This window comes from Prionailurus bengalensis, chromosome C1 (genome assembly GCF_016509475.1).
Source record: "Prionailurus bengalensis isolate Pbe53 chromosome C1, Fcat_Pben_1.1_paternal_pri, whole genome shotgun sequence".
NCBI classification, from domain to species: domain Eukaryota; kingdom Metazoa; phylum Chordata; class Mammalia; order Carnivora; family Felidae; genus Prionailurus; species Prionailurus bengalensis.
Genome location: NC_057345.1, coordinates 93,974,238 through 94,045,903, shown reverse-complemented (window position 1 = coordinate 94,045,903; position 71,666 = coordinate 93,974,238). Strand labels below are relative to the sequence as shown.

The 71,666-nt window shown below is 50.0% G+C and overlaps 1 pseudogene; it reads left to right on the top strand.

Annotated features, from left to right (window-relative positions):
- The first annotated feature begins 43,899 nt into the window (after nt 1-43,899).
- Nucleotides 43,900-57,477, top strand: LOC122480902 (annotated as a pseudogene).
- Nucleotides 57,478-71,666: the final 14,189 nt, after the last annotated feature.

Genomic DNA, 71,666 nt, shown 5'->3' with positions numbered 1-71,666 from the left:
ACCCCTTCAACACACCCTCTCTGCAACTCTCCCTATTCAAGATAACCATGAAATCAAATCCCATATTTCCCTTTGCTGCCCTTTTTATATAGTTTTAGTGCATCTATTGTGGGACAGGACTGCCAACTCCCTTTGCAAAGTCCCTTCCTTTCATTTTTGCCTGAGCTAGTCTTGAGAGGAGTGTTTTTAGTCTTAGAGAAAAAGAATTCTACACCCGAGCAGGGAGTGTTGATAGAATGGTAACTGACAAAACACCATTTTAACTGTTTATTCTTCAGACCATCTATAATTATTCCAATAATAGTCATGCTCGGTTCAGAAGCTGCAGTTCAACACCTGAGTGTGTGGTGGTCAATTCCCATACTCCTGGTGAAGGTAGGTGTTGAGGAATGTGGGACCCAAGCCTTTCTTGTGGGGAGATCCACTTTCCCTGGTCTTATTCTTCAGTCCGTGTCAAGATGGTACCAGGCCATATCTGCCTCATGAAACACAGTTGACCCACGTGGAATCAGATGGAAAAGTTGAAGGCCAATAGCCCAAGTTTCTTCGGGTCAAATTAATTCCAGCACCTCCACCCCCCGACTCCCCGCTGTTGACATCCATGTTCAAGGATTTCCCTTTTATCTCCTAAGCACTTGGTAAATATTTCACATGAAGACTCTTATGAGCATCAGCTATATGTCTTCAGATAAATAGGTCTTAACCAAGGTCTCTTGCCAGAATCATCTGAGAAGCTGGGGTTGCCTGGGACCAACCCCATTCCAAGAGATTCTGTAGGGCTGGTGCAAGACTTTTAAAGCATCCCCCCTGGAGGCCAGCTATGCACTCTTGGTTAAGAACCATCGTGTCAGACAACGTCTAGCTATGACTCCTGCCTGTCTGTCTTCACCAAACTCTTCAAGGCGACTCCAGCTCCCCAGTTACCTGGCTTTTAGCCCTATGTCTCAGGAAACAGATGTCTATCTTTTGTTTTCCTCATGCCTTGCGGCAAATTGACATTCACCTTCTGACTATCAGGAAAAGGGCCAACTGTCCTTGAGAGATGCTGGTGTTGGCCGCTTTGCATATTTTGGCCACAGTGGTTTCCTGCAGACTTTATTTATTTATTTATTTATTTATGTATTTATTTATTTATTTATTTTTGAGAGAGAGAGAGAGCGAGCATAAGCGCACACCCACATACACACATAGACACACACACATAAGTAGGGGAGGGGCAGAGGGAGAGAGAATCTCAAGCAGGCCCACACCCCGAGAGGAACCCAACTCAGGGCTCTATCTCATGACCCTGAGGTCATGACCTGAGCGGAAATCAAGAGTTAGACATTTAACCTACTGAGCCACCCAGGCACCCTCCTGCCGACATTTTAGATCTCTTTTTCTGTCCAATCTTTGCCTAGCTCTCTCTTTTTATCTTTCTGTCCCTCCCCATCCCTCATTTCAGATTACCCTGCAGGTCAGCTTTGTTCTTTTCCCCATGGAATAGGCCCCTGCAGCGTTCCATCCTCCACTTCTGAGACCCAACAGACAAAAAGATTTCTCTCTCTAGGACTAGTTTGAAAAATTCAAAAGAAAGAACCTCATTTGAGAGACAATTCAAGTAATGGTTAAGAGCAAGGACCCCACAGCCAGAGTTCAAATCCTGCCTGTGCGAACACAGCAAATTACTTAACATCTCTGTGTCTCAGTCTTCCCAACTGTAAAATGAAGATGATAATTGTAACTTCTGCGCTGAGCTGCTGGGGGTGGGGAGTCAGCGAGCTAATGATCCACTCAGAAGAGCTCCTGGTTTGGGGCAAGTACTGTATTTGTAGGTGACCACGCTTCCTGTGGATGACCCAAAAATGTTTAATTTGCTTTATGAACTCAATCCTCTGAAAGTAGAAGAGATAGGGTGAGATGCGTGGTTGGACCTAATTCTAAAACATGTATCAATACTGGTTTCCAATGTAGAAGTGATATCAGGGAGCCCTTTATGGTACAACAGGGACTTGGGCTCATAGGACATATTTCATGATGTTCACTTCACTTAAGGAAAGCAGATTTCAACCAGTTGGGAAATTCTCATGAGTCAGAAAGTTCAAAGGAGAGTATGGCTAAAGAGGCACATAAATCCCCACGAGTAAAATTCCCATTATACAATCATGGATTAATCAAGGAAGCATGCTCGGCCCCTCTCTCCCCTCCTTCGTATGTTTCATCCCCTTCCAAGGACTGTCCATATGACATCCTAAATTTGCTTTGGCCTTTCTTCCCAACCCCACATCACCCATTCTTGCTTGGGCTACCTTTATTTTTCAGCTGGACTGAAGTTTCAGCTTGCCGACGGGCCTCCTCATGACAACTCTGCCCCTGCCAGAGTTCCAATGCGTTCTGTACTCTCTACACTGTAGCCAGAGTGATTGTTTTGAAATACAAATCTGATCATGTTCTTGCTGTCCCTACCCCACCTCCACCCACACCACTCAATGGCTCCCCGGTGTTTTCAGAATAAAGAAAAACAGCTTTAATAGCCCACGAGGCCCTGCAAAGTTGGGCCATCACCTGTTTCTCCAGCTCCAGCAGGTCCACCAGCTCTGTCTCATTCTCTCTACCCACGATGGCCTTCCTTCAGGCCCACACAATCCTCAAACTTCCCTGTGCCACAGGGCCTTTGTATGTGCTAGTTTCTTCCTGGAATACTCCCCCTCCTTGCCTTTAAAAAAATAACCAACTTTATTTTTTAGAGAAGTTCAAGTCTCACAGCAAAACTGAGCAGCACGTACAGAGAATGCCCATATATTCTGTCCCTCCCCACCACGTACACACACACACACACACACACACACACATATACACACAGCTGCCTCTACTACCAACATCCCAAATGTGGTACATTTGTTACAAGCCATGAATCAACATTGACACACCATTACCAACCAAAGTCTATAGTTTTACGTTACGGTTCACTCTTTGTGTTGTACATTCTATGGGTTTGGACAAATGTATTATTACAAATATAACAGTCTTATGGTGTCATACAGAGTAGTTTCACTGCCCTAAAAATCCCCCATGTTCTATCTATTCATCCTTCCTTCTCCCTAAATGCTTAGCAACCATTGATACATATTTTTTGCTGCTTCCATAGTTTTACCTTTTCCAGAATGTCATATAGTTGGGTTCATAGAACATAGTATATGACTTTTTCAGGTTGGCATCTTCCTGTGGGAGATAAGCTTAATAATCCCCCGAGTTTACACCAATGAGTTAACAAGGCATAAAGATATACAAAATCGTAAAATGCTTACACCTGAGTTTGGGTAAACCAGATTGACACCCCAAGAATAGGGAGGCGCAAAGCTGCCAAGAATAGAGAGGTACAAAGGCACCCCAAAATAGGGAGGGGGTGCAGAGCTCCCAGAATAAAGAGGGAGAGGCAAAGGCCTAAACTAGGAACGGTGCAAAGGTGCCCAGTACACAGGAATATGAAATAAACAAGATTAAGATGTTCAGGGTGAAAGCACCCCCAATTTAGTACTATGGCAGAAAAGCTGCTTTCACAGAAGGATAGGGCCAGGTTAGGTAACTTGGTGAATTGGACTATGGACCGCTTTGCTGCAGGCAAAGCAGCCCAGAGCAGAGAGGGTTAACAAAAGAAAAGGTGCCTTGTCAACCCTGAGGTTATTCCCCCTACCTGTCTCATCCCCTAGGCTAAGGGAAACAGGTCCAGAACCTCCTATCTGCCATTAACAGCCATCCACCCATCTGCCTGGCGCCCGGATTTTGTTTTATATTGACCCAAACCCCAAACACTGTATATCTTCAAAACCCCCTTTTCCCTCACGTCCCCAAGTTAATGTTCCCAGTTTCTTTGTCCCTTTGTACACGCCCGTCACGTTTGTAAGCCTTCTGATCTGAATAAATACCGGGCAAGGTGGCTTATTCGGGGCTCTTGTCTTTTCCCAGACATTAGCCTCTCTCGCTTTCAATCTTGTGTCCCGTTCTTTTGCTAGACAAGGGAGAACTTTAGACCCAGAGTCTACGACAGATGGTGACCCTGACGTGATAGAAAGAAAGGGAGACTATGGGCCAACGTGGACAAGGAGCCCATGTGGCCAGGCAGTGCGACACAAGGACTGCAGGATGCTGCGCCAACGATCAAGGAGCTCCAAGAAAGAATAAAAGAAAAAAATGTACCAGGTACAGTCTCTACCTGACCAGGTAAGGGACAAAGCGAAACTATATTAGGATTCGCTGCTGCGGAACTTTTTGAGAGCTCTATCATGGGAAACTCCCTCCCCCTGAATAAAAGCGCTATATTTGAATTCTTCAGTCCCCAGGAGAGGCAACAGGGACTGCTGTAAATTATATGGCTCTCCTTAGATTATTGGCTATCCAATAAAATTGCCCTTGGTCCCCAGAACAAGGAACTTATGATCTTGAAGTGTGGGAAGGAGTGGAAAAAATAATGAAGGCCAGGCATTCTAAAGGGGCTAATGTCCCCCCTAAAGTAATCCTCACCTGGTCCGTTGTCCACACTGCCCTTCCCCCCTTGAGCTTGGACAATGCATACGAAGAAGAAGACAGGAAGACAGAAGACGTAAAGTTATCTAAAAAGGAGGAAAAACCTCACTCCCCCTATACTCAGATTGTGCCTCTGGCTCCTTTACAGCCAGAAGATACTCCTCCTCCCCCAAAAGGGTGGGACGGTCTGGAGCCTCCGAAAACCTCACTGACCTACTCTGATAAAGTCCTCACCCCAATGCACAAGTATATTGAAAAAGTCCATAAGGCCAGTAATTTCCAGCTGTTTCCTGTTGTCAGAAAAAATGAGCAATGTGGCCGTGAAGGCCCGCTCTTTCCAATACTACAAGAATTGCAAAAATCAGGCAGGCTGTATGTCCATCCCAGCCTTTTTACAATCGGTATTTTAGAAAATATTCATGGCACTCATTCCATGTGTGCCCGGGACTGGGCTCTCTTCAGAACATCATTCGGACCCCAGCCCAGTATGCTGTCTGTGCCCAAGAGTTTCAGGCTGCTTACGTGACTAGTGCTGTGCAGAACTTTGCTGCTGCTATTCCGGTGTCTTTTAAACAACTGATATAGGGCAGTATTCCCAACCAAGGCAGCGAGCCCAGCTTCCAATCATTGTCAGTAAATCAATGCACTGAAACAGTGTGGTGTATTTTACAGAGGCCATCTCTAATACAGGGGACTCTAACTCTCTCTCTCTCACTGTTTCTCCTAATACACTCTGGTTACTCTGACTATATGTGAGGGCTTCTCCCTCATTTCCTGAATTAATAACTATGATGATTAGAGCCAACTCTCTCTGGCTAGTCTACCTTGGGACAAAGATTTTAAGGAATATTCCCAAGCAGCTGCCGAAACTCCTTTTGTTTCGGGGAACTTCCCTGTCTTCTGGCCGGACATGGACTGCCTAATTCTGCTAGTGGAAAACAAAACCAAAACAAAACAAATACAAAACAAAGCAAAAGTGGATTATCTGCTCATCTATCTGAGCTGACAGGCTTTAGGACCATGTGAACTTTTTTCTCTGCCCTCCGTGCCTCTCTCTGCCTTCAGGCCTCCAGGCGGTTCCTCACCTTTTCTGCCTTCTCTACCCCCCCCCCCCCTTCCTCTGGTTTCTGAACCGCCTGGAGTGCGGCCTGCATATCTGACTCATCAATGCCTCAGACAGCACTCCTCCTCCCCAGGCTGTCAAAAGGCAAAAAACACCCCCTTAAACTTTAAATTTCTTCAGTGGTTCCACGGGGGAAATTAACAGTGGTAAACTTTTAAGGGGACACAGATAAAATATTATTAAGATAGGCATGTCTTTTAAATTATAAGACTTTATTCTGCTAAGGTCGAGATGAATGGAATTTTAAAAGGACACTGATATAAGGTCGAAATTCTGCTTTTCTCTCTGTTCAAAAAACAAAGCTTTCTTGGACTGTTCTGTTCTTGATAAGACAATGTAAGCGAAGGTTTTTTTCTCTTTGCCAAAAAACCAAAGCTTTAGGTTTCATCTTTATCAGGTCTTTGCTTAGGTAAAACTTCTCAGTGTTAAAGGAACTAGGTTTTGCTAACAACTATATAATGCTGTACATTCACCTTTAGGATCTTTTATTGCCACGTTGGTTAAATAAATAAAGTTTCAAGATTTGTAATGATCTGTAATCCTATTTAGGATGTGCTTTTTTTTTTTTTTTTTTCAACGTTTATTTATTTTTGGGACAGAGAGAGACAGAGCATGAACGGGGGAGGGGCAGAGAGAGAGGGAGACACAGAATCAGAAACAGGCTCCAGGCTCTGAGCCATCAGCCCAGAGCCCGACGCGGGGGCTCAAACTCCCGGACCGTGAGATCGTGACCTGGCTGAAGTCGGACGCTTAACCGACTGCGCCACCCAGGCACCCCAGGATGTGCTTTATGATAACTTCCTAAGGTTTTCACAAACTTCCCAGGATTTAAATGGTAAATGAAGCATATTTGGTGTTTAAACTAATTCAAGTTTGTTGGCTCTGTCTTTAAAGTTATCAGCATTAAATATAAAATTTTATTCTACTACGGTTTGCTAAAGGTCAAATAAGTTCATGTTATCTCTGTTCCAGTTTGTTAGCAAAAGGATGACTTAAAGTAATGGTTAACTTCGTTTGCCTCACAGTTTCCATGGGTAATTGTTAAGATAGCTTTCAGCATCTTTGGTAACCTAAAACTTTAACGTTTTGCTTAAATGAGCAATTGAATTAAGTTCTTCAGACATTTAGACCTCTTCCGAATCAAATGGAAAGCTGAAGCATTGCTTATTAGACATCGGTTTGTGCTTTTAACTTCTTATGTCAACAAAAACAGAATATTTAAATCCATGCTTTATGCTTAATGGATTCTTAAGTCTACCACCTAAAAAATTCTCTGATGTAACAGACAATTCACAACTGGTTAAATGTAATTAAAACTGATAAAAATAACAAAAGCAACTCTGTATGTAAGAAAGTAGGAGATATGAAGAGAAAAAAAAAGATATAAAAAATGGAAATATATTTTTGTTAAAGGTAAAAGAAAATAACTTTGTCTTAAAAGAGACTGGTTGTTTGGAGAAAAATGGCTTGAGACAAAACCTAAACGCAAAGAAAAGTTGTAAAAGTTTCATAAAGGAAAATCTTTAAAAAGAAATTTTATGTGTGGTCAGGACGGACTAAAGTTAAAATAAATGGATTTTATGGGCATCTGGGTGGCTCAGTGGGTTGAGCATCTGACCTTGGCTCAGGTCATGATCTCGCAATTGATGAGTTCGAGCCTCAAGTCGGGCTCTGTGCTGACAGCTCAGAGCCTGGAGCCTGCTTCAGATTCTGTGTCTCCCTCTCTGCCCCTTCCCTGGTCATGCTCTGTCTCACTCTGTCTCAAAAATAAATAAACATTGGGGCGCCTGGGTGGCGCAGTCGGTTAAGCGTCCGACTTCAGCCAGGTCACGATCTCACGGTCCGTGAGTTCGAGCTCCGCGTCAGGCTCTGGGCTGATGGCTCGGAGCCTGGAGCCTGTTTCCGATTCTGTGTCTCCCTCTCTCTCTGCCCCTCCCCCGTTCATGCTCTGTCTCTCTCTGTCCCAAAAATAAATATAAACGTTGAAAAAAAAATTAAAAATAAATAAATAAACATTAAAAAAAATTTTTTTAGAAAATAAATGGATTTTAAAAGTATACAGGGTTAAGATTAAAATTCCTCGTCCTTTGATCCAAAGACTGGGAAATTAATGCCAATACTCTTGGTGCCAGCCTTCAAAATCCTCCACATTTGGGGCGCCTGGGTGGCGCAGTCGGTTAAGCGTCCGACTTCAGCCAGGTCACGATCTCGCGGTCCGTGAGTTTGAGCCCCGCGTCGGGCTCTGGGCTGATGGCTCAGAGCCTGGAGCCTGTTTCCGATTCTGTGTCTCCCTCCCTCTCTGCCCCTCCACCGTTCATGCTCTGTCTCTCTCTGTCCCAAAAATAAATAAACATTGAAAAAAAAATTAAAAAAAAAAAAAAAAAAAAACAAAATCCTCCACATTTATGTTGGTCCTGTTTGGCAAAAGAATGGATGCCTCTGCCTTATGAGGGATGGATAATATATAAAGGGCTTTTACTAAGATACATGGGAGCCATTTTACTAAACTTAGCCCACTGTATGCCTCAAATGGATATCCACATGGCTAAAACATATTTATGCGGACATTACTAAAAAAGACAGGGGAATAGACCTTGACTTTGGCCCTTCAGCCCCCTCCCTCAAATGCCAATGATCAATGTGTAAGTTACCGCTGACCAAAAATGAAATTAGAGCATCCTACAGCAACCACAGAAAAAATAATATATTTTTGTTAATGATAATAAATAAATAAGTAAATACATAATTTTAACAAAAAGGGTAAAACAATAAGACAACACGCCTTTTTAAGTTGTTTTACTTAAGCCTTGGTTGATATTACCCATTCCTTGTAATCCACAAGGCCAAGCAATTGTAAAATGAGCATCTATTACGCCCAAAAACATGTTAAAAAAACAAAAAGGGGGAGATACCCCCGGCTGTCTGCATTACAACCTCAGCTCCTTCTTGATCGTGCTAGGATTACTCTTCACTTTTTAAATCTTAATCCTCAAGGACTAACTGCAGCTGAGTGACATTCTTCAAAATCACATAAACCCTCTCACCCTGTGGTGCTATGCAAAACCCCCCAAAGGGGGCCCAACCGGACTGGGCCCACTCAACTTGCCACCTGGGGTTGAGGATTTGCTTGTGTCTTTTCAGATTCTGGACTTCTGTGTATTCCTTCTCGTTTGGTGAAGCCTTACCATGGCATAATGGAGACCCCCAGGATATCTTCCAATGAACCAGAACTTCCAGAGAGTGACTCTGAGTGAGTGGCTACTAGCCCCCTTTTTACAAGATGGAAGCCTCTTCATGGACTCCTCATCCTGAGGCCACTCCACAATCGCAAGTCCTTGCCCCTGATAGAACATGGGGAAGCCTTCAATGCCTGTCTAACCAGGCCAGCATCCTCTTACAACACAATGATATTGCATATACCCCCAATTCACATCTGATGGCCATGATGTCTGCCATTAACAAAAATTCTCTATGTGTAACCCTGATTCTTCTTGGCTTCATTTGTCCAGGCCAAGCTCAATATTCATATTGGGCTCATCTCCTTAACCCATCTATATTTGATAGCTTAACACTCCTGGCCTGGGATTTTCCTATTAGCAGTAATGACAGAGTTCATGGGAGGAGCCAGTCTTAACCCGCCCTTCCAAACTGAACAAGAGCATTGGCTTTATATGCCAAGACCTCAATGGTGGCTTACTCAAGCACCTCCTATGTGTGTTTCTAAACTTAGCAACTTATCTGCTGGTCTCCAACTGAAAATCAACCCAAAACCTCTACAAGGCCAGTCAATTTTACCTTTTTCTCAGCCACACGCTTTGATATACCTCAAAAAACAAACATATCTCACGCTCCTAATGTTATAGCTTGCTCTGGTCTCAAAAGTCCGGCCACCCCTGTAATAAATTTCCTGGGACAACCTGTTATGGAGAGACTGAGCATCATCTTCACTGGGGAAATTGGACTATTACTGACAGGGGTCCTTAAAGACATCTTGAAACAAAATATTCTAGTAAGACCATATCCTTTGGCCAGCCTAGTAGGGAGAATATTTTTTGGAAAGATGGAGGTTTGTCTGGCCCTATAATTTCTGCACATAAAGGGAAATTAAAAGGACTTTGGCTTGGGGCGCCTGGGTGGCGCAGTCGGTTGAGCGTCCGACTTCAGCCAGGTCACGATCTCGCAGTCCGTGAGTTCGAGCCCCGCGTCAGGCTCTGGGCTGATGGCTCAGAGCCTGGAGCCTGTTTCCGATTCTGTGTCTCCCTCTCTCTCTGCCCCTCCCCCGTTCATGCTCTGTCTCTCTCTGTCCCAAAAATAAATGAAAACGTTAAAAAAAAAAAAAATTTAAAAAAAAAAAAAAAAAGGACCTTGGCTTGTTAATCTTTGGAAGCTAAGTCTTCCCTTCTTCCCTCCTAATATTAGCCACGGTGAGATTCATGTACAGCAACATGCTAACCTAACTGGGACCTCCCTGTACAACAACTGATTCACATGGACCACTATTTGCATCCCTTCTCCCTACATTCTCTTTGCTACCTCCACCTTACAGATCCGACAACTAGGAAATAATTATAATATCTCTATCACTCAGGGTTGATTTATGTCCTGCATAAGTAATAATAACATCAACCAATTAAACATCTCCTCCTTGTTAGTACTTAGCGCATCTCAACCTGGGTTCCTGTTAATAGCTCTAAACCCTATAGACATCCATCAGGACTAGGCTCACTTTCCAAGCTTGTTCAGCACTGGTACTCTGCTGCAAGGCAAAAAAGATTTGTTAGCCCGTTAATCATGGGCATCCTTGCAGCAGTCGGCGTTATCGCCTCTGCTACTGTAGCTGAAATCAGCCTGCATCATACTATCCAGACAGCCCATGTCCTTAATAAATTTATGGTCAACACTACCAAAAAATTTATAACCCAAACTTCTATTGATAGACAAGTTTTGGCCTGCCTCAAAGCTCTTGAGGCTGTGGTGAAACTTTTGGAAAGAAACAGCAGGCCTTGTTCCTCCCCTCTAAACTGCCCTGTGACCCTAACTACCAGCATATCTGCATGACTGGAATTCCTTATAATCACTCCCAAGCTTGGGATGCTGTCCAGACACACCTTCACAGTGTCTTCTCTTCCCACCTCTCTGAAGATATAGAAGATTTAGATGTGACATTGCACCAACAGCTACAATATGCAGAGGATCGGCTTAAAAAATGAATGGACTGATTCCTGGGAAATGTGGCACGACCTAAAATCCTTTCTCACTTACAGCTAGCACCCATCTCAAATTCTGGATAACTTTGGGAAGCAAAATGCCACTACTGTGTCTCTTTTTATGTCTTTGCAGAATCACCCTCCAAGCCATCCAAAAGCAAAAGAAGGACCAGGAACTCATCATGAGGGTCCTTGAACACGAACCTAAAAACAAAAAACAAACAAACAAACAAAACAAAACAAAAAGGGCAACTGTGGGGGATAAGCTTAGGAATCCCCTGGGTTTACACCAATGGGTTAACAAGGCATAAAGATATACAAAGTCGTAAAATGCTTACACCTGAGTTTGGGTAAACCAGATTGACACCCCAAGAATAGGGAGGCACAAAGCTGCCAAGAATAGAGAGGTGCAAAGGCACCCCAAAATAGGGAGGGGGTGCAGAGCTCCCAGAATAGAGAGGGAGAGGCAAAGGCCTAAACTAGGAACGGTGCAAAGGTGCCCAGTACACAGGAATATGAAATAAACAAGATTAAGATGTTCAGGGTGAAAGACCCCCAATTTAGTACTATGGCAGAAAAGCTGCTTTCACAGAAGGATAGGGCCAGGTTAGGTAACTTGGTGAATTGGACTATGGACCGCTTTGCTGCAGGCAAAGCAGCCCAGAGCAGAGAGGGTTAACAAAAGAAAAGGTGCCTTGTCAACCCTGAGGTTATTCCCCCTACCTGTCTCATCCCCTAGGCTAAGGGAAACAGGTCCAGAACCTCCTATCTGCCATTAACAGCCATCCACCCATCTGCCTGGCGCCCGGATTTTGTTTTATATTGACCCAAACCCCAAACACTGTATATCTTCAAAACCCCCTTTTCCCTCATGTCCCCAAGTTAATGTTCCCAGTTTCTTTGTCCCTTTGTACACGCCCATCACGTTTGTAAGCCTTCTGATCTGAATAAATACCGGGCAAGGTGGCTTATTCGGGGCTCTTGTCTTTTCCCAGACATTAGCCTCTCTCGCTTTCAATCCTGCGTCCCGCTCTTTTGCTAGACAAGAGGGAACTTTAGACCCAGAGTCTACGACATCTCTCACTTAGCAATATGCTTTTATAAGGTTCCCCCTTCCATGTCTTTTCATGGCTTGGCTCTCATTTCTTTTTAGTGCTGAATAGTATTCCACTGTATGGACATACCACAGGTTATGTATCCATTCACCTACTGAGGGGCATCTTGGTTGCTTCCAAGTTTTAGCAATTATGAATAAAGCTGCTATAAACATTGTGTGTGTGTGTGTGTGTGTGTACAGAGTCTTCAGCTCATTTGGGCAAATACCAAATAACTGTTGGGTCCTGTGGTAAGAGTATTTGTAGTTCTTTAAGAAACTGCCCAACTTTCTTCTCAACTGGTGGTACCATTTTGCATTCCCACTAGTGGTGAAGGAGAGCTCCTGCTGCTCCATATCTTCATCAGCGTTTGGCGTTATCAGTGTTTTGGATTTGGCCATTCTAATGGGTGTGTAGTGGTATGTCATTGTTGTTTTACTTTGCAATTTCCTAATGACTATGATGTTGAACATCATTTCATATGTTATTTACCATCTGTATACCTACTTTGTATATCTATGTCTGTTCAGATCATTTGCGCCTTTTTTAATTGGATTGTTTTCTTCTCCCTTTTTGACCTCAATAAACACTTCCTCCTCGTCTTTTAGATCTTTTTTTTTTTTTTTTCAACTTTTATTTATTTTTGGGACAGAGAGAGACAGAGCATGAACGGGGGAGGGGCAGAGAGAGAGGGAGACACAGAATGGGAAACAGGCTCCAGGCTCCGAGCCATCAGCCCAGAGCCTGACGCGGAGCTCGAACTCACGGGCCGCGAGATCGTGACCTGGCTGAAGTCGGACGCTTAACCGACTGCGCCACCCAGGCGCCCCACGTCTTTTAGATCTTAACTGAATGATGCCTTTTCGCATCTCAGACTAGATTTAAAAAAACCTCAAAATCCTATGTACCTCTTTTTCTTCACGGTTATCACAGTTGCAATTTTATACTATTTGCTCGATTATTTGAATACTCTCTGTTTCCCTGAATCTGTAAGAGCAGGCGCCGTGTCTGGCTTTGTTCCCTGGTTTAACAGTAGTGCCCAGCGCTGTGCCTAACGCATGGCAGGTACTGCGCAAATATTTGTGGAGTGAGGAATAAACCGATGACATCACGGAGAAAGGTGGAGAGGAGGAGGGATCATCTAAAGAAACAACGGAGAGTACAGAGCGAGTCCAGCATTTCAAAGAGAGTGTATAACAGTGGAAGGGGGCAGAGGGCCAAATACAAATGCCAAAAAGCACAAACCTGCAAGACTGGTGTCAGGAATACTAATGTGTAAAACGAGCTGAGCCTTAAACCAATGGCTGAGGCCACAGAAAGACTCTTTTAGAAAATTATTTGGGGGGCGCCTGGGTGGCGCAGTCGGTTAAGCGTCCGACTTCAGCCAGGTCACGATCTCGCGGTCCGGGAGTTTGAGCCCCCGCGTCGGGCTCTGGGCTGATGGCTCAGAGCTTGGAGCCTGTTTCCGATTCTGTGTCTCCCTCGCTCTCTGCCCCTCCCCCGTTCATGCTCTGTCTCTCTCTGTCCCAAAAATAAATAAACGTTGAAAAAAAAAATTAAAAAAAAAAAAAAAGAAAATTATTTGGAACAAGAAAAATGACAAGGAAGAGCCAGGCCCCACACTTAGCGGAAAGGGCATAATTTTTAATGCATAATGTTTTTCTCCCTGCAGAATAGTAACGCTCAAACCCGAAAGTATAAAAGGCAAATTCCAGGAGAAGAATATCAAGCCCAAGATCAGAGAAGAGGTGTGGGAACATCTGGCCACATTACATGAGCGCCGGCTTTGGATGAATCCCATCAGAGCTTGGAGATAAGATTACAGAGCCTCTGTCCATGAATTCTGAGAAATTTGGGAAAGGAGCCAATAGCCAGGGAAACATGAGATGTTTCTCAGTTTTCAAAAAGGGAAAAACATGTGCATTCGGGTAAGTTTAATTACTTCTGATTTCCAAACTTTACGTTGATTCATGGCGCAAATATGTACTGGATGTGTGATGGGGTGTCTAGAAAGTGGAAGTTTAGATCCTTCTACCTCGATAAGCCACCATTTCAAAGTCACCAGCCAGGAGGGTGGAGGCAGCAAATCACCTTGGAGGAAGTCTTTGTTCCTAGAACAATCTCAAGAATGGGACCCTTCAGTTGTATAAACGTAGGCAGCCAGCACCATTATCCTGAGAACAGGATATAATTGAACACTTTCCCCGGTTGTATGGCTTGACAGAGGCCATTCTCTTCCATGTTCCTTGGCATGAATACTGGTGGCCAGAAGCAATTGGACAAATTTATACAGGTGCAAGAGGCCTGGGAGAAAGAGGATCAGGACTGATGCCTTTGGGTTTGAGGCTAAGTACTACTGGATGTTCTCTAATGTGCTGAAATGGTCATACCTGACCAGAAGGCCCAGAGCTGTCCACCACCCAGGAGACGACTAACCAGGGAGGGAGGGAAAGTGTCAAATGTTGACTTGATTGTTTTCCAGCATAGAACATAGCTGTGGCTGACGCACCCTCCTGGCCCAGCTGCCCCAGCAGAGAGGATTTGGAGGAGGAGCCCAGTGTGGCGCGTTCTTGGGTAAGCGTGACGCTGGGGAAGACTCATGATGGCCTGTGCTAAGGGCTAGACTGTCATCATTCGTGCAGCAGGGGCTGGGTGGGGCCTTCTGTTTTTAACAGCGATACAGGTGATAGCGGCAGAGAGAGAGCCTGGTTCCCTCCGCCGAGCACTGCACTGACTGCACAACCGCGCACAGGCCGCAGGGAGAGAGAGATTTTTGTTTAGTTGGTACACTGGGTTGAACGGTGTTTCCCACCCCACTCCCTCATCCCCTGAACCCCCATCTGTCTGAAACCTCAGAACGTGAACTTGTTTGGAAATAAGGTCCATGTAGATGTAACTAACGTGAGGTCATACTGGATTAGGGTAGGCCCTAAATCTAACACAACTGGTATTCTTCTAGGACGAGAGAAGGACGCACAGAGACACCCAGGGAAGAAGGCCAGGCGACCGCAGAGGCAGAAACTGTAGTAAGACAGCTACAAGCCAAGGAACGGCAAGGATTGCTGGGAAACACCAGAAACTGGGAGCGTTCGAACAGATCTTCCCCCAGAGCCCCCAGGAGGAACCAATCCTGCCCACACCTTGGTTTCAGACTTCTGGCCTCCTGAACTGTGAGAGGATACCTTTTCACTGTTCGAAGCCACCAAGTTTGTGGTGCTTTGTTATGGTAGTCCCAGAAACAAATTGATTTGGGCACGTGGGGATTCCAGAGATTAACCTGGAAAATAAATGAGGGGAATCTTATGTGAGTTCCAGTCTGGTAAAGCAAGTTATACTAGTTACAGGTTATCAAGCAGCTGTCTTATCTGCTAAGATGCGGAACTGACAGCACCTTAGAATATTTTGGGGTAGAAACGAGAGAGATGTGAGTTGGATGGTACTACAAGCATAAGGGGTTTTAGCCCGCTTAACACTCAGTTCAACCGATTGATTGATGCTGACCCACTGAAGATTGCATGCTTCCGGCCTGTATGGTCACTTGGACAGGACTTTGGATGTGTTCTTTTTTTTTTTTTTTTAATTTTTTTTTTTCAACGTTTATTTCTGGGACAGAGAGAGACAGAGCATGAATGGGGGAGGCGCAGAGAGAGAGGGAGACACAGAATCGGAAGCAAGCTCCAGGCTCTGAGCCCTCAGCCCAGAGCCCGACGCGGGGCTCGAACTCACGGACTGCGAGATCGTGACCTGGCTGAAGTCGGACGCTTAACCGACTGCGCCACCCAGGCGCCCCTGGATGTGTTCTTATCAACGATGTAAGTGACACAAGGTCAGCAGGGGATAACATGACAGATGTCAGATCCCACATTCCAAATTAATCATGTTAGCCAGAACGATGAGTGGAAAGTCCCAAGATGATATTTTATGGTGAAAAATGTAAAGCTAAGGTTCAAAAATCCACTGCGCAGGAATAAACTGTAGGAGACCTGGATTGAGAACAACCCATATGGGAAAATTTCTGGAGATTTACAGTTGATCCCAGCTTAAAAGGAGACAGCGCTATGACCTGGTTACTCAAAAAGTTCGCACAATTTTAGACCACGTAGATATGGATGTACCAGTAATAACTCACTCAGTAATCAAGTTCCTTCCCAATGACCAAAATGATTTTCATAATAAGTCATCCAAGCGTCTGCTGGGAAAACCAGATAATTGACGGCCGGCATTGAGACACAGAAGGAACGAGGTCCGAGAACCAGCCAGGAGAAGAAGGGTTTCCAAGGAAAACGCTCGGCATATATGAAATATAAAATGAGCAGCCTTGAGATCCCAGAGCGTTCTTTCCCAAGGATGCCCTTCTAGGCTGAGCAGTCACAGACGCTGAAGCAGATCAGGCAGGGGCTGTAGGCCTGGCACTGTGCTGCCTCAGCAAATAAACCAGCAGATGAACAACAAGGTATGAGCGGCAAGCAGTGTCTTGACCTGCCCAGACCCCTCCCCAGCACTCCCATTTCTGCCTTCGATCTCTTGCAAATGTCTCCTGTGTGCCGCTCCTCCCCGCCCCAGCCCCAGCTAATTCAGAGATCCGATTAGGTCAATTAAGTCAGTGTCCCACTACACTCCCTTCTCTGGCCCAGAACCCAATCCGGGCTCCCCCACCGCACTAACCTGTCGTATCTCCTTAGTCTTCTCCAATCTGGGACAGTTGGTCAGTCTTCTAAAAGACTTCTCCAGAGTACATTGGTCATGCCACAAAATGTCTAGAATGCTGAAGGTCTGGAAAGCGAAACTCGGGGCAACTGTTGCCAGAACTGGAGCTGTCAGCTTTGAGGGAAGTCTTAAGGGGACACGTTAGTTGTCTTCAAAACCCTGAAGGAGCCTCATGCAGAAGATGGGAGTCTTCAGTATTGCCCCAGGGGATGGAAATGGAATCAAGAGATGGAATTATCATCAGGAACACTTCAGCCTGCTACTATGCAGAACATTCTATCAGAACTGACCAATCCTATGCTGGGCCTTGGCAGAACTGAGCAGGATCTGGGCCGGAGATAGACCTGAGTAACAAGAAGCCAGGTCGGGGAGTGGGGGCAGTGGCAGAGCAGGAATAACCATAGGGCAGCTGGCCAGTGCCCTCCTGCCAGAGGGATGTCAGACTCAGGGTGGAGAGCAGAGCAGACAAAGGCTTGACTGGCAGGTCTAATGGAGGTTAGCGGGACAACAGCAGGAGCAGAGGGTGCTTCTTCTAACAGGTTTGCTGTCCCAGTCCACTATTAACAGGAACGTGAAGCATTACCCACAGCCCTCCCGGTGGACTGTCTGTCCAGTCTGCTCACTCTTGCAAGCTCTCTGCCTCTCCTGATGGGGAGGGTGTCCCTGGAGGGGCAGAAATTGTGTTCTTTGGTCTGGGAACTCTGAGTTGGTGCGGAAGCACACGGACACCTCTTACAGGGTATTGAGGCGTGCTGGAGGCCGAAAAGGTGCCAGCTCCATGGCACAGACTCTAGTCTGGACAGTTCTGTGGCTTCCGGGCCAGGAGTCCTTCAAAGGATGATAATCATATCTATTTGACATGCGTATCATTGCTGAAAAATTAAGCCAACAAAATGGCAGCAGGGAAAAGCAACTAGCTGATGCATAAGTAAAGATCTTACTTACATGTCTTTTTCAAAGCCAGTCAATAGCTAAGATTTTCTGCCGGGTTAGCTCAGCAAACTTTCAGTCCACCAACGTCCTCATGAGAAAGTAGCTAACAACTGTATCACAGTTCAGCACTGTCAATGCTGTGGCCTTGTCCACCTAGCTGGCCACAGATCTATGGGTCTGTCTTGCCGTTCATCCATCTGTCATCTGTCCCTCCAGCCATCCATTTATGCCTTCATCCATCCAGCCAACATTTGTTTAACTTCTATTATGTGCCAGTTCTGTGTTGGACACTGTGCATGTGATAATGGGGGAGAAAATCTTTCCTGCTCTCAAGGAAGGGTGGGGGGAAAGAGGTAACAAAACAACGAAACTGTCACTGGATGAAACACAGACTTAAGCTGAGAAAGTTTATGTTTTCATTTAAAGCTTCCCAATTGAGCAATTGCTACAAATGATTCAAAGTCATCTGTAAGGAATAAGCAAAAGTTGCTTGAATTTCCACAGGCGGGTTCAGATTTTATGTGACTCATGAGAAATCCTTGGGATTAGACTCAGAGTCAATGGAATCCCGTTTACTTACTAAATATGTAATTGAGAGGGAAGGGGATCAGCACCCCAATACCTCAATACCCCCTTTTCAGACTCAAGATTATGAGCGTGTCTCTGATGCATTTACATGGGTCCCCCCTGAGGACTACTGGTGGGAAAGGCCACCAAAAGATGCCACCGAGGGGCACCTGGGTGGCTCAGTCGGTTAAGCGTCCGACTTCGGCTCAAGTCATGATCTCACGGTTCGTGGGTTCGAGCCCCACGTCAGGCTCTGTGCTGACAGGCTCGGAGCCTGGAGCCCGCTTCGGATTCTGTGTCTCACCCTCTCTGTCCCTCCCCCGCTCACACTCTGTCTCTGTCTCTCAAATAAACATTAAAAAAATTAAAAAAAAAAAAAAGAGCCGCCAAAAAGAGGTGACTTGACTGTCCCGTCCCAACCCAAGTGCCCTAGCAGGGTGACCTGTGTGTGGGAGCCCATCTATGGCGTTTTCCTGAGCTTGACACTCAGAGTATGGGAGCGTTCCGCCTTGGAAAACCACCACGGCCTGTCAAAGGTCTGAACTGTTGACGCCATTATACCCGCGAAGGGTGGGGCAGGGGACCGTCTGTGGTCAACGGTCAGTGCTCACGGTCACCAAAGGACCTGGGTTCCAGGCACTTCTCTGTTGCTCGCTGGCTGCCTGAGGTGGCTCACTTCCCCAGCCATAAATTGGGGACGTTACAACTCCCTTCTCACCAGGATTCTTCAGAGGTTTAACGGCTAAACGGAGAGGCTCAGTGGTCAGGCTGTGCGACTAGAACAGGGATGTGTTTCGGGAACCAGCCCTGCCAGCATTTTCACAGCCTTAGATGGGCAAGCAAGCATCACCTCCTACTAGTTTTCGCTTTGATCTTGAGTGAGAGAAACTGTTGACATGACCTGAAATCATTTGTTGTTTTGCCCTACTTTAAACCGTAATTTCTTTGCTCCTTTTTTTTTTTTACCCCGTCCTAATGTCTCTAAGGCAAACTGTGCTGCAAACGAGGGTAACACAATGTACCTCACAGGATAATTGTAAGAATTAAACAAGGTATCAAGTGTCTACTTCTCCAAATGTCTAGCGCTAAGGCAGGACTGGCACAGGCTTTGCATCCGAAGCCTGTCTGCCCCCCTCCTGTCTTGCTCGCATCCTCCGCCCTAGTGTGTGCTATGTGCCCTTTTGGGCTAATTCATTTCATTCTCACGTTAGTCCTACGCGATCCACACAATTGCTATCCCCTTTTACAGAAAGGAAACAAGAGCACAGAGAAGTTAAGGAACTCGGCCAGCACCGCACAGCTGGTCAACTGTAGAGCCGGGGTACGAATCCACACATTCCATTCCCAGAGCCCCTGCTTCTGAATGCTGCGCCGAGCTGCCTTGTTAGTGTGGTAAAGACACACATTCAGTCCCAACTCAGCTTGAAAGTGGCTAATGGTAATGAAACGAAGGTTACTTCTGATTTGCGCCAGACCTGGACCAAATGGAGCTTAGTTCCACCTGCTTTTCGCTGCCTTTTTAAATCATCACAACAATGTGTTTTAATCTGCTTGTCTGCCTCAATTTGTGTGTGCCGCTCACCTCATCGAGAGTAATTTGACCTTTTACACTTTAATAGTGCTAAGTGGTCACATGCGAGAGAGAGAGAGAGAGAGAGAGAGAGAGAGAGAGAAGGAGGGAGGGAGGGAGAAACAAGATTAACATAATACCATGTATCATAAATAGTAGCCTGGGTCCAGTTGGACATAAAAACTTGGGCCAAATGGGGCGGGGGTGGGGGGTGGGATCCTTTTTTGAGTAACATGTTTAGCAACTGACACTTTGCCTCTGAAAGGCACAGTGCAAAAAAAAAGAATTTTCCACATCAAAGAAGCCTGGGAATGGTAGACTGTAGCCCCAGATACACCATGATCAGTGTGAAACAGAAAGAGATGTCTGAGGTAGTTGGTACCAAGGTAGAGGATGTAAGGAAGAAAAGATAGATAAGCATCGCCTCGGAAACCCACGGTACTAGGAGATGTGCCCAGAAGCACATGGGAAGGGAGAGCCCAGGCCAAGGATGGGGGTGGTGGGTAGCATTTACTGGAAGGGGGCTCTGCCCGTCTCTTTGCTCTGGTGTCAGAGACAGGAGCACCCCAGTTTTCATATAAGTGGGGGTGAACTCTCCCACACTCATGCTTTGGGTTATGCCCCTTGGGTTATGCCAGGATGTAAAGATGAAGCAACCATCACACCTACCCTCAGGAAGTTTACCGTCCACAAGGTGGGACAGACCGGCAGGCGTGTGATGCCATGCTGTGTGATGATTGCTTTTATGGACTCGGAGAAAGAGGCGCAAAGAGAAAGCCAGTCCCCAGATGATGTCCGGGCTGCAGCTTGGAGAACAACGTGGTGATTTCCACGTGGGTGGCACGGGAGGGTTGTCGTCCTAGCAGAGAACGCTGCATCTGCAAAGACCCTGGGATCTGAGAGTGTTTGGCCTGCTCTGAAAAGCACATTGTTGGACGTGACTGGAGAGGAGGGTCTGTGTGGGAACATCGTGATAGATGAGGTGGGAGGGGTGGCCAGGAGTCAGGTCACAGATATGGCCTTGAGTTTAGCCTGCAGGTGCCCCCCCAACCTTGGATGGATTGCTAAGAACCTTGACCAGAGCGGACTTTACCTGCCTGCGTGCCATGGGCCCCTGGAGCAGGACTTTGCAGCACTTTTCAAACTATAGGTCATAAGCCGTTAGTAGATAATGAAAGCAACTTCATGCTTTTAAACTATAATTTTTTTTTTAATTTTTTTTCAATGTTTTTTATTTATTTTTGGGACAGAGAGAGACAGAGCATGAACGGGGGAGGGGCAGAGAGAGAGGGAGACACAGAATCGGAAACAGGCTCCAGGCTCCGAGCCATCAGCCCAGAGCCTGATGCGGGGCTCGAACTCACGGACCGCGAGATCGTGACCTGGCTGAAGTCGGACGCTTAACCGACTGCGCCACCCAGGCACCCCTATAATTTTTAAAAAATAATAATGAAATAGACCAGAACAGTGCCTTTCACATGATCTGTCATAGACAACCTGTTCTGTTTTCATTTTTTGGTTGTTGTTTTTTTTTTTTAATTCCAATCTGTCACGGACTGATTCTTTTGTAAAATACAATAAAACAAATAAAAATCAATTACTAGAAAAGGGACCATGCTCTTGGATGTCACAGAGATGTCAAATTGCTATAAAAGTTTTTTTTTTAAACACTTACTCTTTAGTAGCTTCATTGAGATATAACTTACACAGCATTCAACCCACCATTTGAAGTGCACAGTTCAGTGGTTTTTAGCGTATTCACAGAGCTGTGCAACCATCCCTGCGGCCAATTTGGGGACATTTGCAGCAAGCCTGAAAGAAAGCTCCCACCATGAGCAATTAGTTAGTTCTCATTTCCCTCCAGCCTATCTCCCACAGCTCTAGGCAATCACTAATCTACTTTCTTTTCTTTTTTTTAATGTTTATTTATTTATTTTTGAGAGACAGAGAGTACAAGTGGGGATGGGGCAGAGAGAGAGGGAGACACAGAATCCGAAGCAGGCTCTAGGCTCTGAGCTGTCAGCACAGAGCCCGACGCGGGACTCGAACTCACAAACTGCAAGATCATGACCTGAGCTGAAGTCGGACGCTTAACCGACTGAGACGCCCAGGTGCCCTAATCTACTTTCTAACTTTATAGATTTGCTTATTCTGGACATGACATATAAATGGAATCAGACAGTATGTGATCTTTTGTGATTGGCTGCTTTTTTTTTTTTTCACATAATGTTTTCAAGGTATGTCCATGTTATAGCACGGATCAGGGCCACTATTCCTTTTATGACCAAACAATATTCCATGGAGTAGACACAGCACTTTTGCTTCCTCCTTCATCAATCGGTGCACATTTGGGCTGTGTCCACCTTTCGGCTGTCATGAATAATGCTGCCATGAGCATTCATATACAAGTTTCTGGGCGGGACATACGTTTTCTTTTCTCTTGAGTACCTACACCTAGAAGCAAAATTGCTGGGTCATGTAACTCTGTGCTTTCCTTTTTTTTTTTTTTTTTTTTTTTCTGAAGAACCACCATATCTTTTCCTGAGAAGCGACACCATTTTACATTCTCAAGTAATTTCTCCACATCCTCATCAACACTTCTATAGCCATCCTCGTGGCATGAGGTGATATCTCTTTTTGTGGTTTGTGCTTGCATTTCTCTGATAGATGTCGAGCATCTTTTCCTACTCAACACTTACTCTTAATTTCTGCACCTATCTCCTCCCTGGCTGGTGATAAGCAGCTCACAGACCGCACTGCAAGGAGCCCTTGACTGGAAAATGTGAGCACATCTCACAGAGTGAGGTTAAGTGTTGCTTCAGAGAACTGTTGTGTCAATTACATACATACATGTATTTATGGGTCCAGGACTGAGATCTAAAATGTATTTGCAGGGGCGCCTGGGTGGCTCAGTCGGTTGAGCGTCCGACTTCAGCTCAGGTCACGATCTCATAGTTCTTGGGTTTGAGCCCCGCGTCGGGCTCTGTGCTGACAGCTCAGAGCCTGGAGCTGCTTCGGATTCTGTCTCCCTCTCTCTCTGCCCCTCCCCCACTCATGCTCTGTCTGTCTCTCCTCTAAAATAAAAAAACATTTTAAAAAATAAATAAAATGTATTTGTATTTCATACTATTTGAAAACCTCCCCAACATCCGCCTTCCTGGAGAGTGGAACGGACCATCCTTGAAAAGGGTCTCTGTCCTTCCAAACACATGCCGTGGTGGTGTCACTGCCCAATCCCTGAGAAGATCTGACAGGCAGCTTCGAAATATGAAGCCAACCAAAAAGGGTTTAATTCCCAAAGCGATTGAATTAATAAAATAGACCCACTCTGTTGAACTCAGTGAAAAGTTTAAAAGACTAAAGAACTAAGCGGTCCGTTGAAAGATGGGTAGGTGAAAAAAATGCGACACACACACTGTAGAATGTTACTCAACCTTAAAAAAATAAGGAAATCCTGTCATATGCTACCACATGGATGAACCTTGAAGACATTACGCGCTGTGAAATAAGCCAGTCACAAAAGGACAAAGACTGTATCGTTCCACTTACGTGAGGTACCAAGGGTAGTCAAATTCGCAAGAGACAGGAAGTGGAATGGTGGGGGCCGGGGGCTGGGAGAGGGGAAATGGGGAGTTGGTACTCAGTGGGTGCAGAGTCTTAGTCTGGCAAGATGAAAAAGTGCTAGAGAGCTTTACACAACGACGTGAAAATAGTACTGCTGTACCGTACATTTAAGACAAGGATGATAAACTTTATGCTCTGTATTTTTTGCCACAATTTAAAATAACATTTGGGAGGAGGGCGCCTGGGTGGCTCAGTCGGTTAAGCGACTGACTTCAGCTCAGGTCATGATCTCGCGGTTTGTGAGTTTGAGCCCCGCGTCGGGCTCTGTGCTGACAGTTCAGAGCCTGGAGCCTGCTTCGGATTCTGTGTCTTCCTCTCTCTGCCCCTCCCCTGCTCTCGCTCTGGCTCTCTCTGTCTCTCAAAAATGAATAAGCATTTAAAATAAATAAATGAATAAAATAAAATAAAAAATTTTTTTAAAGACTATGCTACCTGGAAACCACATCGCTTAGCAGACAGAGCTTGGGTGTTGGATCCGACACAACTGGCTTTAAATCCTCTTCAGAGCTGTGTGAGTTGGGCGAGGGCGATCAACCCTTGACCCCTGAGTGCTTTCAGCAGTGAAACAGCTAGTTCTTAGTGCCAACAGGTGGGTCAGCTGGGAGTGAAGTGCCTGCCAGAGATGCAGGGAAAGACAAAGGACTGTGCCTCCCACGTGCGTGTGCAGCCCGCAGCCCCTTCCCATAGTCGTCTGGTCAGGGGGAGCCGCTTGAAAGAATTGTGGGGTAGTGCATGTGCAGTCACAGGGAGCCCCTCCCTGGGGACAGCCCCCCCAGCCACCAAAGTCTGAGTTACACCCTCTGAAAACAAGATCTCTGCTCCTTGGAAAATTCTCTGAAGCTCCGAAACATCCAGCCTTGGGGTTCCTTGTGAGAGTCTTTTACCAGCTCAGCCTGGCTTCCCGCCTCACAGGAGGCAGCCAGAGACAAACTGTGGGGTTTTAGGTGTGTTCCAAGAGCAACAGTGGGGACTTTCTGTACCCAAGAAAACTCCCCAGGCAGTCAAGGCCTCATCCCTTGGCTTAAGGCTTTGCCCTCATAAAACACATTCCTGAGATCGTACCAATACTCTTCACAACTAAATAATGTCACAGTTTCCTAAGTATTTTCATACACAGAATATTCATCTGACCTTAGCCCTGTGCGGTGGGATCATAATCTCTGCTTTTACAAACGAAAGTTTTAATGAGCACCTACTATATGTCAGGCACTGTTCTAGGCTCTTTCTCCCAGATTAGCTTTCCCTATCTATCTATCTATTTATTTAATTTATTAAGATTTTTTAAGTGTATTTATTTTTGAGAGAGACAGAGCATGAGTGGGGGAGGGGCAGAGACAGAGGGAGACACAGAACCTGAAGCAGGATCCAGGCTCTGAGCTGTCAGCACAGGAACCATGAGAACATGACCCGAGCCAAAGTTGGACGCTTAACCGACTGAGCCACCCAGGCGCCCCAATTAGTAAGTGGTCCAGGAACGACACAGAGCCAAGGCTTCCGCATGTGGTGCTTTTCCCAGAGCACCTCAGCTGCCACTTGAGTCATTTTTGCCTCAGTGTGAACCATCCGGCCCCTTGCAGGCAGCAAGCTTTCCTGGGCAAGGAGCATGGCAGGAGGGAACCCAAAAGAGGCAGGCCTGCCTAGCGGAGGGGTGCATAGCCGGGGCTGGCAAGGTGAGGGCCCAGAGGAACGGAGAGCCCAGGACCACAGTGGCCTCAGCTCTAGGCCTGAGATTGCTGGGCCCTCTCTGTCTCTCTCCTAGACCCTCTCTCTGGTGTAGCCGCCAGGTCACCGGCTGGAGATCTGGACTCAAGTCTCCATAAGCCTCGGCCTCTGGATCAGTACAGTGAGGAGAATCAGAGTGCCCAGCCCTCGGTGGTTGTCAGGATTCAGAGAAATGCTGGATGTGAAGTGCTCCACACCACTCCTGGTGCATGGTAACAGCTCAGGAAATGCTGCTGCTGCGAGGGCTGTGCCAGTCCGTCCCTTCACGGACACCTACCTCCAGTCCCACGGCAGCCCCCTTCCGATCCCCCTTTCTCACCCGGTCCCGCTCCAGCCACACCTCCACCCTCGAAAAAGCTGCAGGGAATTGCATGAGCCCCGGGGGGACAGCTGGGACAGGAGAGAAGCGAGGCAGCAACAGAGAGTCTCCACCACCTCCCTCTCCTCCACGAGGCTGACCCCTCAGGCCTGGCGTCAGGGACTAAACCCAAACTCCCTCCTTCCTGTTTACTCCACCAGCATCCTGGCATTCAACTTGGCCCAAGCTGAGCCGTGGGTTCAGCCTCAGTCCTTAGTGGTGGCAAAGGCCCTGGACTGGGAGAGCCACCAGTCCAAGTCTCCCAGAGGGGCTGTCCCATTCTGCAGATGGGCTCAGAACACAGAAGAAAGACCCAGAGCTGGCAAGCCAGGGGCGGGCCTTGCTGGGCTCACACTACCCAAGGAGTGTTCTGCACAAGCTCAGTCTGATGGGGTATCGAGCCCCTTCCTGCTAGTGCTGCGAGTGACATCCAGAGAAAGTCAGTGCTCCCTGGAAATCCTGCCCCTTTCCACACCCTATCCTACCTAGAGCCCCTCCTGCCTTGGAATTTTCTCATTATAGGGGCTGCCTTATACTGAGAACGGGCTGCCTCACTGTCATTCTTGGGGAGATACCTTAACCCACACCCCATCCGACCCAGGTGTCTTCAGCAAGACGACGGAGAAGTGATCTTCCTACGGAGGTAGTGTAACACAGTCGGAAACCGTAGGCTTTGCAGCCAAAGGCTTGTGTTCAATTTCCAGCCACAATATTTACTGAAAGTTCTTCAACCTCTTGAAACCTCGGTTTACTCACATCTATAGTGACTATATCACACCACTTACTCTGTAAGGTTATTGTGGGGGCATAAATAAGATGACATGGGAAAGCACCGAACATACTGGGTACGTATAAAAGACACTTGATACGTGTTGCTTCCTGGCACCTCTTCTGGAGGGACCGTCATAGGCCATAGCCCAGTTGGTCAGCCAGTTAGCATCCTGTTCCTTTCAGAGGGTTGTTTGGTGCCCCAGAAATGATTAGAGGGGGAAGGATGAATTTTCTCAGCCCCGGAAAGATGCCCAGATGGGTGAGGGTGAGGGAAACCATAATACATGGACTCTGCTAGCAAACCAAGATGGTATCGCCAATGCCTCCCCTGGGTCCTGCAGACACTGGGAGGCCCCCACTGCTGTCAGGGGGCCCTGGCTGGCATGGCTACAAGGAGTTACCTTCTGATAAGAAAGTGGAGGCTGCAATACTCATTCAGGGCCCTCAGTCCTCCTGTTGAGGAGGAACTCCCCAGATGGATCTAGAAACTACCAAAGGTCCTCTCCTGAAATGGGGCTGTACTTTTAAGAAGATTCGGGCTGTGTCTGTTGAAGGCAGGGCTGCACCTCTGCAAACCAGGCTGCTTCTCACTGAGGGAGGGACAAGGCCGATAAAGGGCTATGGAAGCCTTCTTCTCCATTCGATCCCTAGGCACAGGATGGGGGCCCTGCTGTTAGGGGCCTAAGGGCCAGAAGCCGATGACTATTTTGTGAGAGGCGGCATGAGACTCTGGGCATGGGCGGGCACAGCTGCTGGGGGACACAGGTGACAAAATGAGCCAGCATGTTGGGAAATCGCATACCTCTGATGGCTATTATGAGCGTATCTTGTCCTCCTGACTTATTTTGTAGGAAGTAACTGCTGACATACGGGAAAGCTGTTGGTAGCAAAGGAGCTAAGCAGACACAGGAACCAAGCTGCTTTGACTTGGGGCAAGCCACTGAACTTCCCTGCGTTAGTTTCTTTGTCTGCAAAATGAGGACAAGAGGCCCTGCTCCCAGGCAATGTGTGGACAGCACTGGGGACAGGGCCTGGCACAGGAATGTTCTACACAGGTATCAGCTGTTATTTTTTCATCCACCTAAACCATTTGCTCTTCAGTGAATCCTCCCATGTTTTTTTTGTGTCATTAGTGACTAATGAAATACTGGCCAGTTCTTTCTCCATTACCCAATTTTCTATTTCTACTTCCTGCCTTATCTCATAGGTTATCACCACGTAGGCCCTTCTTGGGAGGGGCGAAAACTACGTTGAGTTTTCTAGCAGCTACAGGAAGGATGGACGTGAGTGAGACGAGAGTGGCTAGCCACAGAGCAATGGCTGGGACACCGTGGTAGCAATTTAGCTGTGGTGTAAACATGGCGTGGCTGTGGATAAAATCCTAGGAAACGGTGAGAAGGGGCTCCAGCTAAGAGTCGCCTTGGAATAAGAGTTGACAGAAGTCAGGGTGTGTGGGTGGCTCAGTCCATTCGGCATCGGACTTCGGCTCAGGTCATGATCTCATGGTTCGTGGCTTCGAGCCCCGTGTCAGGCTCTGTGCTGACAGTGAGGAACCCTCCTTGGATCTTCTGTCCCCTCCTCTCTCTGTACCCCCCCGGCTCACTCTCTTTCTCTCAAAAATAAAATAAACATTAAAAAAAAAAAGAAAGAGGGGCGCCTGGATGGCTCAGTCGGTTAAGCGGCCGACTTCGCCTCAGGTCACGATCTCGTGGTCCGTGAGTTCGAGCCCCGCGTCGGACTCTGTGCTGACAGCTCAGAGCCTGGAGCCTGTTCCCCATTCTGTGTCTCCCTCTCTCTCTGCCCCTCCCCTGTTCATGCTCTGTCTCTCTCTGTCTCAAAAATAAATAAACGTTAAAAAAAAATTTTTAAAAAAAAAGAAAGAATTGACAGAAGTTGGTGGTGACGCTGATGGTAAAAAGAAATGGCTAAAACTGACCATCAACTGAATTCTATGATAAATGTATTCATCCGAAAAAGAGAGAAACAAGGGGAAAATTCATAATCTCACCTGATGATTAGTTCTGAGGCAATGGATTTGGGACAAGTTTACAAATACTTTCATTTTCTACTGTATCTCCATGGGCTGTTGAGGAAGCCAGTTCCAAAATACTTCACAATTTGTTCATGTTTGGTTTTCGTTCACAAAGCAAACTTCCACATTTGGCCTTATTTTTGTCTCCACAAAATCCCTATGGTAGCTATTACTGAAACGTCGGATATGAGGCATGATACTGTGTTTAAGAACATGGCTCTGGAGTTTGAAACCTGGCTTACTAGCTGCGTGACCTTTGGTAAGTCACTTAACCTTTCTGCACTCCAGTTTCTGCGTCTCTAAAACGGGGGCAATAATATGACCCCCGTCTTGGGATTTCTCAGCAAACAGGCTCAGTACCCTACAAAGATGAGCTGCTACCATGAGTATCTAGGAACTTCACGGCTTGCCAAGCTCTCTCTCCCTTTCTTACCTGACCTTCTTTGACACCTGCACATGTGTCACACATCCCTTTGCAGTTCGCGCTGCAGTTAAACCGTGGGCTCCCCCAGGGCTGTGCCCCTCGTGCATCTGCCTCAAGCTTGAAACCCAGGTCCGGTCAGTGTGATGCTCCACTGTGTGCGTGAGATGAAGCCTCAGCACCAGCTTCCAGAGCGGGGAGAGGTGAGGACCTGAATGAGTCACCATGTGGACCCTGGAGGCATGGCACGAGCTCAGGTCCCCGTGCCCTGGGGAGCCGTGGAAGCCCTCTGATCAGAGTGGCCACATAACTCACGCTGCTCTTTGATAATCAGTCCAGACCTGCACTGAGCAACCAGCACGCGTGGCCACCTGGTCTATGAGAGGTCCTCTTTCTCCCCACACTGAAGTCTTGGTGTCATGTGGCTCAGCCCGGCCCCGGCCCCCTGCCCTGCTGACAGGAGGCAGCCGCTGTCCACGCAGGCCCCCACAAACAGGACTCCACGCTAGATCCTGCCTCGGGCCCTGTTTTCCTCAGCTGACACGCCGGGCACACACCTGCCAGGGCTCTCGGGCGGGCGGGGTCCCGCGGGGAGTCTCGAGGATTCCTGGGGAAGCAGGAGACTCCCAGGAGATGGAGGTTGGGAGGAGCAATCTGAAGGGGCGTCTGGGGAGGAGCAGGGTGGGGTAGGGAAGAAGAGGAATCGCGTATGTGTGAGGCCGGCCCGTGGCAGGGCCTGGAGCCACTACTTGCCGTGGAAAATCCCAACCGGAGGCAAGAACTCCACTCAACAAATATTTATGGCACCTACTCAGTGCAAATGAGAGGGCCAGGCTGAGTCACCGGGCACGGCCCTGTCCCGGCACTACGGCCTTGCTGCCGGAGGGACTTCGAGGGTCCCTGGAGCAGATGAGGGGCTGAGAGAGGGTGTAGGAGCCTGGTCCGGTGCCAAGGACCACCTGGCCCCAAGAGACAGCCCAGCCCTGCGGGGACCCGAGCTCAGCGGATCCACGGGGGCCCTGCCCCTGGCAAAGAACTGCTGAGTCACAGACCACTCAGGACACTGCCCAGGCTAAGCTAGGGTGGCCCTGAGGGTCAGGGGAACTGAGTTGCTACCACAATGTGGCCACTCAGAGCTAACAAGTCCCAGTCCTTCCCCTCTCCAGCCTCCCCTCCTCAGCCAGGCCCAAAGCCGAGGACGCTGAGACCAGGGGGTGTGGGGTGCACGAGGGGGGTGACGGAGGTGCGGGAGGCCCTGCCTGCCCCACTCAGCTGTTTCTCACCCCGTCCTCTCCCCACATCCTCTCATGTCCGCCCACTCCTGGCCTCACCCGCCTGCTGTCCATGATCCTATTTTGCTGCAGGGTTCCTGTCCCGCTGCGCAGGGTGCACTGGGAACACTGGTGCCCGCTCCGGCCTCACTGTCCCAGTGTCCAGAAGTAGCATTTAGAGCATCCCGCAGCTCTAGATTCGGGGTGGGCAGCCGCTGACCCCAAACAAAGTGACCCCACAGAGGGTATAGTAAAGGTCAAAAACCTCATCCTCTGCATGAACGCTGGCCTGATGAGAGCAGCCTTCTGTGGCCCTGCCCCAGGAAATGGCACCCCAAAAGGTCAAGGCAGAAGTGGGCTGCTGCCGAGGTGCTAGCCCAAGGACGCCTCGCATTTGCAGTTATTTACGGCCTGCGAGGCACTGTGACATCTGATCCTTACAGAAACCCCAGAGCCACAGTGATCCCACTGTACAGACGAGGAAACAGCGTGTTCAGTGGCCAGCTCCAGCTCACCAGCCGTTAGGTGATATAGAACCTGGACTTGAACCCAGGCCTGGCTGATTGCAAGCCCTACACTCCTTACATCAGACCAAGGTTCTCTCCCACTCTTTGCCCAACATCAAGTCTAGGCGACGGGCTGATGACTGCTGCCCCATCTAAGGCAATCCCCCTGTTTCTTCAGTCCTAGTGCCCTCCACACCCGCAGGTATCTCTTCCCTTGTGCCTCCTTCAGGTACCCCATGGCCCCGGCGTGCTACCTACTCTTTGTCCAGAAGTCCCCTTCTTCTTCTCTCTTTGCAGCCGGTCACTACTCTTCTTTCAAGCGAGGCCACCTCCTCTGTGAAGCCTCCCTGTATGACCCAGCAGGGCCAACCCCTCACTCTGGGCCCCCACATCTCTCTGCCCTCATGCTTGGATATGGACCCCCTAAACAGGAATTAACCATTTTGTACATGTGTGCCCTCCACTCTGCCCACCAGAATTCCTCTTTGTCCTCAGTGGCTGTTTGTGGAAGGAAGGAAGGAAGGAAGGAAGGAAAGAAAGAAAGAAGGAAGGAAGCTGGCCAGAGAGACAGGTCTTGTGTCATTAAGAAGGAGCTTGCATCAAGAGGGCAGCCTGTCATCTTGAGAAGCTGGAGACGCTGAGGCCAGGAGAAAGAATGACTTCACTGGCCCTTGAGCCACCCGAGGGTCACATGCCCTCCTCATTTTAGCCTCCCCCGTGAGGACATTACTCAATAACCCCTCAGCTCCACCCACTCCTTGTTGTTTTACTCAAAGAAGCGACAGCTTATGGAGTCATCTTTCCTGCTTCCGTCCTTTTTTTCCACTGTCCATGGAATCTGCCTAGAGCCACCTTTCCCCTCACTGCCGCCCCTGTCCCCTGCCCCCAGAGAAGCCATCTTGGGTTCTCCCTCAGGCCTCCCTCCCCTCCTGAGATGGAGCCAAGGGAGCAGCCAAGCCTGGATCAATGACTCACTCTGACCTGAGTTTGGTGAGGACAATGGCGCCTCCCTTCCTCCTGCCCTTCCTGCCTTGAGCCAAGGACCGACAATCTAGCCCTGCCTCCTGTAGAGCCAGCCCATTCCCATGTGGGACCCTCGGAACAGAGTTCCAGGGAGCCCTGAGGGAAGGCTATCCCAGCTTGTTATCCAGACCTGCCGGTGTCAGAGCCATGGTCGGGGTAGCCTCTGACAGCCCCCACCTACACGATTGTGCTCCCCACCCTCGCACCCCTGGGGATATTGATATTTTACCATTAGAATCCATTCCTCTGAGGAAGCCCAAGCCTTCAGCTGCCTTTCTGGGAAGGCCAGCTGATCTTGCTGGGTTATTTCCAGCTCTCCGAGGAGCCAGTGGCAGAGACGGAGCCTACTGGAAAGGGCAAGTCTCAAGGAGGGCACTGGTCCCTGGGCATGGCATCAGGACCAAGAGCAGTGGCCCCGGGATTCCCAGGCTGGGAGAGCTGGAGGCCAATACGTCCACCTGAGACATAAAGGAAATGAAAGCTTGCCCTCCCGGCCCTGCCTTGGGGCACCCCTGGGTGCTAGGGCTCCGGGGAGGGGGCCGGGCATGACAGTTGGCACTGCAGGGGTTAACCTGGGCCGCCCAGCCTCCCACAGAAAGAGGGTCTGGAGTGCCTTCTGGGTGGAAGCAGAGGCGGGGACCAAGGCTGGCCTGGGGCTTCTCAAGCCACAGCCTCCTGGGGGCAGCCCCTCACCCGCTCCCTCACACCCCTCTTCCTTGAATCTTTGTCCCAATCCCAGAAGCTGCCAGTACTGGCACGGGGCACGGGCAACTGAGTCATCCGTACAAACCACAGCCTGCTCAGCCACACTCACTCCAGCCACATCTGTTTCTCCTCGAGCCTGCTCATCTATCCAGCCAAGCCGGCCCCGCTCCAGCCGAGGGGAAGATGACCTGTGTGGCCCGGGCCAGGACTATTGCACCACTGAGCCAACTGCTCGGGGCATTCATCACAGAATTCTTCCATGAAAGCATGTGGATACTGGGTCCTGGCTGGCACCTCCCGACCGCCCTCCCTGTGCCACTCTCGCAGCCAGAAGGGGCTTTTCCAAAAGCAAATGACCACATCCCACTCCTGCTTCGAGCCTTCAATGACTTCCCATTGCCCTGGCATAAAGGCCGTGCCCTGCAGCCGGGTGTTCAGGGCCTCCAGGTCAGATGGCCAGGACGCGATCCACTCCTCATGCCTCCCCTCCCGCTCTTCCTCTGCTCCATCCACTCAGAGTATTCACAATTCCCTGAAAAGGTTCCGCTCTGGCACCACACCTTCGCCCATGCTATTCCCACCTCTGAGAATGCCTTTCCCTTCATTTCTGGTCTGGCTGTTTCATCCTTAAGGGATCTGCCCTCCAGGCCTTTCCTGACCTTCCTGCAAGGCGAGACATTTCCTGCCATCCCTCACAGGACAGGCGCTACTCTTAGGCAGGCAGAAACAGTGCCCCGACTCAGTTCCAAGACTCTGCAGGCCTTTCGTACAGATTGCTCGATTCCAGGAGCCCACCACAGCCCATCACCAGGCTGGTTGTAAGGCAGTAGAGATAAGGCTAAGGGAAGTCATGAAGCCTGATGGCTGAGTGGCCACATGACCTGGATGCCCTAAGCATTTAACCTTCCAAGAAAAGAACAAGAAGCCTCTGGATAGTGTCTGGGGGTCACCCTCATTAGCTATACCCCTAACCAACACTTCTGTCCTCCCCATCCCCACCCCGGCTGGGGTCACTATGCAGGCAACTACCCGGAGGCTCCCAGCCTCCTACCTGGAGGCGGAGGGTGGAGACCTCCTCTGTGCCCACCTTCAAGACTTTCCCAAACTCCTTCCCCTGTCCTTCTTTCAAGGGCAGGAAGGAGTCCCAGCTGAACATAAAGGGAGAATTCCCTGGATCCCCATGGTTTGAGGCTTGTGACCCCCTGAGGGGCCTTGGGGATTGAGGGCGGGAAAAGTAGTCTGATGACCCCAAGGCCAAGAAGGAGAAAGACCACACAAAAATGTCTGGTGGGAGGGGGGAAGGTAGGGAGGCCAGTTATGCTAAGAAAGGGGACTCTGGAGTTTAACACCTGATTCAGCTTCTGGCCCTGGCTGTGGGTAAGACCTTCTCCCTGAGCCCTGCTCTCCTCATCTGTAGAATGGGCTCGCAACGATGCCTGTAAAGTGCTCAGCGTAGGGATGGTGGATGGCAGCCTCCTCCCTGGGAGACTGTGGGCAGGCCCCTCCCCTTCTTCAGGCTGCAGCCATCTTGGCTGTACAAGAAGGACAGGCCCACACATCTCACGGGTCTGTGGCAGAATCAGTGGGTTCACGGGCGGGAAGTGTCTCCACGAACACACATAGCCTCTGTGCCCAGGCCCCCAGGGCCAGAAATCACACGTTCACCCCCAGCTCCTGACCAGCCCCAGAGAAGACGAAAGACAGTAAGGGCCACACAGTCAGCCCACTGGTTCAGCTCTTAAACACTCTCCTCACTTCCCAGGTACCCCAGGCACCCCAGGATCCTAGCCCTTGACGTCCCCCCTCTGTCTTGCCCTGTCCTCCCTCCCCTTGGCATTCCCAGGAGCTGTTTTGTTTTTCCCCTGCTGAGCACACTTGCCTGATTTACCTCCCTGTTGGTGAACTTGGGCCCATGGGGTGGGGTGGGGCTGCCAAGGCCATGACGACTTGGGGTCTCGTGGTCTTGCAAAGGTCAAAGTGTTCCTTGACCATCTGGGTTCCTAAAGGCCATTGTCTAGTGCTGGGGGTTGGGGGCTTTCCCCCTGCATATCCAGCCCATCCCCACCACCCATGTGGTGCAATCCTCAGCAGAGTGGTACCTGAGTCTCAGCTGTCCACTCACTAGCTGGATGGTCTCTGTAAAAGCCCCTCCAGGATGGATGCCACCATGCTCTACCAGCAGCAAGGAGGCATAGCCATCGGCCTGTAGCTCGGCTGTTAGGAGACCTGAAAGGGAAGAAGGGGAGACTGTCCTCTCCGTGCTCAGAACCAGTTGAAATTGAGCTGCCAACCCTGACGAAAGGGACAGAGCAGAGCCAGGCAGCAGGGGACGCAGTGCCCAAACAGAGGTCACAGGGCGAAGACAACACTGGGAGCTCTTGTCCCAAAAGACAGACCCGAGAAGATACAATCTTTTAATTACATGCTCAGGCTTCCTGGGCTGCCGGCCAGGGTACACCCAGCCCTCGGCCTCCTCCACAGGCCCAGCAGAAACAGTGCCTCCCTCTGCCCTGACCCTCTCTGGGGACAGTGGGGTCTGGGGTTCCCCCGGACAGAGGAAAGGAGGCAGCAGACCCAGAGGGAGTTGGGCGTGGAGCTCTTGTCTCAGAGCGATGGGTGGGGGGTGAGAGAGAGCTGTGGGGTCCAGATCAGTTCAGCACTCCCCGTCATAACACACCCACTCGGGTTCTGCCGAGACCTGGGAGGGGCTGGGGGTGAGAGGACCGTCTACCCTGCCCCCCCACCCCACCCCGAGACATCCAAACCCTCCGGGCGGGCTTCTCTGGAGGCCAGTTCATTGGCCAGCTGTACCCTGGGAGGTTACAAGAGGCTTAAGCAGCCCCGAGTAGGCGCAGAGAGGGGTGGGTTCTGCTGAAGTGTTAGACCTGGAGCCCCTCCTCTCCCGCCTGAGGTACTTGCGATGTTTGTTTAATGTTCTAGTGTTGCCGGGAAGAAACGTGTGTCGGGCTTGTGCAGGCCAGACCTGCCAGTCTGTGACCCCTTCAACTGGTTTCCTTTCCCCTCCCGAGGATCCTGGTGCCAATGCCAGTGGCCCCACCTGAGTTCAGGGAAGCAGGGGCCTGTCCCCAGCAGGTTCCATGGGTGCAGGGCTCTGCCCTTCTGAGGACTGCCTTTCCCGTGCAGTGTCTCTTTAAGTAAGGCAACAGCCCTGACATGAGTGGGTTTTTTAACCCCTGTTTTGCTACTGTAGGAACAGAGTCTCAGCCAGAGGGGATGAATGGGTCCGAGGTGCAGACCAAGAGGGTTGGATTTAGCAGCTTAGGCCTTGCTGCCTCCCTCTGAGGAAACTTGGATTTGTAAAGCAGTTAGGCGTTTACAAAGGGCTTTCACATATCAAAACGTATCTAATCCCTTGGCTTACAGAGGGGAAGTCTGGGGTAAAGAGAGAGGAATACCTGGGAGGAGGAGGACGAGGCCAGGTCTCCTCACTCCAAGTTCTAGGCTCTGTTCGTCCCACCCAGCCAGGCCAGCCCCACACAGGTGCAGCCCAAGTGGGTCCCTGTCCTCCTCATCCCAGGGGCGGAGGGGGGAGGGGAAGGGAGAAGAGGGAGGCAGCTTGCCTTCCCTTCTAGTCTCAGAGCCCAGAGCCATCTCAAGGCACCTGGTCTATTTATCCACGCAACCATCAGGTAAATGTGAGCAGGATGAAGCCAGGTTTGCCCCATGCCCGAGCCTGAGGACTTCACACTGGCTCCTCTTGGGCACCCATCTGAGGTCCGCACCTGGAAGTGGAAGGATCATTCCCCACCCTGCTCACAGTTACCACCTTTGCAAAGGCTGCAGCAGGAAGAGAAGGCGGATGGCCTGGGGAGAGAGTGGGTTGGAGAAGGCCTCTCTAGGCCACTGCAGCCCTGACCTGGAGACAGCCGATGGTTCCCATTGGGGAGGCCCTAGTCTCAGCCTAGGTCCGTGCCCAAGACAGCTGGCTTTGCACAGAGAAGAGGTCTCAGCCACCAGCCGGCCGGCTATCGCCTCCCTGCCCCACTCCTGCCAGTCAACATACCATAGGGAAGTAAGAGCCCTTATACCCTAGAGCCCTTCAGTGGGGGTTCAAACCATAGGTCAGTCACCTTTTAGCTGTGTGACTCTGGGCAAGTTTGTAGCCTCTCTGTGTCTCAGTGTTCTCATCTATAAAATGAGGACAATAATACAGTACCTACTCCATAGGATAGTCATGGGAAGTAGATGAGTTAACACATGTAAGGTACTTAGGACACATTGTAAGGACTATATAAGTAGTTAGTTTATTATTACAGTTGACACTTGAACAATGTGGAGGTCAGGGGTGCTGACCTTCAGCGCAGTCAAAAATCCATGTATAATTTTTGACTCCCCCAAAACTTAACCACAAACAGCCTCCTATTGACCAGAAGCCTTACCAAGAATACAGTCAATTAACATGTTTTATATGTTATATGTATTCTATACTGCATTCTTACAATAAAGTAAGCTAGAGGAAAGAAAATGTTCTTAAGGCGCCTGGGTGGCTCAGTCAGTTAAGCGCCTGACTCTTGATTTCGGCTCAGGTCATGATCTCACAATTCGTGAGTTCAAGCCCGGAGTTGGCGCCATGCTGACAGTGGGGAGCCTGCTGGGGCTTCTCTCTCTCCCCCTCTCTCTCTGCCCCTCCCCTGCTCTCAAGCACTCACTCTGTATATGTATCAAAAGAAATAAACTTTAAGAGAATATTTTTTAAAAAGGAAAATGTTCTGAACAAACTCCTAAGAGAAAGTACATTTCCAGTACGATACTGTATTCATCCAAAAATGTCCATGTATAAGTGGACCCACGCAGTTCGAATTGGTTGCTCAAGGGCCAACTGTCCTATTATTGTTATTCTTATTATTTTCTGAGGCAGGGGACACTGTGGATACCGGAGCAGCCAAAAACCCGAGCCCTAGGGGAGGTTCCGTGGGAGGCCGGGAGGAGGCCTATTATGCAAGGGACTGTCACCTTCCGTGCGCTGAGCGCGTGGCTCCCCAAGGAGGTTACATCAGGTGGAAAGTGCTGTTCATAGTAGTTCCCTCTCCGGCCAGTCACAAACCTACAGAGCACGAGGGGGTGAGAAATTTTACTACAGTAGGAAATGTGATGGCTGGGCAGAATTCCATTTTTAGAAAGCGGGAAGTTATTTTGAGCGAAGGGTTGGTGCGCGATATTTTTTTTTAATAGCGTCTGCATTCTAACAATACGTGAGCTTCCGCTCTGAGGAGAAACCAGGGCACAGTGGGGGCCCTGCCATGCTGCTGGGGTTGCCAGGCAACCCCTTTGGTCTCCCCGCTTCCACTGGAGGAGGCCCAGTGCAGAGCCAGGGATGGGCTCCGACGCTCCCAGCCCCCCGGGTCCCAAGTGCTGGAGTTCATTAAGTGTCTCAGAGGCCCTCTCTGGGGTGTCTAGAGGCCTCGCTCTCCTCTGGCCTGAGCAGCGTATAATCAGGAAGGCAAGTCAGGGAAGAGCATTTTGTGCAGCTAGCACGCTTCGATTTCTAAGACTCTGTTGGCTTCTTGTGGCTGCTGTAACAAATTGTCATGAAATTGGTAGCCTCACAGAAATGTATTCTTTCACTGGAGGCCCGAAGTCCAAAATCAGTATCACTGGGTCCACATTAAGGTGTCAGTAGGGCTGTGCTCTCTCCGGAGGCTTTGAGGGAGAATCTGTTCCTTTGCAGCTCCACTGGCTGCTGGCATTCTTTGGCTTGTGGCCTTGTCACTCTGTGGTCACATTGCCTTCTTTTCTATCTGTGTCAAGCCGCCCTCTTCTTCTCTCTTATAAGGACATTTGTGATTGCACCTAAGACCCACCTAGATAGTCCAAAATCATCTCCCTATCTCAAGATTCTTAACTTAATCTTACATCTGCTAAGATCTTTTTTCCATATATAGTCACATTTATAGATTCCAAGGCATTCGCATCTGATATCTTTGGGGATCCTTATTCAGCCCACAATCCAACTCACTCCTCCTGACTTCAAGCCTTGTGTCGGGCTCTGTGTTGACGGCTCAGAGCCTGGAACCTGCTTCAGATTCTGCATCTCCTTCTCGGCTTGCTCTCTGGCCCCCTGCTGCTAGCACATTGTCTCTCAAAAATAAACAAAAATGTGTATGGGGCGCCTGGGTGGCTCAGTCAGTTAAGCATCCGACTTCAGCTCAGGTCATGCTCTTGTGGTCTGTGAGCTCGAGCCCCGCGTCGGGGTCTGTGCTGACAGCTCAGAGCCTGGAGCCTGTTTCAGATTCTGTGTCTCCCTCTCTCTCTGACCCTCCCCCGTTCATGCTCTGTCTCTCTCTGTCTCAAAAATAAATAAACGTTAAAAAAATTAAAAAGTAAATAAACAAGAATGCTTAAAAACGATTTAAAAATTAAATTAAAAAATATGTTTTCAAATAACACCATAAAATTTCAGTAATGAAATGGAGGGGAAAAAAAAAAAAAAACAAAATACAAATCATTCAGAATCCTAGCCCTCAGAAATCATTTTTTTTAAGTTGTTGTATAAAGCGATCTTCCTTCTACGCCTTTTTTTCTGTTCAACACTTACAGCTTTAAAAAATGAAAGTGGAGTTGCGCTTTACATTTTGTTCTTCGACCTGTATTTTTCAGTAAAATGATGCCTTCCATGGCGATACATGTAGCATTTCCTCCACCTTTCTTTTAAAAAAAATTTTTAGGGGCGCCTGGGTGGCGCAGTTGGTTAAGCGTCCGACTTCAGCCAGGTCACGATCTCGCGGTCCGTGAGTTCGAGCCCCGCGTCGGGCTCTGGGCTGATGGCTCAGAGCCTGGAGCCTGTTTCCAATTCTGTGTCTCCCTCTCTCTCTGCCCCTCCCCCGTTCATGCTCTGTCTCTCTCTGTCCCAAAAATAAATAAACGTTGAAAAAAAAAATTTAAAAAAAAAAATTTTTAGATGTTTATTTTTGCGAGAGAGAGAGAGGAAGAAGAAGAAGGAGAAGGAGAAGGAGAGGGAGAAGAAGGGGCAGCAAGAGAGGGAGACACAGAATCAGAAGCAGGTTCCAGGCTCGGAGCTGTCAGCACAGAGCCGGATGTGGGGCTTGAACTCACGAACTGTGAGATCATGACCTGAACCCAGGTTGGACTCTCAAACCGACCAAGCCACCCAGGTGCCTCTCCATCTTTCTAAAGCTGAAGAGTGTACCACCGTGTGGATGGACCGTGAAGAGTTACCCACCGGTGAGCATGTGGGTTGTCTATGATTTTTCAGCTATAAAAAACGTGACAAGATAGTTGAGTGAGTTACTAATATCTGAGCTGCTCATGCTGCTATGAGAGGCTCACAAAGATGGGGAGGCATTTTTCCCTCTCCTCCACACACTTCCCCAACCTCACTCCAAAGTAATCAAGCCTTGGGTGAAGGATGTCAGGGCTTCCCAAGCTCCCAGAAAGAATTACTAGGCCTTTGTTTTCTAAGGCTGAGCCAAGGTTCCAAGGGTCAAGAAACCAGACTGTCAGAGAAAGGGAGAGGCTCTGTGTTTGTGGAGAGGCTTCCACTGCAAGCACAAAAACATCTCCTCTCAAACGGACTTAGGCAATGGGGAGAATCTATTGCCGCCTGCGTCAGAAAAGCCCGGCAGCTGGGAAGGTTCAGGTGCGGTTTTATCCAGAGGTTCGCAGTATCACCAGGCTCCGGTTTCATTTTTCTGTAATTTTCTTGGCTCACTTATACTCTGTGGGTTAGCTCTGTCCACAAACTCATTTTGGTCCTTGTATTAAAAAGAGCTAGAGCATGGCAGGCTCATACCCACCCACGACGTTATCCAGGTCTTCGTCCTAGGACTTGTAACAAAACTCATGAGATGCATTCTGATTGGACCAGTTTAAGTCATGTGCTACCACTGAACCAATCACTGTGATGAGTAGATGTCACGCACTCACAGACTCGGGCTAGGGTACACGCTCCCCGGCTGGGGTAGAGGTGGGGATGGCTTTCCCAAAGTCAGAGGGATTTTCCAATAAAAATTAGGAGGTTGGGAAATGGGAAGTAGAGAAGAGTGGGAAGTGAGGAGGTAAGCAAGGGGGTTCGGAGCCTCATTAAAGTCAATGGGCTCAAGTAGTCCTGCTTAGAGAAGAAAAAGTGGGTTTCTGGACTGGGTACACCCCACCCCCTGATGCCTGCAGAAGCCCGAGGGGTAGAGCCAAACACACAAGTGTAGGGGGAGCAAATTCACACCAACTCCCTCGAGCTGCACCAGGGGCATCCTGATGTGAATGTATACGCTTATTCTAGGATATGTTCCTGAAAGTCTGGAAACCGGAAACTGCTGGCTCAAAGGGCTCACTACTCAGACTTTGATATTGTTCAACTAATCCCCAACAAGATTTTTTTTTTTTGCCAATTTCTCCTTCCAACAATATGATCTATGAAGAGGCCCCTTACACCACATCTTGTTAGGACTAAATACTATCCATCTTTCTAATGTTTGCCACCCTCATAGATAGATTTAATGTGATTTAAATTTTTTTTAATGTTTATTTATTTGAGAGAGAGAGAGAGTGGGGGGGAGGGGCAGAGAGAGAGGGAGACCCAGAATCCCAAGCAGGTTCCAGGCTCTGAGCTGTCAGCACAGAACCTGACACGGGGCTCAAACCTGGGAACAGTGAGATCATGACCTGAGCCAAAGTCAGACGCTCAACCGGGTAAGCCACCCAGGCGCCCCAATTTAATTTGATTTTTAATACTCTAAGGTAGGGCGAACATCTTTTCATCCACTTATTAACTAATTATAATTCCTCTTCTGTGGATTACCTGCTAGTGGCCTTTGTTCATTTTTTGAGTTTTTTTTTTTTTTCTATTTAGTTATTTATCTTTTTGTTATTGACTTGTGAGAGCCCTTTGTAAATTAGGGATACAAACCCTTTGTTTTATCTGTTGGAAATATTTTCCCCAGCTTGTCCTTTGTGTTTTGACTTTGTGTGTAGCGCTTTTGTTGTCAGAACCTTACAAATCTTATGTCATTAAATGTATCAGGCTTTTCTGGTTTTCTGCTTAGAAAGGTCTTACCCACTGTAAAATAACAACAACAGAAAATGGTCACCCATGTTTTCTTTCATGATGTCTATGGTTGTTTTCTCTATTTAAATATTTTATTTATCTGGAATTTGTTTTATTATATTCTACATGCGAGGCAGGTATGAATTTTGTTTTGTTTTGTTTTGTTTTGTTTTGGTTTTTTCAAATGGGTAGCCAATTGTTAGATTCCCGAACCTCTATTGCTTTCCTGTGGTTCTGATTTTTGTTAACATTTTGTTTCCATGGTGTGATCAGAAGGGTTAGAAGGAAAATGTCTGGGGCTTGTCTTCAAGTTCAGGGACAATCAGGAAAGGGGGATGAAGTGAGGCTGGGGCGCAGGCTTCAAATAACATTGGGAAGATGGGGAACAGTGCCAGCGGAGGGAAAGCAGGTGAGCCCCTGCAGTGAAGAAGAAAGGGGGGCAGGTTCAACTGTGATAAGCCTGTATGTCAAGCTGGTGGAGGCTCTTTGTGCTGAACACCCAATCAACCTAATTAAAGTTGATAGCAAGAAACTAGGGAAATGGGTAGGCCTCTGTGAAAGGGGGAAACCCCGTAAAAGTGGTCAGTTGTGGTTGTGTGGTGATTCAGGACTATGGCAAAGGACATCATTGAGTAACACTGCAAATGCAAGAAATGAAAAATTTAAAACTTGGCTCTTATTCCAAAGGAAGGAAGAAAGAAAGGATGGATGGAAGAAAGGAAAAGAAAGAAAGAAAGAAAGAAAGAAAGAAAGAGAAAAAGAGGGAAGAAGGAAGGGAGGAAGTGATGCTTCTCTTGAGAAGAGTTTAGGGAGCAAGAGGAAGGCCCTGTAACGTCCACTGCACCCCAAACCCCATACCAGAGAGCATTCTGTACTCTCACCACCTGCTTTTCAGTCTTTGAGCCCAGAAGTCTGAGCTCATCCGTGTGTGTTCCTTCCACAAGTATTTGCTGACCACCTACTCTCAAGAAAGAACCATTGTATCTGGTGTAGCGATCATGGAAGTTCGTAATAATAACCCTGAGGCAGCAAGAAGGCTGGTGGGGACTTCGCCATGCTGCGGGAAGTCATTTTAGCAAGATTCCTTCAGACGTGGCATTTAAGACTTTGTTCTTGGGGCGCCTGGGTGGCTCAGTCAGTTCAGCGTCTGACTCTTCATTTCAATTTAGGTCATGATCCCAGGGTCGTGGGATCGAGCCCTGTGTTGGGCTCCACGCCGAGCAAGGAGCCTGCTTGGGATTCTCTCCCTCCCTCTCTCTCTCTCTCTCTCTTCTTCTGCCCCTCCCCCTCGAAATAAATATGTAAACATTTGAATTTTTGTTCTTTAGATCTGAACAACGAATTCCCTGACTCTGTTGGAAAATGGCTCACTGTTAAGTCACGCCCACCCATGCCTTCTCTGACTGTGTTGCTGCCTCTTTCGAGAGAGGTCAGAGGTCAGGAGCACCCTGAGGGACAGGCACCATCATCAGCCATCCTGGCCCATACCAGAAACTGGAGTTCAAAGGCTCACAAGCAGCTGGCCCTAGTAGCTTCAATGACAGCATGCATACATCTGTCCCTGCCGTCCACATAGCTCTGGAGTCATCTTTTGTGTGACCTTCCCCATTGGAAGGCACAGCCCTTGCATCTTGGTGTGGTGGGTGGTCCATGAACAGCTGAATGAACGCATGAATTGGTGATGGTGGAGAGCAGGGTGCGGCTTGGGGCCTGTGGGCCGGGCCGCGCTGAGGGCCACAGCAGGTGAGGAGGTCCCAACACAGACCGTGGGGGAACGTGGCCCCTTCCATCTGCTTTCTTGCATAGCTGGCTGGCTGAGAAACGGCCATCAGCACCCAGACCCGTGTCTGCGGCCCTCCCTGCTGGGCTGGGGGGGGGGGGGGGAAGCTCCAGCGGGCAGCTGCTCCTCCCCCAGAGCTTCAACTACAGGCCCTGTTGGTCACCCACCCGCATTCCCTGAGCCCTTTCCTGCTGACTCACCACGGTCCCTGCCACAGCCCAGCTGGGGCCAGAGGGGAGGGGAGGAGGCCGCATCAGGACCCAGGAATGCTCTGCTGGGCGGCCAAGGGGGACAATGATCTTCCGAGTTGCTGCTGCTCTGGAGGTATGACCAGGAAGTGAACTGTCCGAGGGCCTGAGTGGATCCCTCTGTTCCTGACTTAGTCACCTCCGGGCCCTCATTGACCCCCGTTTCTGAGGACAAGCCCCCCCCCGACCCCCAGCCCCTTTCCCCTGCTGCTTGTATTAAAGCACCATTCACAGCTTGCCCCGCGATCGTATGTTCTGTGTGATGGCCTGTGACCGTGTGTTCTCATGTGCCAGTGAGTGGGGCTGAATGCACAGAGGTTGTGCAGACTGGTGTGAGTGTGTGTGCGACCGTGCGGGATTCAGAATCCCCGTACGTGACCGTGTCCGGCTGTGCGTGCTTAGTGCGGATGAATGGACGAGTGCATATGTATGTGGTTGAGGCTCACTGTGTGTAATGTATGTGTGTGAACCTGTGTGGCTGTGTGTTATGGCCTCCCGATGCATGAATGTGGTTACGTGTGATTCTACATGGCTGCGTACTGCTGAGTGTCACAGTGTGTGAGGGATGGGGTGTGTCTGTGGATGTTGTGTGTGACTGCGTGGGCTTCGTATGATTCTTCGGGACCACATGCGTGTTCCGCGGCACAGGCCCAAGGAGGTTAGGGGTCCGTAGCCCCAGATCCACGGTCGGGAAGAGATAGGTGTGTGTGGACCCGTTGTGTGCTCTCTCCATTTCTAGCTTCTACCCCTGAAGAGCCTGCATTGGCTCCCACTTACGAAAGGAAGTGGAATTAGTCTGCAGAATGCTCTTCCCCTGGGTCACTGACCGGTTTTAGAGTGTTTTCTTGGAAGTCAGGCTGGGCTTCAGGGTAATGCCAGCCCATCGGAGCCCTCACAGCAGCTGGCTTCCAGCGCTGACAGAGTCTCAGCCCAGTCCTGGCTGGGATCCAGGCTGCCTCCCACCCCTGCGGGGACACAGCCAGCTTCTCTCAGCTCTGGCCATCTGCTCTCAGCCTCCCGTCCCTAATCCGGGTGCGAAAGGAACACAGGCACCCGGCTCCCCTTCTCTTCCCATCCTGAAGACAAGCGCATGCCTTTTAAGGAGTTTGCCGCCGACCCCTTCAGGGAAAGCACAGTGAGTAACAGAGGCATCGTGAAAACGAGGGATTTATAAATGTTTCAGACTTGAAGCAGCTGTTACAGCCCCGGCCGCTGGTGGGTGAACTTCCTGTCTGACCCGACTTGAAGAGGCCCACCTGCCCCAGGACAGATGACCCCGCCAGGTAGGACCCTTCTCACCACTACCCCTCCCACAGCTGAGGCAGGTCCTCTGCCTCTCTGAAGTGACTCTAGCTCCCTGGCTCTGTCCAGAAATGACAGAAATTATCCCTCTGGTTTATCCTCTGCAGATTAGACTTGGGCAACAAACGCCCAGATGTGCAAGCCTCAGGCGGCCTCTGTGTCTGCTGGGAAAGAATCTCTGGGCTCAGTGTCTGGATCATCCACCATCAGCCTGGTGTGGGCTAGGCTGAGAATGTGGTACAGACTCAGCAGAAGGAGCACCCTGAGGGCAGAGGGAAAGAAGAAATGAGGAGCTGGGAAGCCAGACCAACCTGCATGGAGACCTGGGCTAGGGCCAGGGAAAGTGTGCCCCTGCCCCCAGCACCAGTGGGCCCACAGGCCTGGGTGCGAGGGGTGTTGTAGAGAGAAAGCTTTGGACTTATGGTCCAGATACCTAGGCTCTGTCCTAACTCTGCCACCCAGTAACTGTGTGATCAGGGAACCCACTTGCCCTCTCTGGGCTTTAGTCTTTCCACCTTGAAGACTGAGACAACAGAGGTAATGAAATATGTGAAGTGTGGAGCCCGAGTCATGAGTAGGCACTCAACAAACATGACTCCTCATCTTGTAACCTAAAGCCAGTTGTTGACCACTTCCTGGGGGCTAAGACCCTTCCCAGCCCAGATGATCTATTTCTGAAAGAATCCATCTTTTCTTCCCTCATCAGAACGGGCATGGCCCACCGCACCCAGATCCCACAGAGACCCTGCTCAAAGGTAGGGGCTTGAACAGTAAGAAGGGAAGAAAGCTGGGGGTTGAGGGAGGTGGGCAGACATGGTAACAGGAGGGGCTTCCCGCAGCAGAGCCTGACATGGATGCCTGCCAAGACTCATCCTGCACCTCCCTGACTTCATCCATCCAACCTGCCCCTGCTCCCTCCCTTCCTGCCAACCATCACGTGTTCCCTGCGGCTATAACCGTGGACTCAGACCATTCCGGTTGGTGCTGTGGCTCAACCCTCCTGGATCACCCAAGCTAAACTCAACATCCTAGGCCCCCCATAGGCTAGAAAAATGAGTAAGATACAGCCTCACCTGTCAAGAACTTGTAACTTCAATAGCAAGAACACCTATTTGATCACACTAGCTAATACCACATGGCAAATTCAGCTGCCTTCAAGATCTAGACAGATGAGGTAGATGGCTGACACAGCCTATCGGTGAAAGTCAAAGATAATGAGGCATGGTGGGGCCTGGGGACCCAGAACAGACCAACATATCCTATTTCACGGTGGGCCAAAGGAAAACACAGCTGCTGCTAGCCACCTTCTGCGACATTTTCCAAGTCTCACTAAGCACCGGGCACCGTGTGAAGTGCTTTCATATATTCCTTTCCTTAGGTACCTCAAGAATTCTGCGATAGGGATTAGTATCGCAGGAGACGGATTCTGAAGTGACCGGCATGATCCCTGTAGCCTCAATGTCTTTGTGTAATCCCCTCCTTCTGAGTGTGGGTAGGACCTGTGACGTGTTTCCAACCAATAGAATAACCAAGATGCCAATATGTAACCGATATTGGCGGAGATGGTGCCGTGTGTCACTCCCACGATTACCTCATGCTATAAAAGGCTCAGTCTTGTTTGCAGGTTGGTATAAAGACATCCTCTCTTGCCGACATTGAAGAAGCAAGCTGCCAAGTTCTGAGAGAGCCTTCGGACAGGGTCTCCTGGCTGGGAACTGTGGGTGGCCTCTAGGAACTAGGGCAGCCTCCATCCAACGTCCAACCAGAAGATTTCGGTCCTATGCGGGGCGCCCGGGTGGCTCAGTGGGTTGAGCACCTGACTCTCGGTTTCGGCTCAGGTCACGGTCTCACGGTTCGTGAGTTGGAGCCTGTGTCAGGCTCTGTGCTGACCGTGTGGAGCCTGCTTGGGATTCCCTCTCGCTCAACCTCTCTCTCTTGCCCCTCCCCTGCTCATGCCCACATGCTCTCTCTCTCAAAATAAATAAATAAACTTAAAAAAGAAAAAAGACTTCAGTCCTACAGCCACAAGGAGATGAATTCTGTCAGCAACCTGTGTGAGCCTGTAAGTAGATCCCTCCCCATGGGGGCATCCAGAGGAGAACCCAGCCCTGGCCCACATCTTGACACCTTGTCCTTGCAGAGGACCCAGTTACGCTGTGCCCAGGCTCCTGGCCCAAGTCACTGTGGATGAAAAATACATGTGGGTTTTTTTTTAATTTTTTAATGTTTATTATTATTTTTTTTTTTTTGAGAGAGAGAGACAGAGACAGAGACAGAGACAGACCGTGAGCAGGGGAGGGGCAGAGAGAGAGGGAGACACAGAACCTGAAGCAGGCTCCAGGTTCTGAGCTGTCAGCACAGAGCCCGACGCGGGGCTCAAACTCAGGAGCCGTGAGATCATGACCTGAGCCAAAGTCGGACGCTTAACCGACAGAGCCAGCCAGGAGCCCCTGTGTTGTTTTAAATTGCTAAGTTTATGATAATTTATTATGAAGCAATAGAAAACGAATAGAAGTATTATCCCATCTTACAGATGAGGGACTTAATGCTCAGGGATGGCTCAAGCCATACAATGAGTATGAGCCAAGCAGGGACTAGAGCCCAGGGTCCAGACTCTGCAGGCTGACATTGTCTCCAGGACCCAGCCTGTGGCACTGGTCATTGTTCTCTCAGTGGCCGCCTAGATATGAGAGGAGTAATCCGCACAGCATTGATTTAATTACCATTGTTTTCATCTTAGCTCAACAATTTCTTGTGCTCCCACTGTGTGCCCGGCACTGTGCCAGGCACTGGGGACACAGCAGTGAGCAGTACAGGCAGAGGACCTGCTTTTAGGGAGTAGAAGGTAGAGTGAGGTAGCTGAACGATGACAAGGGATATCAGTGTGATGAGGGTTTCAAAACAAGGAGGGATGGGATGAACCGGGCAGCCAGCCTCGGCGAGGGTCGGAGACAGTCTCCTTGAGGAAGTGACAACCAGGTCCCTTGGGGGGGGGGAGGCCTGGTGGGGAGTCAGCCCCTCTCTGCATTGCAAGTGAGTGAGTGGGCGGGTGAGTGGGTAAGCTTTCCTGGTCACGGGTCCCCAGGGAAGAAGGCTCTCCCAGCAATGTGAAATCATCCTGTTTCTGTGCAGTGGCTTCCAAAACATCTTGTCCCAAGGACGCAGGGCCTCTATGACTGGCCCATGACGCCCATGATTCTGGAGCACACTTCCCGGATGCATCACAGGTGGATGGGATAGGGGTAGGGGTTGCTTAGCTGTGACTGTCATCCCCTAAACATCCCCGACCTCTGGCTGCAGAAGAGCCACAGGTGGGAGTGGAGGCAAAGCAGGCAGATGAGGAGGGGTGAGGATACAAGAAGAGCCAAAGAAAAGCACAGGAACTGGAAAAGGGACCCCCCCACCTGTGATCCCAGCTGCTGTCTGTGATGACTCAGCAGACCCAGCGGTCTTTGCCAATGAGCTGGCAGGATGGTATGGGTCAGGCAGGGTCCCAGTGGGAGGCAGATGGCACACTCAGATGGGGCCATTTGAGGAACATTCAATCAAGGGATTATGTTCAAAGGTAAGGGCAGGGTGTAGGAAATGATTCTAAGAACCTGGCCCAATAGCAGTCCATCCACCACTAGGTCTGATGGGGTGAGAGGTCAAGGGGGTGACTAGACCATGTCTGGGAGGAGAGGGCCCTGATGCGAGGCGTGGCCTCAGTTGAGTGATGCCGCCAGATCATGGCCACCCCACAGGAGGTGTGGGACAGAATAAGGGCCATGCACTCTCTGCCTCCCATATGCTGTTGGTGCTCCCCACTGGTCAAGGTGCAGAGTAAGGGCTCCTCCCCCCACCCCCACCCCCACCCTGCCCCATGCAATCCTCACAGACCCCCCTCAGCACGCAGAGCAGGGAAGAGAAGTTGTGGAGAAGACCTGGCAGTGAGAAGAGACCAGATCCCGACCCCACCCCTTCCCAGCTGGGAACGCTGGACGAGCTATCCGACCTTTGTGGGCCTCAGTCTCCTCCTCTGTAAAACAGGGATGCTGAGCATGCTTGTACTCAGTTGTTCTGAATCTGAAATGCGATGATGTGTTTAAGGATTCCAGCGTGGAGTCCTTGCATGCACTGGCTGGCTGCCAGCCCTTGGTTCCCAAGAGCTCAACAACAAGAACACAAAATCGGGGCCACTGAGAAGCCGGACGCCAGCCCAGAAACCCTGGACATCACACAATGCACTGGTGAGCTGTTTGCTCAGCAGGTCTTACAGTCCCTGCCAGGACTGGAACCCAGAAACTCTCTGTCTCCCTGCAGGGGCCTGAAGGGTGCACACACACACACATACACACACACACACACACACACACCGGCAGCAACTGCGGGAGGGTGTGTGCCCTGCAGCTTAGCCCCTCTGGAAAGAAGCAGCCCTGGGCCTGTTGGAAGCCTGGGGTCTACACTCAGATATCTGAGGTGGGTGGAGCGGTGGAAGCAGGACAGGGGCCCAGCTGAAGGACACTTGGCAGCCCGAGTCCACCTCCCTGTGTGGGGATGCTCCCATGTACCTGCACGTATGTCACTTAGGCGGGACCCCAGCAGTGACACGGCGGCCCTGCCTGAGACAGCCCTCTGAGCCTCAAGGACAGACTCTAGGCCCCACCTCTGCCTGCGGGTGACATAACATCAGTACCCAGAACAAAGGCCCTTGGTGAGACCCACAGGCCACTGTCCTTCATTGCTTTATCACCCACATCTCAAGTTCACAGGAAGAGGGCTTTCAAAGCAACAGAGTCAGGCTGGCAACACGCACGGCACTGTGGTTAGTTTTTTTCAAAAGAAAGGAAACTGAAACGGATCAAAGAACTGCAGGTGCAGCAGATTAAGGCCCTGCCCGGCAGGAGGGACCGGAGGGAAGGGAGTGAGGGCCGGGGGACCGGAGACCCTGCTCTCCCAGCTTCCAGTGCAGGAGTTGGGGTGCTGCTCAGTCTCCCCCAGAAGCAGTACTTGGGAGAAAGGAGACACGGCTGCCCCTACTGCTCTTTTGGCTGACAGATGATGACGTGGTGCGTGCGACAGGAGCAAAGAGGAGCAGCCCCGGGAGGCCCTGGCGGTGCTGGCGGCGAACCCCAGGCTGCCACTGCCCCCCTGCACTGCCCGGGTTTCCCCCTGCTCACCTGCTCGCACCCAGACCAGCGTCAGTCTCCTAACTGCGCACCCAGCCCGGGCTCCGGCATGGAACCCCAGCCTCAGTGCCAGGTCGGCACATTCCCTTTCCCAAAGCAACGCCATCCCTAGCGTTTCTTCCAATCCAGGGGCACCCAAGAGTCCAAACGGGAAACATTAAGTCTCCGTATCTCCTTCCTATGAGACTGTGGTTGAATTTACCAAGTTGCTTCATTTTTCTGGCTCCTTCTCCATTTATTTTATGTTGTTGTAGAGAACGAATCCTTTTTTAAAAAGCTTCTTTTAAGTTGTAAAATGTCCCCCAAATTTAGAAAAGCATAGGGAATTATATAATGAACACCCAGGTACCCCCCCTGCCAGCTTTATCAATTCTTAACATATCGTCACTTATGGTTTCCATGTGGTGGTGGTGGTGGTGGTGAAAGGGAATGAACAACATTTACCATTTCCTAGGCACTTCGATTTCTTTAAAAAAAATTTAAGTTAATTTATTTTATTTTTGAGAGAGAGAGCAAGTGGGGGAGGGGCAGAGCGAGGGGGAGAGAGAGAATCCCAAGCATGCTCGGCGCTGTCCGCACGGAGCCTGACACAGGGCCCAAACTCACCAGCCACGAGATCGTGACCTGAACCAAAATCAAGAGTCGGACACTCAACCGACGGAGCCACCCAAGTGCCGTCAATTTCTTTTAGAAGCATAACATTGTACATACAGTTAAAGGACCCTATGTCCTCTCTTCCATTCCCTTGTCTTCTTCCTTAGGAATAGCCACTACTCTGAATTTGATTCTCCTATAAAACAGATGCAGGGGTTACATGTTTTTTACAATTAAAACAATCCATACAGTGGAGAAGGACACAAAGGAAAAATTATACATCCTCCTGCTCCCCGCAGCCTCAAGTGCACTCCCCCTGAAGTAACCATTGTTAAAAACTTTCTATGAATATTTCCGGGCATTTTGTAAAATACCTACGAATTATTTTGCTTGCTTGCTTTCTTAACAGACGTGAATTTACACTACGCACCATGCCCTCCAAATTGCCTTTTGTTTCTGGTTGTTGCAGTCCCTTGGACCTTTTTCCATGTGAGTACTGATAAATCTACCATATTCTTCTTAACAGCTGCGTGGGATTCTACTTTATTAAATAGTTTCCCACAGAGGGGCATTTAGGTGGTTTCCAGCTACTTAGCTATTCTAAACAAGCCTGCACTGAACATCCTTGGCATATAGTTTTGCTCAATTGTGGGAATGCTGTATATCTGTAGAATAAATACCTAGAAATGCAGTTTCTGGATAAAAGGGTATTGAACGTTTGACATCTTGAAAGATATCGCTGAATCCCCCTTTGTAGAAACGATCCATTTAAACACCAACTAGTAACGCCCAAGAGTTCCTGCCTCCCCTCATCCTCAAGAATGTGTCTTTTCATACCGTTGTCAGCCTTTTATTTATCTTCTTCTATGAACTGTCTGCTCTAATCCTTTCCCCTAGCATTTTATGGGTTTATTTTTTACATCTGAATCTTTGATCCATCTGGAATTAATTTTAGATGCACAATGAGACAGACATTCTTTTCAATTAACAATTATTGTTTTTCCTACCCTGTAAATAGATGGAATTAAGTACCAAGATAAAGGGAGGACAGATTTCTCTTCACTCCTAACAGGCCACTGCTCCCTGATTTTTGCCTCCCCGCTTAGAACTAGCCCACCTCGAGGCTCTAGGTTAAGAAATGGAACACCGCCTCTGACCACCCTATCTTTAGAGTATACAGCTGGACACAATTACTCTGCAAACATACAGTTAGTCATTCAACAAAGAGGCAGTCGACGGAACTTTAGGGATTTTTCCCCAAGGAGAAGCATATTGCACGTGTGGGAAGAGGGGGTACACCTGGATATTTGGTGACCAGAGGAATAGCTGTGGCAGAATGCAAACAGTTGGCCCAAATCCATTCTCCCTCTTTCCTTATAATGAAGTTGACATCAGGCATGTGGCTAGGGACGTGTGTTTTCCGGCCCTGTGAATTTAGCTGGGACCATACACCTACGTTCTCAGTAGGTGAATGTGAGTGAAACTGGCATGTGTCCCTCTGGCTATAATGGCTTTAAAATATGACACAAAGTCTTCAACCCTCTTCCTGGCAAGAGGTAGGGGATCTATGACCCCTCCACTTGCACCTGGGCAGTCTCCAACTGTAACGTGACTTCTAAGGTTAGGGCATAGAGGTTTCTATCTTGTTCTCTGAGAACTCTTGCTCTTAGAGCTCTGAGCCTCCATCAAGAAAGCTAACTCCCCTGAGGCCACCAAACTGGAGAGGCCACATGTGGGTCCCCTGGTTCAGGCCTGGCTGAGCCTAGTCTTCCAGTCAGGCACCGGGTGAGTAAAGATGCCTCCAGAACATTCAACCCCAACCATTTGAGTCACCCTTGGTCATTTGAGTCTTAGCTGAGGCCCCAGAAGGTATAGAGCAGAAACAGAAGTCACCCTCCCTGTGTTCTGTCCAAATTCCCCAGCATTCCTCACAGACCCACAGAGTCTATGAGGATAATGAAATGGTTGATGTCTTTTAGCACATTATCTCAGGGCTGTTTGTTATTCAGTAATAGATCCCTGGAACCAAACCAAGACCTAGAAAACTCTTCCTCTCCTCCCTGCTGGCTCCAGCCCAGAGATGGTGATGACCTAGCTTAAACTATGCAGATGACAACTCCTAGGGATAACAGAGCCACAGCATGGAGGGAACCCAGGTCCCGAAAGGACCAGATGGGGCACTGCTGCCAGCCGATAAGAAACACTTCAAGGGTTATGTGAGAAAGGAATGAGTGTCTTTATTCTTTCAGCCAAACAAACAAAACAAAGATAGAGCAGTGAGCCAGGCAGACATGGTCCCTGCCCTCTGGGAACTTAGGTCTTTGACTGGGGAGGAGGCTAGAGGGAGGGGTCACAACACCAGATCAAACACCAAGGGTTATACAGTTGGTTATTTATATCAGTGGTTATCAGTTCTAGGCAGAGATATACAGGGAGCTATAAAAATAATTCGCAGGGGCTCTGACTCAGTGTGGGTAGACATGGAAGGTAGCCCTGAGGAAGTGATGCTTGACCAGAAGGGTGAGTGAAAAATTAAGTAGAATGGTAGAGAGGGAGGAGGGGAAGACTGTTCTGGCACCTGAAGTGGGTAGAGCATATGCAAAGGCTCTGAGTCAGGGAAATGGTGAGTTTGAGAAACTGAAAAAAAAAAAAAAGCCAATGTGAGCCTTGTGGGTCAGGCTAAGGATTTCAGATACGATCTCTACAAAATGGGAATTCATGGGAGTAATTCCAGCAGGAAAATCAGTCTCTGGAAGCTGTGTGGGCAACAGACAGGGGGCAGAGAGGAGGCCAGGAAGCTGATGGAGACCCCATCTGCGGTGGGGACTGTGGAGATAAACAGAGTGATCAGTTTCAGAGACACTTGGGAGGCAGTTGATAGGATTTGGGGGGTAAAGGAACTCACTGAGAGAGAGGAGTCAGGGATGAAACACCAGTGACATGATGTCTGGTCTATGAGTAAATTGTAGTGTTGGGGCCAGAGGAAACCTAGGCATGACCAAGTTCAAAGGCAGCTCAGAGCAAGAGAAAGGGGACTGGATTGTAAGTAGGGGCTTTGAGCAAGTCACTTTTCACAGTTTTATATCTTTGCCTGACCTATGGCACAAGATTGCTTCACGCATAAGGACAATGGCTGTACTCATTCATTCATTCATTTATTCATTCAAAACACATAGTGAGTGGTGCCTAGGATGTGCAATGGTACACCACGGTGTATTAGTGACAAGGCTAAGGAGAACAAATAGAGCAGAGAAGGGGACAGAAAGGGGAAGAATCTGAGGGAATCTGTGGAATCAGAGCAGGACTCTCCTTTAGGCAAAATATTAAAATATCTCGTATCCCAACAATATGTGGCCCTATGAATCAATTTCTAGGGCCTCGGACAGGGCGGTGCAAGTGACGGGGCCCAGAGCAGAGCTTCAGGACTTTCTTAGTAAATCCACCTCTGCTCATGAGTAATAGGGCTGGGGAGGGGGAGGAGCATGACTGTGGGTGTCACAAACAGAAATTGCTTCTGTGACTTACAGCAAATCACTCAATTACACTGATCCTCAATTTCCTGATCTGTAAATGGGGAAAACAATATCATGTCCTTATAAGGTTTTCAGGAGTAAATAAGGGCATATCAGTAAAGATCCTGGTTCATAGTAATAAGTGGTAGCTATTTTATTTCATTTCATTTCATTTCATTTCATTTTGAGAGACAGAGAGCACGAGCCAGGGAGAGGGGCAGAGAGAGAAGGAGAAAGTCCCAACCAGGTTGCATGCTCAGCGTGGAGCCCACAGCCATCAGATCATGACCTGAGCCAAAATCTAGAGTTGGACCTTCAACCGACTGAGCTACCCAGGTGCCCCAATGGTAGCTATTATTTTAATTTTTATTCCTACTCCTCACAGACGGGGAATCATGATCTCACCTTGGGGAGGGACCAGAAAGAACCAGAATAAAAGAGGATCGTGAGCCCCAATGACAGGAGGCCCCGTGCTGCCTGTGAGTATTGGGTTCAGTGACTCCAGGATGCACATATTGTGTGTGGCCTTTGACCCCTGGAACTGGTCTGTGGCAGTGGCCCTCATGTGCTACACTATGCAGTACCTTTGGAGATTACACATAAAGTAAGGACCCAGCTGTCCCTATGGACCTGGAGATGTGAATGGGATGAGCAGAGAGAGTGGAGGCAAGGCACGCAGCTGCCATTGTCTTCTTTGCATGGCTACCACAACCTCCCCAGAGCCTTCTCTCTCTTGCACTCGATGGCAACTCTTATGGAAAAACTGATTGCCCTGGTTGCGGAAGAAGAGGCAATGGCAATAGGACCAAACAATGAAATCATTGCAGTAGGTGTTGAACTAGTTGGTATGGTATTTGCCAGCAGCATTCTGGGAAAGTCTCTAAATGATGAACTTGCCGTCGTGGATGTTTTAGAAGATAAACTCAAAAAAGAGGAGGTGCGTCTGCAGCATGGAAGCTTACTTCTTCAGACACCAAAACTTGTGGCAGACAGAGATTACTCTGACTGCCAATTCTAAGATTGTGATGGAAAATGCAGGAGTCTGCCAGCCAGAGGAAGAGAGTCATCTCAATCTGGTGCAGGGGAACATTAATGTCTTCAGATTCATTCTTCTTCAGATCATCAAGGACAGCCAATTGCGTCATAATTATAGTTCCCGATCCGGTGGATTCTCACATATGTTACCTGGAGACTAACTGGATTACCTGAGCATGATGTGATTGGAAGTGAGTGCGAGATTTTGAGATCTTCCAGGTGAAAAACTTGGCATTCGTCCCAGCAGCTGCCGAGTTTGAAGAGAACATGGTGTCTTTAGTGAGGCTGTATGGAGTAGAGTGAATGTGGCAGGCATTTCTCTTTAGGAACTGAATCCAAAAATGGGAATGATAGTGAAAATTGGGAGGAAGCACATAAGACGGTGACCAGAAGTGCCTATGGAACCATCAAGCCAAAGGATATACCAGATAGGCTATTGGATAAGTGTGGCTCACCTCATTGAATGCATGTTGAAAATCTATCCAGGTGTCATCCTGTGTCAATGATGGGGAAGGGAATGTACGGCATTGAGAATGAAGTCTTCCTGAGCCTTCCATGTATCCTGAGTGCCCAGGGGTTAACCAGTGTTATCAACCAGAAGCTGAAGGCTGACCAAGTTGCTCAGCTCCAGAAAAGTGCAGATACCCTGTGGGACATCAAGAAGGACCTAAAAGATCTGTGACTTCTGGATTCTAGGCTGTAGAAATGTAAAAACTCCAACATGATTGGCCATGAATCTCTAGTTTCTATCCATGTACATGGATCACAGTTTGCTTTTTATCTTTGTAGATACATGAATTTGTGCTCACAGAATCAAAGCCTGCACTTGGTTTAATGCTTGCGGTATGAGCCCTTGAACAGACAGAATTAACTATTGGAGGCAAAAAAAGAAGAAAAAGAAAAGATAGAAAGAAAAGAAAGAAAGAGGGAAGGCTGGGGGCTCAAGCAGGGCTGGATTCCAATCCAGTGTGAGGACAGTCTAACATTGCCACGAAAGGAGTTTGTGCGGGCGTGGACAGAGCGCAAGGCCACTGCTCCTGCCCTCCTCCTCCTCTTCGAGTCAGATACATGTTCCAGGACCTGTTCCTCATGTTCCACGAGGACACAAGACTGTGCCAGCCTCGGGCACCCGGTGACTGAAAGCTCCCCCCACCACCTCCGCCCGGGCCTGGGTGTGTGGCTGCCACAGCAAATGCTCTCAAGCGTCTAACAAAGCAAGCTCAGCCCATGGTGGGTGCTGGTGACGTCTGATGGCCTAAACAATTAAACCCATAATCAGAGGGGTGCTCCAACTCGGCTGCTGTGGGTTTTGTTTGCCTACCAGTCGCAATCATCTTGCTGGGAGTGTGCATCAGCCGTTAGCCCTCAAAGTTCTGTTGCTAAGAGATTATGAACCAGATGATGTTTCCAAAAAATAACCACTACAGGATGTTCCAGGATAGAGGCATAATAACAGCCCAAACAGAACGGATATGCTGTTATTGATAAATCCTCGTAAAGAGCCAAGGAATGGGGCAGCTGGGGGTAGCCTGGCCATGCACATCCTATGTAAATTACTGGTTTGCCAAGATTTTAAATGTAACAAAATAGAGTCATCAGTGATACCCGTAAGGGACATGATCTGAAGTCTTCATGATTCCGAAAGTTCTTTCATCAACCAAGACGTGTCTGTTGGAGGCCTGTTGTTTGCCTATTCCGAGCATGTTTACAACCATCTCAGCCACATTTAGTAGCAGGCAGTGACTAAGCTTAACAGGGCTGTAACCACCCCTTGTTTGACACAGTGCCTGTGGGTGACAATTGATGAAGTGATTTAACATAGCTGCTTGCAGCCACCTCCACTATTGCTCTGTTGCCGGGGTAACAGGAACCAGTCAACTAACAGCAGCCCAGGTTAGAGCAGGACATTTTCCATCAACAGGAAGTCAGCAAACAGGGCGCTTGCAAGAAACTGATAGTCATCTGGCGCCTCGAACAGTTCTGTCCATGCAGTTTTCCCGGGAAGATGCAGCCATTCTGCTCTGGGTCCTCACCGAAGGCTCCTGGCTCCGCTCCCCTATCAAGGCGGGTGATACTGTGCAAAGTGGCTGTCACCTGTTAGGAGAGGAAGTCCTCACCTCTGTCGGCCTCCCTCCTGACCTGGGAGCAGAGCAGCACGATGCCCGCCTGACAACCCCCTCCTGCCACCCCACACCCCCTTCCCTCTCAACCCCCACCCCCACTGGCCCACTCTGCTTTCTATCTGGCCAGGCCCCTGGCCACAGTGGCCTAATGGTCTACACTTTATCCTGCCGGGGCTGGTGGTAAAGACCAAGTTGTTGTGTTCTTCTTTCATTTAACAGGTAAAGGAGCCGAGGCCCAGAAAGACAAGGTGAGGTGTCAGGGTCACGTACGCAGCTAGTAAGTCAGGAGGTAGCCGCGTGTCTTCTAGCCCTGAATCCCAGGATCTTCGCTGCTCTGTGGGCCCCAAGCACCCTCCGATGGAAACCGCACAGGAAACCGCCAAGTGTTGCAACGGCTCCCAGAAAGGGGTCAGAGTTTCCATGTGCCAACCCCGCTGACCCTCAGTCACTGTGGGGCCCTCAAGGGAAGGGGTGCAGGACCACAGGACTCTGCCTTCCTCCTCCCTCCAAGGGGCAGAAGAAGGTGTCATGAATAAAGCAAACCATTAAGATCCCAGACTTGGAAGTTTATTCTGCCAGTCACTATGTGGGGGACCTCGGGCAAGTTACTTAATCTTCTGCAGTGTTGTTTCCTTTCTAAAAAGTAGGACAAGTACCTCCCTACTTTATGGGGTTGTTATGAGGAGCGCATGAGATTAGACAGGTACAGTGGTCAGCAGGGCGTGTGGGAAATCCTTGACAAACGCTAACAGCAGGGGTGGCCGTGGCCCTGACATTATCGTCCTCTTCACCACCACCAGCACCCACTCCTGCTAGGCCCCTGGGGCGCAAGCAGGCAGGAGGCTGGTGCCAAAGGGATGCATTTCCCCGGGGCTCCCGGTGATGGATCCTTAATTTTTCAGAAGCTGGGCTCACGGAATGGAGAAGCAGCCTTGTGGCTTTCTGTGCCTGTCTCAACACATGTGCTTCCAATTGGCTGTCTTGTGCCGGAGTTCCCCGGTGCCCAGCCCAGCAACCCCAGCCGCCCAGTGCCCCCCACCCTGAAGCATGCGGGGGCTTCTGCCCTTGGCCAGGCCTGGGAGGCCTCAACAGCAAGCTGCTTCCTCCCCGCGGAGTAGGAAAGAGTGTGGGGTGCCTCCCTGCTCTGTCTGAAAGTTGCTCCTCTGAGAGTCTTAAAACCTCAGTGCAGAGAAGGACATCTAGGGAGGGCCGGGAGCCGGACAGACGAAGGCTGTGGTGGAGGATCGTCAATTCACCAGCCCTGCCACTTGCCCCCCCCCACCCCCCAGGGCAGAGGCTCTGTTATCCTGTGGGGTCAGGACACTGTTTCTGCTGAGTCATCCTTTCTTGCCCAGAGGGATCCTGGCCCAAAGCCACATTCCTGGTGGGGTCTGAATGCCACAGAGGACGGAAACTTCCTTTCTCACCAGACCCCAGCTCTCCAGCCCAGCACACCGTCCGGTCTCTCAGCAGCCTCTGCCGGCAGCAAACACTCTCCTCTAAGCCTGTGTGGGTCCTCCCCTCAGAGCCCCAGCCCTCCCTAGACCTTGCCTCTGGGAGAGCTTAGAACATTCCACAAGGAGGCAAGGATGCTCATGTGCCAAAGGTGGAGAGGCTGAGTCTAAGGGGAGGGGGCCAGAGGGGTACTGAGGAACTATTTGTAACTCCCCATCTGCCTCCTTGGTGGCCCCTCCTGCCAGTGGGGATTCAGCAGTCCCATTGAGAAGGAGCCTGCTGCTTGAGGACAGCCCTGGGCAGAGGCCAGATCTCAAGCTAGAAAGGAGACAAGGCAGTCTAAGAGGCTTCATCCCTGGGCCCATACTGCCCCCACGTAGCAACTCCAGCATCCCCTTGTGCAAAATTTCAGTGTCCCCAAACGTGCAAGTTGGCCACACCTTCTGCAGAGCTCATGTTTCAGAAGCCTATGGGCCAGGCACTATACTGGGCACTGGCCCCACAGCAGTGGACAAAGGCAGGTGTGGCCCGTCCCAGTATCTCTCTCGTCCTTTCCAGGCCCACCATCCCTGCTTTCAATCACGCTTGGCTTCTAATCTTGGCTCCTCCCCACTTCTAGCTGTGTGACCTTAAGCAAATTACTTTACCTCTCGGGACCTTGTCTTCTCTATAAAGTGAGGGCAGGCTAATACCGACTTCACAGGGCTCATAAGAGAGGTAAATGAGTTAATATGCGTTAATATATATAATATATGTGCATATATGTTAACATATATAAGATGTTTAGAACACTTCCTGGCACAAAGACTTCAGTACATGTGTGGGTGCGTGGGTGCATGTGTGCACACGTCTTTGCTCTCACTGCCCTCTACCCGGAATGCTTTTCCCCTTTTCTGCAGGAATCTGTGGGTTCAACCATGGCAGGGTTTTCAGAAGGGAGGACTTAATGGGGTGCCGGCCCAAGGTCAGGCCACAGCCCTGCTAGGGCCACCGACACCTGCAAGGCACTTTACACTCCCCTGTGAGGCAGATGAGGGCAGGGGGCTCAGGGAGGTAAGACACCCGCCCGAGGCTGCTGCCCTCATCAGTGTTGGATCAAAGAGTGGAGCTTGGGTCTTCTGACTGCAAGTAGCACTGTCCCTGCCCCGCCTCACGGTGCTGGTCCCCAGAAAACTTCAGACAGAACCTCAAAGCTCCCCCAAGACTCAGCACCCAGAGGATGGGCCCTTCCTGGATGTGCAGAGGTCCTGGAGTCAATAGGAGATACCTATCAGAGCCAGACAGGACCAACGGAAGCCTCAGGACAGGGCCGCTGGGCGGCAGGAAGAGCTCAGCCCAGGAAACTCTGGGCAATGCCTGCAGACCACAGAGCCCCCGGGCTTCCTGCCCTGTCCACACAGGCCGCCCTGTCAACGTCAACGGGTTTGTGAAATGCTGCCGGGCAGGCAGTGGGAACTCGAGGGGCCCCAGGCTTCACTGGCTGTGGTCACCCTGTTCCGTCGCAGCCCAGGAGAAGGTGGCTTTCTAAAGACTGCCATCCACACTGCAATGGGATCCAGCTGCTGTGGGGGACAGGCACCTGATGGTGGCCCCACCGGCTCAGGTCCCAGGCCTCCAGACCCCAGGGTTCCTCCCTATAGGCCTGTATTTCCTGGGCCTCCCCAGATGCAGGGAACCCCTAGATGCAGGTGTAGGGGGGGATCTGTGGTTGAAGAACTTTGGAGTGGGAAATATGTGTGTTATAAGCCCAGTTCATAGTTTCGCTGGCTGTGTGACTTTGGGCAATTTGGTTAACCTCTCTGTGCCTCAGTTTCCTCATGTGTAAAATGTTCCTAAAAAGCACCTACCTTTTTGTGAGGATTGACTAGAACATTGCCCACGGAAGGTTTGATACAATACCTGACACACAGTACACTCTCAATAAGTACAAGCTCTTGTTTCAGTCAACACTATGAGGGGCAGCAGAAATCAGGGTGCAAATACTATCTCACTTCCTTCATTTTGTAGTTTTAATTAAAACCATCCAGACCCAAACTACTCAACTTGAAGGAAGTATATATCTTCCTCTGGACGCTTCCTCTCCCTTTAAATTGCTCAAGAGCCCCAAGTCTTATGTGCTCCAAAAGAAGGAGGTGGAAGGTCCAACTTCCACCCGTGGGCCAGGAGAACTGGAACTCTCACCAGTCCCACTGCCATGGTGCCTATTGACAGCTGTTCCCATGCGGTCAGAAGGAGGAAGCCGGTCCTGCCCCACCCAGCGCCCCGCAAGGCCACATGGATCTTCCAGGCAGATGACTCCAAGCATGGCCAAGAGTGCCCTCACTCCTACTCCCGGGGTTGTTACCCACATTCGTGGCTTGTTCATGCCCATATGTGGCCATTCCCAGTGCTGACTCTTCGGGGCTCCTGGGCCCACCCCTCACAGACTGGATAGGTGTTTAATCCCTTTTCCTTCCCCAGGATCCACCCTGGGGTTGGGGTTCTCTTTTTCAGACACCCAAACACAAACAGTCTCATTATTCCTCTGTGTCTGAAAGTCCTCAGAAAGCAGCACACCTTGGCCACTCCAGCCCCCTACCCGATGGCTAGCCTCAGTGCTGATTCCCCTGCCCATGGACCACCAAGGTAATTCTCCAGAATTAGAGAGAGAGCCATCTCCAGTGGGGCACCCTGCCATACTGTTTCTTCTCGGTAACTAGGCAGCAGGGAGAAGACACAATTGAAGGTAGGGCAGTGGTAGAGCCCTTTTCTCTTTATGCTCCAGGAGCATGGGATGTGAGCTCCTGGAAACAGGGGATGAGAGAGGGTTGCATTTCTATATCCCCCAGCATCTGGCTCCAGAGCCTGAGCTCTCACCAACATGTCCACATGCATGGCTCAGTCAATGTTTGTTGACTGACCAACGGACTGAGAGCAAAAAACCTATCTGAAGCGGGGAGGGTCAAGCAGAGATGGAGGGTTGGCCAGAACAGGGGAAACCAGGCCCATGGGAAGCAGAGAAGCATGTGGGTCTGCAGGAGAAGTGGGGCAGCCTCACGGGAACAGAGGAAGGAGGATGTTTTTCTAGGGGCAATGAGGGTGGCGCTCTGGTTGCTGAAGGACCTGGGAGGTATCTCCGGGAGAACTCTGGAGACTGCCGGACTCTTTCAGGTGCCTAGCAGGGGTTGGGGAGCAGGAATGGCAGGAGCTGGTGGGGACAGCAGCCACAGAGGGGGAGGTCTGTGGGAGGGGGCTCTCAGAGGGATCCAGGGAATTGTAACTCCCCTCTGCGAAGAGAGCCCTGGTTCAAACTGTAAATCAAAAGCAAGCCCACTGCCTTTGACAGAGTCCAGAGCTCACGCTGCCCCAGAGAAGAGCTCCCACTGCCCAGGAGCTGCTCCAACTCTCTGTGTGCCCATCTCAGTGCCCTGTGCTAAGATGCAACCTTCCAGGGGCCTCTGGGGCTTGCACAGCCGCTGACCCGGCCTTCCACAGACGCAAGTGTCCAAGGGGGACAGAAACAACAGCCAGCACCCAGTGCAAAGGACATATGGGATCACAACCTTTGAAGCCTGATAACCTGGTTTGAAACCCCAGCTCACACCTACCAGCTGTGTGCCAAGGTACCCTCTCTGAGCCTCAGTCATGCACCTTGCAACAGTATGGACCTCATGGAACTATTCAATGGCAGGATATAAAGCACTCAGCCCGGAGCCTGGCACATGGTGCCAAAGGGCAGCCTCAGTTGGCATCACGCTGGTCCAGGTGTCTGAGTAGTCAGGTAGGGTGACGCAGACCTCTTCCAGCCTCGTGCCCATCCACGAACTTACTTGGCATCTCAGGCACAATTGGAGGAGGCTAGGCCTTGGCCAGGGAGCACAGGAGGTTTCTCACCGTGGCAGGGAAATTGCTGGCTTGGGGGTGCGGACAGCCACAGTGACCGTCTCTCTGCAGGACGGATGCGGCTTTGCTGACAGAGAGTCTGCGGCCTGGACATACCAGCGGTGCAGGTCTGAGGTCAGCAGTGGGGAGCCGGGCCCACCACGGCCTCACCATCCCCGGCAGGGCCCCACCAGGGCAAGGCATCTGCTTCCAATCAGCTGCCCCTCAGCCCAGGGAGGGGGTGGGGGGCTGAGGCCTCCTCCCCAGGCTCGGCTCTCACCAGGCAGAACGGACATCAAGAGCAAAGAAATCAGGGAGACACTCTGGGGTCCTGGGCCCAGGGGCCCAGGCCAAACAGAAAAGGACTGGAAATAGAGGTTTATTGTTAGCTCATTTAAAGGAAATCCTCCTAGCTCCCTGTTGCAAAACCACACCCAGTCGAGCCCAGTCAGTACCCCCAAGCCCCTCCTGGCTCATGCATCTGGCTTGTTCCCCACTCCAGACTTTGCACTACCCCCCTGTGCCTGGGGGCCCCTCTCCTGCTCTGTGCCCGGCTGACCCCTCATCCTTAAGCTTAAATCCCATTTCCTTAGGAAAACCTCCTTGGCCCCATGTTTGGTCCCAATTAAACAACGTTGTTTGGCATGATTCGGTTTGTACTTACGTAGTTATCTGTGTAAGTCAGAATTGCATCTGTCTCCCTTGAGACCATATCCCTAAAATCCAGCATGGAGCCTGGCACAGAGCACGTGCTCAATAAACACTTGTTGAATCAATGACTGAATTGCACCTCATAATTTTTTCTACAGTTTCTGAGTGTAATCCTCACTATTTTTTCAGTGCTTATGCCCATTTTACAGCGCCCAAAGTCAAGGTCGGAGGTGAGTTATGGACCCTGGCTCCCAACCTGGTGCTCATCCTTTATCCAGGAGGAAAAAGCACGTACATAGGGAGAGTGGGCTTTGCAGTCGACCTCTCTGGGGTCAAAATGAAGTGCTTCTGCTCACAGCTCTGCTACCTCCGAAAGGCGACTCACCTCTCTGAGCCTCATTCCCCTCATCTGTACAATGCTACAACAGGGCTGACTTGAATGTGCCACGGTGAGGCTTCCATGAGCCCACAACGGTCAAGTATCTAGCATGAGAATTGGGTCTCTGTGCTTGTACAGCCCTCCTTGGCTCACGGGGATGATCTCTCAGGCATTAAGTGGTTTCCTGTTGGCAGGGGACAGGCCTTCTTTCCCTGTACCTGGGAGCACCCTACGGACAAGGCCGGGTCTGGTGCATCCCGGCATCCCCCTTTGCTCCTAGGCCAGCACGGACCTGCGGTGTTTGCTCAGCCAGATGCAGGAATACGAGAGCATTTGCCTGGGTCCAGGGAAAAAGCTCTGCTCACTCCCTGCTGATAAGCAGATGAGGGAGCAGGGCCCTCTCCCGCTCAGATCTAAGGGCTGGAGGGTGAGTGGAAGCCCCAGCTATGCAGCAAAGGGGAGCTTTCAGAGAACCTGAGTTCCAAAGGAGGGAGCAACAAACTCCAGAGGAGAAGAGGGAGGATATGACCAGAGGGAGGGCAAAATCCAGACAAGAGGCTGTGACAGAGGCCCTGCAGAGGGCAGGTTTGGCCTGGGACCTCCATGTGTGTAGGCCTCCTCAGGGCCTATACAGACACAAGGGGTGCCTGGGAGGGAACAGGAGAATTAGCCTAGACCTTGGCCTGCGGGTAGGCAAAATGAGGCTAAAGGAGGCAAAGGTCTAGAACACAGACACAAGCATGCAACCCTGAACCCTGGAGCTCAGGGTGTCTGTAATACTCTTAACTTGGACTTCTGGGTATTCCTTTAGCAGCAGCCGCTAGACCAATGCCCAGCACAGAGCATGTGCCCAATAAACACTTGTTAAATGAATGAATGAAGAGAAATAAAGTATTTCTACTAGCTTCTTTAAGTGCTCTCCCTGACTCCCTTGACTCTGCCCTTCCTGCAGCCATCTCCAAAATGCCACCGGGACCCCATCACCCCCACTGGGAGCCTGCAGGGCCTCCCTTCCCCCTGCAGGTAGAGGAAGCACACTAGTGGCCTCTGAGCCAAATCTGGATCACTGACTTCCCCCGTTTGGCCCACACCATGTGTTTTTGTTTTGTTATGTGTTAAATTTGAATTAGTTGCTCAATCTAAAAATAAAAGTGCCCACAGAAAAATCTGCATTTCCAGCTTCTCTGAAGAGTCAGTCAGGCGACATGACAACTGGGTCTGCCTGCCCACCGGACAGTGGCTGGAGCCGCTGGGAGAAGGCCTGCCCTCCCGGAAGCCTCTTCCTGATCTTTCGTCTTCTATCCCTTCCCACCCCGACCCCTGCAGACAGCAGAGACAGAGGCACAAGTCCAAACTCCTACACCAGGACCCCGAGGCCTCAGTGATGTGACCCTCACTCGGGATGAGCATCTCCATCTATCTGTCCTCACTGTCCTCATCCCCGAGGTTCTGGCCACACCATGCTATCTCTAGTTTTAGAGCCCACGCTCTTTCACGACTCTGAGCGGCTGCACAAGTGGGACCTCAGCCGCGGTGCCTGACCCCACTGTGGGGACTGTGCTGACGCCTCTGCGACATTCGGTCTAGGCTCAAGGCCATCTTGGTGGCAGTGGAGCCTCCAGTTACCTGTCCCGGGTGAACGGCCCCTCTGTGCCACCACAGCCCAGGTACCCACAGCTACTCCCGCCCCTGTCCACGCGCTCTGCATTGCTCCCCGGGCTGTGGGCTCAGGACCATGGAATCACACCTTGTTCTCCCTTTATCTCTGGGATTCCCAGGGCCAGTCTCTGAACATAGAATACAACCCCCTAGCCTAGCTCAGTACATACCTTGAGGGCGTGAATCAAGTAGAAGCCTTTGACATCAAGTGCGGCAGCAGCAGAAAGAAAAAGTCCCCATCAACAAAACAATTGAGAAGCCTTTGGACGGTGCCTTATCAAGAGCTGCATTTTGTCACATCTACCCCCAGTACACACAGTGCGCTGACAGTTCCAGGAAGACACTGCCTCAATCAAGCCAACTCTCGAAAAATAAGAAAATGGGACATGGGCGCCTGGGTGGCTCAGTTGGCTGAGCGTCGGACTTTGGCTCAGGTCATGATCCTGCAGTTTGTGAGTTCGAGGCCCGCATCGGTCTCACTATAGTCAGCTCAGAGCCCCCACTTCATTCAGATCCTCTGTCCCCCTCTCTCTGCCCCTCCCCCACTTGTGCCCTCACGAAAATAAACATTCAAAAAATAAATAAATAAAATGGGACAAGTGTTGTCTTTGGAGTCTGCTAGACACATATTCATGCGCGTGCACACACACACACACACACACACACAGGCACGCCATTGAGGTCAGGCACGTGTACACAGATGCACAGACATATCCCATGTCGACTACCATCAAGCGTATTTTTACCCACCTATTTTACCTCCAGCCGAGGCCCCGCGCCTGCCTCACGTCCCAGGCTTTTCCTGACTCCTCTCCCACCAAAACAGCTATGTCCCAAGTTCTAGGCCTACGCCTACCCTTTCAACCCTGCTTCCTCATTCCGTTGTGGAGTTGGCCAGCTCAAGCCTGCAGCTAGCTAGAGATTGCTTTCACACTTGAATGCTGACGGCAACTCCATCTAAAAGATGGGAGCCGTCAGTCTAGGGTCAGATTCTGAGGGGCCTGGTGGGCAGGGTCCGGCTGGGGGAGAGAGAAGGGCCACCAGGAGAGCGAGCGCACGGGCGCACCAGGACCCACACCTAATGGAGCACTGGGTCCTGCTAGGCCCCGGCTGAGATGTGCAACCAGCCCACACAACCAGCCCCCCCCTCCACCGGCAACAGGGACAGGTCTGCTCCTCATCTGTCTGGCTCCGGCCCTGAAGTCTCATTCTTCACCACCAGCTTCTAAGTGTCATCACCGGCAGTGACGGGCATGACGTTGACAGGGATAGAGGAAATGGGAGCTACTGTACCCACTGAGGCACACCGTACATGGGAGTGGTGTTCAAATGAGCCATCCTGGTACATGTGTGTATTGAGTTGGGTAACAGTCCTGAGCACCAAAGTGAAACTTGGGGAAGAAGGGGCGGTCTTTCCCACTGCCTCCTCAGGGCGTCCCGGTGGGCTGGAAGAGCCAGGGAGATAACACTGAAGGAGGATGGGGCCCGGGATCTGTCTATAAGTTACCTCCTGGCCCTGTTTCAAAAGGAAGCTCAGGCAGGGCAAGGTGAGTCACTGCCCCAGGCATATTTCCAGGACGGAACCCAAGTCAGCCTGCTCCCGGCCCTTGTCCTGGCTCTGTCCCGTCCCACCTCAGTACCGCTCACCAGGCAGAGAGAGCAGGGCCAAGCCCTCCAGCAGTGCAAGTCGGGGGGGGGGGGGGGGGGGCATTAGCACTTCCCGCACCTGAGCCCAGGGTAGGCATCCTGGCTCAGGAGACGTGCCAGCCCTCCCAGGCACCCACCCCAACAGAGAGAATCTCGGGCTCAGGAGGGTATTGACTCAGAGTTCTGGTTGGCTTCCTCCACTCTGCCTCCTGCTGTTCCAGCTACCATAGCCAATCCCATTAATCACCTTCACTCACCAATTCCCCCAGGAATGTGGCGGTCTCATAAAAGTCAGCCCTGGGTTAAACAAACAACCCAACCTAGGCTTCTAAGTTAGCTGCTGAGAATCTGCCAGGTTTCCAGCCTTTCTTCCTCTGCTCTGCCCTCAGTCGCCCCTCCCCTCCCCCCTTCATTCCCCAACACACCTCAGGACTAGGAGGGAACAGTGTCGCCCTCGTGAAACCACCTTTAGATCAGGGGTAGGTGCGCAGAAACCTGAAAACTACCTCCTCCCTGCCCAGGGCCTCCTCTCTCCACCTGCTCCCACCCCACCACCACCTGTGCCTCCCACTCTCCTCAGGACACACAGGCCCATATTTGGTGTCTCGCATCCCACTCCCCAACCTGGGGCTCTGCAAGCCACCTCTCATTCTGCCCGGGGACCTATACCCATCCTCAATGGAGCTGGACATTGTTCTGGGGAGATTCTCCGCAAGGAGATAAAAGACGGGAGGGGTGGGGCCAGCTGGGAGGCTCTGGGAGAGAGCCTCTTCCTGCCCCATCCAGCCTCCCTCCACCCCTCTTCAATCCCCAGGACTCGGCACCAGTAAAGTCCCACTTGGCCTGGCCTGGGAGTAGTAGATTCAGTCCTGCCTCAGGGACTTTTTGCTGAAGAGAGGGGAAAACCACAGCCCTAAGTGCCTATAAACAAAGGCGAAAATATGCATACGCTCCACCCACTCACCAGAACAGAAGAATCCACAGCTGGACAGAAGGATGCACACAGGTAGGGACACACTCCTGCTGGAATAAGCTGCATTAAAGGGGCCAAATCTGGAGCTGTGGCTCCCGCTCTAGGGCCCCAGACTTCTAGAGTTTCTCAAGCCACTTAAAATATTTCAGAAGGCCAATGGATGTCCTACATTTAGCCATGGGGAGGCTTCTAAGATTAAGAAAAATTCCAAGCCTTTGCTTTTGGCTTGGATTACATCAATCCAGTGCAGAAACTCCAGCCATCTTGTACTGATAAACATTCTGAGGGTCCATGTACAAGTATCAGACTGAGAAAATGGAGAGAGAAGTAGTAACAACTGCTTGTTTAACAAAATGTTTCCAAACATGGAGTTTGTAGCAGAGGAAAAAATAAAGTGGATCTTAAATGCTTATTTCCTTAATATACAAAGAGCTCCTACAAATCAATGAGAAAAAGATAACTAGCGCTCCCCCAAAACGGGCAAAGGCCAATAACATGGCACTCACCAAAAATTAAAAACAAAAAAAAGAAAAGAAAGAAATTCAAATAGGCAGCAAAGATAGGAAAATATGTTCAGCCTTACTCTTAAAGGCATTTAAAATTTTTTTTTAAGTGAGATAGAATTTTTTAGCTATCAACTCAGCAAAGACAAAAGTTTGTTAATACCAGTACTGGTGCAGATATAATGGTATGGGCAATCTCATACCCTACTGGTGGAACTGTAAGTTGTTAAAACAGTGTTTCTGGAGGCAATTTGGGAACATACATTCAAATTTTATTTTTATTTTTTTGTTTTGTTTTTTTTTCAACGTTTATTTATTTTTTGGGGGGACAGAGAGAGACAGAGCATGAATGCGGGAGGGGCAGAGAGAGAGGGAGACACAGAATCGGAAACAGGCTCCAGGCTCTGAGCCATCAGCCCAGAGCCCGACGCGGGTCTCGAACTCACGGACCGCGAGATCGTGACCTGGCTGAAGTCGGACGCTTAACCGACTGCGCCACCCAGGCGCCCCATACATTCAAATTTTAAACACACATCATATTAGTCAGCTGGCAATCAATCTACAAATAGCACTGTTTGCCATGGCGAGAACTAGACACAGACTAAATGTCCATCAAAAAAGATACTAGTAGCTCAAGTCTGTACAAAGAACTTTGTAGTCATTAAAAATAAAGTGGATACGCCTACAGACATTGGCATATTATCAAATAGCATGGTTATAACATGATCCCATTTGTATTTTTTTTAAATCGCATACAGTGGCTTGTACTACATGTGTTTGTCTATAAAAAAAAGCATATCTTAGAGATAAATAAGAAATTGTTAAAAGTAGTTCCACAGAGAATAGGCTGGAGCTAGGGGCAAGAGTGAGTAGCACGCTTTTAATTTTTATGTACCCTTCTCTGTTATATTATTTACCATCATTTTTATAATTTTTTAAAAGAGGCCCCTGGCAAGATGAGAGTTCCCAGTTTATAAGGACTGGATGACAGGCAGCTGGGTGGCTCAGTCGGTTAAGTGTCCAACTCTTGATTTGGGCTCAGGTCATGATCTCCGGGTCATGGAACCAAGCTCCTAGTCAGGCTCCATGCAGAGCATAGAGCCTGCTTGGGATTCTCTCTCTGCCTCTTCCCCACTTGCTCTTGCTTTCCCTCTAAAAAAAAAAAAAAAGACTGGATGAGCGCCAAGGAGGGCCCATGGGAAGGTGTGGGGAAGATTGCACCAAGGCCCAGAAGAGGAGGTTTGGAGGATCCTCTGCAGAGAGAAGGGGAGCCCCGTAAGAGCAGGCTTCTCTTCAGTCTGGAAGAGGAGGTCCATGGAAGGAGGTCTGCCCTCTCAGAACTCTATCCCACTCAAACGGGGGAGACAAATGGAGACCAGGGAAAGAAGCCAACACTTAAATACCCACCAGAGCCTTGTCGGGGCAGGCTGACTTGCCCTGGGGGTCTGATCCAGCCCCACCCCTCTCACCCCGCCCCAAGCCTCCTCTTTTCTCTTTCCCTTTCACCAGAGCCTGGACAAAATCTTTAGAATGTTTCTAAAAGGAAAAGAATAGGGGTGCCTGTGTGGCTCTGTCGGTTAAGTGTCTGACTTCGGCTCAGGCCATGATCTCATGGTTTGTGGGTTCAAGCCCCACATCGGGCTCTGGGCTGACAGCTTGGAGCCTGGAGCCTGCTTCGGATTCTGTGTCTCGTCTCTCTCTGCCCCTCCCCCACTTGTGCTCGCTCTATCAAAAATAAATAAAATGTAAAATAAATAAATAAAATAAAAGGAAAAGAATAAGTGAAAAGTCTTGACAAATAGAAAGCTGTTTGAGAACAATTTTTCTGAAGACCTTAACAGCCTGCAGGCCTTATGGGAGAGGAGGACTCCTCTGGTCTTTGTGCGATTCCTCCTATCTACACAGGCCCTGCCTGGACTCCAGGCCTGTGGAGGCAGAGTGAAGTCACATGGTCTTCAACTAGGATGTCAGCTCCTGAGCTTCTTAACTGGGCTGTCTTTGCTTCCCTGACCCTCTGTCTCTTCGTCTGTAAGTGAGGATCACGGTACCTTGAGGATTGATGTAAGAATCAGAAACAATACGAATAAATATGATAGCACACAATGCCATTCAACAAGGGGTCATTAAAAAGCATACAGTTAACTAACCTTATTGTGGTAATCAGTTTGCAATATACACATTTATGAATTCATTATGCTGTACACCTTCACTTTACACAATGTTACATGTCAACTATATCTCAGTAAAGCTGGGGGGGGCGGCGGGCTGAGAGCAAATATAACTGTATCTGTTCACCAATATTCTCTGAACACAGCTTCACCTCTGTGCCTTTGCTCATGCTGGTTCCCCTGTCCAGGATGCCCCTCCTTCTCCATCTGGTAAAATCTTGTTAGTGTTTCAAAGCCCAGCTGTAGCATCCCTCCTTTGTCAAAACTTCTGCAGCCCCTCTGCTGAGCAGGCCAGTCTCCCTTCCTCAGAACTTCTGGGCACTTTGTTCATAGCCCTTCCAGCCCTTGCTGTCCGAGTCACCGGAGTCATTTGTCCTGTGGCCTGGGGGCCCGGGGCCGTGATACGTGGCTACATGTTGCTGTTCTATCTTTGTGTGCCTGTCCCTAGCCCAGAAGCCACTGGATACATCCTTGTCAGATGCCCACATGAATGGCTTCCGCTCATTCTGACAACCTTCCCTCCTCTTCTTGAGGGACAGGAGGGAGCAGAGGAATGGGGCTTCTTTCTCCACAAATTCCAGGATTTGGGTGGATTCCCAGGGAGCTGGGTGTACCCCCTAGGGGCCCAATTCAGATACCTCTGGACGCTGGGCCTCTCTCCACCAGAGGGAGCTGCTGCACATACCAAAGGCAAAGGGGCACAGCTGGAGAGCTGGGCTGAGGTGGGGCCTATGCCCAGAGGAGCGGGTGTTCATCCCAGGGCTGTCCTGTCAAGTCACCCGACCTGGTAGCTTCAGTGAGCATAAACTGGGCTTTCGAAGGCAGGGGCCGGTCTGCCTGCCCCAGCTGTTCACAGCTGGCCTGTTCACTTTGTGCCTGGCGTTCCTCCCTACTGCCAGAAGGGCCACCCCACCCCAGACCAAGACTGAGGGAATGTTGTGGGTCAGTCCTGCCCCCTGCTGGCCACCACGGGAATGGCCCCTCAACTGGTGAGGTGGAAGGGGGTGCAGACGGAAGGAGGGAAGGGGGCAGTGCCAGGGGCTGCCTGGCCACCCTGCATGGGGATTGTTCTAGAAGATCACCCTAGCCCCATTGTCCTGTGGGTCTCACCATTAGACCTTACTGGATTAAGTGGGTGTTACACAGAAAAGACGAAAAACCCTGTTCTCAACGTCTAGTGGAAGAAAAAAATTGAGATCTTCACCAATATCCTGCATTAAGGTTTCTCACAGGAGACGTAAGAAGAGGTGTGCCTTCTCAGATAAGAACCCTGAATCAGCTGAGGGGGAAGGGGAGTCTAGGGAGGCTTCCAGGCAAGAAGCCTGGAGGAGGCAGAAGGTGCAGGGAGGTGGGGCCTCCGGGTACATCTTTGTGGCTGGGTTTGGGGTGGGGAGGGTGTGAAGTGGAGAGGAGGCAGAAGGCAGCAGATCTCAAGTGGCATGGACAAAC